Source organism: Camellia sinensis, chromosome 10 (genome assembly GCF_055761805.1).
Source record: "Camellia sinensis isolate YWXY chromosome 10, ASM5576180v1, whole genome shotgun sequence".
NCBI classification, from domain to species: Eukaryota; Viridiplantae; Streptophyta; class Magnoliopsida; order Ericales; family Theaceae; genus Camellia; species Camellia sinensis.
In genome coordinates this window covers 115,338,481-115,410,569 of record NC_138970.1, presented here as the reverse complement: position 1 = coordinate 115,410,569, position 72,089 = coordinate 115,338,481, and the positions used below count along the sequence as shown (strand labels likewise).

The 72,089-nt window shown below is 37.3% G+C and overlaps 2 protein-coding genes and 2 long non-coding RNA genes across 4 annotated transcripts; all 4 read right to left on the bottom strand.

Annotated features, from left to right (window-relative positions):
- Positions 1–4,506: 4,506 nt before the first annotated feature.
- Positions 4,507–12,967, bottom strand: LOC145801268 (uncharacterized). The gene is made up of 5 exons (XR_014342468.1): positions 12,640–12,967; positions 11,648–11,700; positions 6,514–10,882; positions 5,522–5,574; positions 4,507–4,756 (listed from the first exon to the last, which is right to left on the bottom strand). It is a non-coding gene; the product is annotated as an uncharacterized LOC145801268 (long non-coding RNA).
- An 8,736-nt stretch (positions 12,968–21,703) lies between these two features.
- On the bottom strand, positions 21,704–22,257 carry LOC145801700 (uncharacterized). Its single transcript, XR_014343348.1, has 3 exons — positions 22,159–22,257; positions 22,027–22,060; positions 21,704–21,929 (listed from the first exon to the last, which is right to left on the bottom strand). It is a non-coding gene; the product is annotated as an uncharacterized LOC145801700 (long non-coding RNA).
- Positions 22,258–39,853: 17,596 nt separating this feature from the next.
- LOC145800633 (putative fasciclin-like arabinogalactan protein 20) lies at positions 39,854–40,219 on the bottom strand. Its single transcript, XM_082890349.1, has one exon. The coding sequence runs from the start codon at positions 40,217–40,219 to the stop codon at positions 39,854–39,856; it is 366 nt and encodes a 121-aa protein (XP_082746475.1).
- Positions 40,220–42,726: 2,507 nt separating this feature from the next.
- Positions 42,727–48,801, bottom strand: LOC114313083 (uncharacterized). The gene is made up of 5 exons (XM_028259417.2): positions 48,512–48,801; positions 47,573–47,766; positions 44,636–44,720; positions 43,201–43,266; positions 42,727–43,095 (listed from the first exon to the last, which is right to left on the bottom strand). Exons 1-5 carry the CDS (start codon positions 48,593–48,595, stop codon positions 43,006–43,008), a joined length of 519 nt encoding a protein of 172 aa, XP_028115218.2. The 5' UTR covers positions 48,596–48,801; the 3' UTR covers positions 42,727–43,005.
- Positions 48,802–72,089: the final 23,288 nt, after the last annotated feature.

Sequence of the window (72,089 nt, the reverse complement as noted above, 5' to 3'; positions counted from 1 at the left end):
TATATAGGAGAAGATCATTGATTATAGCAGTAGCATTCAAGTTGGGTTGTTTGTGATCAATACTTCAACTACCCATCAACTTCCATTGTAATAGCATTCAAGATCATTAAATTTAGCAGTAGCATTCATTGAATATAGTAGTAGCATTCAAGTGCATTGTCAACAATTTGATACCCACCCATCAACTCACAATGTAATAGCATTCAAGTACAATATTAAAAACATGCTGCATACACCCAACTTTGCTTCCATAATAAATAATTTTAAAACAAATAAAATAAAATAAAAAGGACAATACATTGAATCAGCAAATACCATGAAAACATCAAAACGAACTAACATATTGAACTACCAAATATTATCCAACATTACTAGTAAATAAAACAACACAAAGACATACCACTCCAAGCTTGAACTCTCTGAAAATAACTTTCAAAGATTAAGGACCCAACCCCTCATTCTACCAGCAGGCATATTGTCACACCCCAAACCCAGGTATGACCGGTCGTGGCCCATAGGGCCTTAGCCCAAGGCACACGTAAGCCTAAATATGAATTCATACACATTGAATAACTATAAATAGTCTATTAATAAATAACCAAAACTCAATCCAGTGTCATACCACAAGTATAAATGGAAAAATCAACCGTAATCAATACCATCCAAACTTATGGGATATAAACAACCCACATATCAAAATAATCCTAAATGAACCTCAATAAAAATAAATATAAATATGCACAAACTTGACATAACAGTCTAAAACAAAATAAATGAATGTCCTAGAGGTCCATGCAATTGAGTCCCCGCTACACCATGAGTCCACTCTAAGTCCTTCTAACACCTGGAAATGATAAACAACTAAGTCAGCTGATAGCTCAGTGAGTAGCAACATGGATAGTAAATACAGTTTTGAAAACAGGGTTCAATTCCAAAATAATATATATATCACAGAAACTAGATTGGCATACAGTTTGGTAAAGAGAATCTGTTTCAAAAAGAAGGTTCCACAGTTCAACAATTAAAATACTCTTGTCTCTCGAGAACATGATAAATGACATTTTTCACTTAAAACAGATTACAACATGAACACCAATAATTTTCTGGGTACCAAGAAAATAACAAGTAATATACCACACAGTTCTCAAGGCTATAAGCCCCGTTGGATCCAATACCGAACTAAGAGTCATCCTCATAGTGGCAACCTGGGCCTTTTCTCTAAGACGATCCAATTGAAGGTCACCTAGCTTAACCTAGGTCTTTTCCTTACAATCGTTGAGCACTAGAGTCATCACAGCCCAACCCGAATCTGTTCCCTAGTGGCCAGAGTCACCACACACAGTGGATTAATTTTCCTGGACTAAATACATACAATAATCAATACACATCAGTTTCGCAAAACATGGTAGTTCGCCATTATAAACATGAGATCAAAACAAATAGTTTGCAGTATGCCAAGTTCACACATGTTTCAGAAATAATTTGATTCCATTGATAATATAATAATTTATCAAAACAGTTTAGTCCTTAAACAACAATTTAATTTTTCAACAGTTTAGGGTAGGGGTACATTTATAAAAATATGTAGCATGAAATTACTCACCTGGAAATGAAATAATGTAATCCTCGAATAGAGTATAAAAGTCCAACTAGTGCCCTGAACCAATTATAAAAACTACACGTCACTATTAATTTAAAAATACTAAAGAATAGGAACTAAATAACCTCAACTAAAGCGCACTAAAACGGCTTAACCCAACTCACCGTTACTCTTAAATATTACCTAAGTTCATGTTCTTCAAGGTCTAAAATCACCCAAGACATGGGTTCAAATTAAAACTTAATTAAAAGTAATTTTAAGATAAAACAAAATTTTAAATAAGCCTTCCCAATCTATTCGCTAACTTTGAAAATTATAAAACCCACTCCACGCTATTCGAAAAATTCCAAAACCCTCTGGATATCAACTAATATATCCTAAGTTTCAAACCCAATTGGTTTCAGTTTATTTGCTTATCAAAATAATTATTTGCAATTAATTATATCCAAACGGGTTGTTTTCTGCAGCACCTTAAAGAAATTAATGGTTCTCTTAGTATACATGAGCAATCAATGCATGCATGGACAAAAATGTACGAAACTAGACTCGTAACCGGTTCTAATAACACTAATTTGATAATTTTTGGATCTATATCCAAAGAGAACGATGTTTCCGAACTTACTGTTTTAAATTAGTTTTCTGGACAGATTTGAATGCATCAGTTTATATGGATTTTGAGTCCCAAAAATTATGAGAAAATTCAGATATTAAATTAAATATGTAATTAATCTACTGTAAAAATTTCAATTCAAAATTCATCCGTTTGATATGATTGCTTGATTTTTAAAGTTTATAGCTACGTGCAGAATTTCATACTCAGAAATTACACCCTCAACTCCATGTACCCGTTTAATTCCGCATCAACTTCAAATAGAATATTAATCATCAATAATGGAAACAGTGCTAACTCAATATAATATATAAACAAACCCAAAAACCAAATCCTTAATTGAAACCAAACCCACTTATTCGTTGACACAATACCTCATAGCCAAACCCAAAAACCCACCACACTAACCATGAAATCTCCAAATTAAACCACACAGATAAAGTTTTAGCATGCTACTGGAAGTAAGATGAACAAAGATTGAGTACCTGCTAGTCCACTTAGACTAAGTTAAGTGGCTGCTCCCTCTCTCTCTCCGTCTCTCTCTTCCTGCCTCACTCTTAAGGGTTACGATTGTTATGAATGGGAACTCAAAGCTACTACTGTTAGGGTTTGTGTTTATTTTATTTTATACTAGTGGTGGGCACACATAAGTCAAATAAATAGATAAATATACAAAAATATATATATAAGTTATATGAAACTCAAATGGTAAGAGTCTTATTTAATAATTTTGTGGTCTAAAGTTCAAATCACACCCTCTATTCTTTTCTTTTTTTATATAATAATAAATCTTGCCTCTAAATTAAGGACTTTCACCATAAATTTATTTTAGGTTTAAAACTAATTAAAAGATCCTTCAATAATATTTAATTTGTACTTTAGGATTCATCACTGTAGACACCCCATTTTGACCAGCCCTAAGACTTGGGCGCTTTCTGTTGACTACCCGGTGATGACAATTAGAACGTGTTTCTCACAGAATCTTCAACAAGAAAAATGGAATTTGAGCTTTAATCCCAACCTTTACACATTTTTTGGCCAAACTATTTTAAACCTTAAAACCCTCTTTTCAAAATAATTTTTTTTTAAATGTTTCTACGATGTTCCGAGGCTTCCATTTTCATTAAAATGTTACACCTTTTAGTAAATTGAGTAAGGACAAAGTGGAAATAAATGGAAGGGAGGTGAACTCTTTGAAAAAAATATATTTAAAAATATCTTATTTGTAGGTTTGGATTTGAAAGAAATAGGAGGGAATGAAAGAAAACTAGTTTAGGAAAAGAATGAGCATCAAATCATTAAGAAGGAACTGAACAATCTTTAATAAATTAGGCATATTTCTTTGTACACTTGGAATTTAAATGTGAGGCCATAACCATTGGAAAGTAGACTTCTAGGATTTCAATTTAGACCCAAGAACCACCTAAAACCAAGTCCATATAAGGGAGATATGCCCATTTGAAGTTAGGTTTCAGAGCAGATTTTGTTGACCTGGGCCCGAGGGAAATGAACAGCCTTTAATAAATTAGGCATTTATCTTTGTACACTTGGAATTTAATTGTGAGACCATAACCATTGGAAAGTAGACTTCTGGGGCTTCAATTTAGACCCAAGAACCACCTAAAACCAAGTCCATATAAGGGGGATATGCCCATTTGAAGTTGGGCTTAAGAGCAGATTTTGTTGACCTGGGCCCGAGGGAAATGAACAACCTTCACTAAATTAGACATATCTCTTTGTACACTTGGAATTTAATTGTGAGGCCACAAAAATTGGAAAATAGACTTTTGGGGCTTCAATTTAGACCCAAGAACCACCTAAAACCAAGTCCATATAAGGGAGATATGCCTGTTTAAAATTGGGCTTAATAGCAGATTTTGTTGACTCGGCCCAAAACAGCAGCAACCCCGTTTTTCTTGGTTTTAGTTCGGTTGGGACACCCCATTAAGCCATTTTTTGATCCATTCAAGTGCACCCACTCATCCCTCAACATCCCCACTCATCATCTACACATCCCACCATCTCCACTCATCATCCACTTTCATAATTACACTCCACCATCTCCATTTACCATCTACTTTCATGATCATATCTCATCATCCCTACTCACCATCCACTTTCATAATTACACCCCCACCATCCCCACTCACTACCTACTTTCATAATCACATTCCACCATCTGTCACACCCCAAATCCGAGCATGACCGGCCGTGGCCCACAGGGACTTAGCCCAAGGCACACGTAAGCCTAAACATGAATCCAATCACATTGAACAACTGAACAATAGTCTAATAATAAATAACCGAAACTCAATCCAGACATGTCACAATTATAAACGGCAAAATCAACCGTAATCAAAAAAACCATCCAAACTTATGGGATATAAACAACCCACATATCAAAAATAATCCTAAATGAACTTCGATAAGAATAAATATAAATATGCACAAACTTGACATAACACTCTAAACTAAAGGAATGCCCTAGAGGTCCATGCAATTGAGTCCCCGCTACGCCATGAGTCCACTCTAAGTCCTTCTAACACCTGGAAATGGTAACAACTAAGTCAGCTGATAGCTCAGTGAGTAGCAACATGGATAGTAAATACAGTTTTGAAAACAGGGTTCAATTCCAAAATAAGATATATATCACAGAAACTAGATTGGCATACAGTTTGGTAAATACAATCTGTTTCAAAAAGAAGGTTCCGCAATTCAACACTTAAAATACTCATGTCTCGCAAGAACATGATAAACGACATTTTCCACTTAAAACAGATTATAACATGAACACCAAAAATTTTCTGGGTACCAATAAAAACAAATAATCTGCCACACATTTCTCAGGCTATAAGCCCCGTTGGATCCAATACCGAACTAAGAGTCATCCTCAGGGTGGCACCTGGGCCTTTTCTCAAAGACGATCCGATTGAAGGTCACCTAGTTGTTTTTAAAGGTCTGTTCCTTACAATCGTTGAGCACTAGAGTCATCACGGCCCAACCCGGATCTGTTCCCTAGTGGCCAGAGTCACCACACACAGTGGAATAATTTCCCTGGACTAAATACACACATGGTCCCAATAATCAATACACATCAGTTTCGCAAAACATGGTAGTTCATCATTATAAACATGAGACCAAAACAAATAGTTTACAGTATGCCAAGTTCACACATGTTTCAGAAATAATTTGATTCAATTGATAATATAATAATTTATCAAAACAGTTTAATCATGAAACAACAATTTAATTTTTCCAACAGTTCAGGGTAGGGGAGCATTTATAAAAATATGTAGCATGAAACTACTCACCTGAAACACAATAATATGATCCTCGAATAGAGTGTAAAAGTCCAACTAGTGGCCTGAACCAAGTATAAAAACTACGCGTCACAACTAATTTAAAAATACTAGAGAATAAGAATTAAGTAACCTCAACTAAAGCGCACTAACACGACTCAACCCAGCTCACCGTTACTCTTAAATATTACCTAAGTTCATGTTCTTCAAGGTCTAAAATCACCCAAGACATAGATTCCAATCGAAACTTAACTAAAAATAACTTTAAGATGAAACAGTGTTTTAAACAAGTTTTCTCAATCTATTCGCTAACTTTGAAAATTACAAAATCCACTCCACGCTATTCGAAAAATTCCAATAACCTCCAGATATGATCTAATATATCCTAAGTTTCAAACCCAATTGGTTTCACTTGATTTGCTTATCAAAATAATTTTCTACAATTTATTATATCCAAACAGGTTGTTTTCTGCAGCACTTTAAAGAAATTAACGGTTCTCTTAATATACAAGAGCAATCAATGCAAGGCCAAAAACGTACGAAACTAGACTCATAACCGGTTCTAATGACACTAATTTGATAATTTTTGGATTTATACCCAAAGAGAACAATAATCCCGAATTTACTGTTTCGGACTGGTTTCCTGGACAGATTTGAATACCTCAATTTATATGGATTTCGACTCCCAAAAATTATGAAAAAATTCAGATATGCAATTCAATGTGTAATTGATCGACTGTAAAAATTTCAGATTAAAATTCATCCGTTTGATATGGTTTCTTGATTTTTAAAGTTTGTGATTCTGTGAAGAATTTTTGGACTAAGAATTACACCATTCTTTATACATAAATTTAACTCCTCAAATTTCTTAACAGTATATATATATATATATATACAAAATACATAAACCTACAACTTCTCCATCAATGATCTAAATAATAATAGAGTAAGAATAAAGAACAAAAACAAAGAAAAAAAAAAAAAGAAAGAAGAAAGATACCTACCACACCCAAAAATTACTCCTTGTTTGCAATCCCCTTTTTTCTTCTTCTTTTCTCTCAAACTTCTTCCTCCCCGTGGCTGTGTGGCTGCTGCTATAGAATGTATTAGGAACCTAGGGTTTTTCTTTTCTTTTCTTTGTTATACATAACATAAATGACTCTAGACAAAAATGTCCTTTGTTTTATTTTATTTTATTTTATCTCTCCATTAATTTAAATAAAATACAACTACTATTAGATCAAAATATGCTTACTAATTTGACACTTAATTTTATTTTATTTATTTATTTATTTTTAAATAATAAATCTTGCCTTTAATTTGAAGACTTTCACCATAAATTTATTTTAGGTTTTAAAATTAATTAAAAGATCCTCCAATAATATTTAATTTGCACTTAAAGATTCATAATAAAATATTTGAGATTTGTAAAATTATTATTTAGTTATTTACTTAATTTTTATATTCGGGTTCTCACATTCTCCCCCACTAAAAAAAAGTTTCGTCCTCGAAACTAACCTGAGTAAATCATGAGAATAGATGTGGGTACTTCTCGCGCATCTCGTCCTCGCATTCCCAAGTCGCCTCTTCAACTAGATGATTACGCCACAGTACCTTAACCAATTTAATGACCTTTGTACGCAACATTTTCTCTTTCGAATCCAAAATCTGAACAGGTATCTCCTCATACGAAAAAATCCTTTCTAATCTGAAGCGGCTCATAATCTATCACATGCGACGGACTGTGCACATATTTCCTCAACATAGACACGTGAAACACATTATGCACTCCTGCCAACCTAGGGGGTAGAGCAACACGGTACACAACCTCACTAACCTTCTCTAATACCTTAAATGGTCCAATGTATCTAGAACTCAACTTTCCTTTTTTTTTTCCAAACCTGATCACTCATTTCCATGGTGATACTTTCAAGAATACCATATCCCCCACATGAAACTATAAGTCTCTCCTACGATGATCAGCATAACTTTTTTTTGTCTACTTTGAGCTGTCAATAATCTCTCTCTGATGGTGATAATTTTCTGTGTAGCATCCTCCACCAAATCAGGTCCCAACATTTGCCTTTCACCAACCTCATACCAACACAAAGGAGACCTACACTTCCTTCCATACAAAGCCTCATAAGGAGTTACTCCCAAACTAGAATGATAACTATTATTATACGCAAACTCCATGAGCGGCAAATAATCATCCCAATTACCTCTACACTCCAAAGTATAAGCCCTCAACATATCCTCAAGGATTTTAATAGTCCTCTCCGATACCCCATCTGTCTAAGGGTGATAAGCTGAACTAAAATTTAACCAAGTACCCATAACTGACTGTAACGCACCCCAAAACTTAGACACAAAACGAGGGTCCCGATCTGACACTATTGACACAGGTGCACCATGCAATCTAACAATCTCCTTCACATAAAACTGTGCAAATCGAGCTAGAGAATAGTTCATCCGAACTGCAATAAAATGTGCTGACTTGGTTAATCTATCAACAACAACCCAAACTGCATCGTGATTACTACTAGTACAAGGTAAACCACACACAAAGTCCATGGTATCATGATCCCACTTCCACTCTGGTATAGGTAAGGGTTGTAGTTTCCCCGCAGGTTTCTAATATTCTACTTTAACTTGTTAACACACCAAACACTGAGCCACAAATTCTGCAATATCTCCCTTTATACCATTCCACCAAAAATGTTCATAAAGATCCCGATACATCCTAGTACTTCCAAGATGAATGCTATAACTATAACTAGAACTATGTGCCTCTGCCATAATCTCCTTCCTCAAATCACAACCAACAGAAACACAAATTCGGCTACGGAATCTAAGCAACCCGTCATCACTAACCACAAAGTCTACATTCTTACCCTCTGCCATCTCTCCTTTAATACGCTCACACTGGTGGTCAATCTCCTGTGCTAAATGAATCCGTTCTCTAAAGGTTGGCTGAACTGTCAATTGACTAAAATAAGCCCTATCACCAGGCGTAACAACCTCAAGCCTCAAACGTCTCATGTCTTCCACAAAACAACTCTTAATACACAAAGCAATTGTATCTCCAATTGCGACCTTCTTACTCAAGGCATCCGCCACTACATTTCCTTCCCTGGATGATACAAAACATTTACATCGAAATCTTTTAGTAACTCAAGCCATCTTCTTTGCCTCAAATTTAGTTCCTTCTGTGTGAAAATATACTTCAAACTCTTATGATCAGTGTAAATCTCACATGACTCTCCATACAAATAATGTCGCTAGATCTTAAGAGCGAAAATCATTGTTGCTAACTCCAAGTCGTGCGTAGGATAATTTCTCTCATGTACTTTCAACTGTTGTGACGTATAAGTAATCTCCTTCTTATGCTGCCTGGGCACACATCCTAAACCTTGTCGTGAAGCATCACTATAAATCACAAAACCACCACCATCAGTAGATAAGTCAAGGATTGGAGCTAATATCAACCTTTGTTTAAACTCTTAGAAGCTACACTCACAATCATCATTCCACTCAAACTTTACCTCTTTCCTAGTGAGGTTTATAAATGGCAAAGCAATACAGCAGAATCCTTCCACAAACTGTCTATAATATCCAGCAAACCCTAGAAAGCTACGTACCTCTATCACAGAAGTAGGTCGTGGCCAATCAACGATTTTCTACCACCTTCGTGCTATCCACAAATACCCCATCTTTACCTACCACATGACCCAAAAAGGATACAATGCTCAAAATTCACACTTCTTAAATTTTGCATACAGTCTCTTCTCCCTAAGGATCTAAAATACTACCCTCAAATACTGCTCATGCTCCTCTTTACTCCTTGAATAAATTAGGATGTCATCAATAAACACTACTACAAATTTATTCAGTTGGGGTTTGAATACTCTGTTCATCAAATCCATAAATGCGGCTGTTGCATTTGTGAGACCAAAAGGCATCACCAAGAACTCATAATGCCCATAACGGGTTCTAAAAGCAATCTTAGGAACATCCTCATCCCTTACTTTCAACTGGTGATAGCCTAACCTCAAGTCAATCTTAGAGAATACTTGAACTCCCTACAATTGGTCAAATAGGTCAACAATACGTGGCAAAGGATACATATTCTTCACTGTGACTTTGTTCAGTTCTCTATAATCAATACATAATCTCATAGACCCATCCTTCTTCTTCACAAACAACACAGGTGCTCTCCAAGGTGAAACACTAGGCCTAATAAAACCTTTGTCTAGCAACTCCTGTAACTGAGTTTGTAACTCCCTCAACTCCAACGGCGCCATTCTATAGGGCACTTTAGAAATAAGTGTTGTGTCAGGGACCAAGTTAATGGAAAATTCTACCTCACGATCTAGAGGAAGTCTCGGTAGATCCTTTAGAAAAACATCAACACAATCACTCACTACAGGCAATTCCTCTAACTCCTATTTTGGCAGTTTATTACTCACCACACAAGCTAAATAATCATGACACCCTTTTCTCAACATTCGGTTAGCCTGAAGGGACAAAATAAAACAAATAGAAGACCCTTTCCCATCTCCCTGAAAGAAAAACTCATGTTGTCCCAGTATAGCAAAAACTACTCCCATTCTAAAACAATCAATAGAAGCATGATGCTTCGTCAACAAATCCATCTCCAAAATCACATCAAAATCCTCCATCTCTAAAGAAATCAAATCCACTAGAAAAATCCAACCATCCAAGTTTACCACACAAGATCTACAGATATCTCCCAATACAACTGTTTCTCCTAATGGAGTAGACACGGTAATACAAACATTAAAGGCTCACAAAGAATAGACAATCTGTGTAAATATCAAGGTGCCAACTCTTAACCTTCAAAATGAAATCAAGAACGATTCAACACAAGCTTAAACAATACTAACTTAACCAAACACTACTAAGGACTATAGGGACTCGGACCTCGTCTAAATGATGAAATGCAAGATATGTAACTCAATAAACCTATTGCTCTGATACCACAATTGTCACACCCCAAATCCGAGCATGACCGGCCGTGGCCCACAGGGACTTAGCCCAAGGCACACGTAAGCCTAAACACGAATCCAATCACATTGAACAACTGAACAATAGTCTAATAATAAATAACCGAAACTCAATCCAGACATGTCACAATTATAAACGGCAAAATCAACCGTAATCAAAAAAACCATCCAAACTTATGGGATATAAACAACCCACATATCAAAAATAATCCTAAATGAACTTCGATAAGAATAAATATAAATATGCACAAACTTGACATAACACTCTAAACTAAAGGAATGCCCTAGAGGTCCATGCAATTGAGTCCCCGCTACGCCATGAGTCCACTCTAAGTCCTTCTAACACCTGGAAATGGTAACAACTAAGTCAGCTGATAGCTCAGTGAGTAGCAACATGGATAGTAAATACAGTTTTGAAAACAGGGTTCAATTCCAAAATAAGATATATATCACAGAAACTAGATTGGCATACAGTTTGGTAAATACAATCTGTTTCAAAAAGAAGGTTCCGCAATTCAACACTTAAAATACTCATGTCTCGCAAGAACATGATAAACGACATTTTCCACTTAAAACAGATTATAACATGAACACCAAAAATTTTCTGGGTACCAATAAAAACAAATAATCTGCCACACATTTCTCAGGCTATAAGCCCCGTTGGATCCAATACCGAACTAAGAGTCATCCTCAGGGTGGCACCTGGGCCTTTTCTCAAAGACGATCCGATTGAAGGTCACCTAGTTGTTTTTAAAGGTCTGTTCCTTACAATCGTTGAGCACTAGAGTCATCACGGCCCAACCCGGATCTGTTCCCTAGTGGCCAGAGTCACCACACACAGTGGAATAATTTCCCTGGACTAAATACACACATGGTCCCAATAATCAATACACATCAGTTTCGCAAAACATGGTAGTTCATCATTATAAACATGAGACCAAAACAAATAGTTTACAGTATGCCAAGTTCACACATGTTTCAGAAATAATTTGATTCAATTGATAATATAATAATTTATCAAAACAGTTTAATCATGAAACAACAATTTAATTTTTCCAACAGTTCAGGGTAGGGGAGCATTTATAAAAATATGTAGCATGAAACTACTCACCTGAAACACAATAATATGATCCTCGAATAGAGTGTAAAAGTCCAACTAGTGGCCTGAACCAAGTATAAAAACTACGCGTCACAACTAATTTAAAAATACTAGAGAATAAGAATTAAGTAACCTCAACTAAAGCGCACTAACACGACTCAACCCAGCTCACCGTTACTCTTAAATATTACCTAAGTTCATGTTCTTCAAGGTCTAAAATCACCCAAGACATAGATTCCAATCGAAACTTAACTAAAAATAACTTTAAGATGAAACAGTGTTTTAAACAAGTTTTCTCAATCTATTCGCTAACTTTGAAAATTACAAAATCCACTCCACGCTATTCGAAAAATTCCAATAACCTCCAGATATGATCTAATATATCCTAAGTTTCAAACCCAATTGGTTTCACTTGATTTGCTTATCAAAATAATTTTCTACAATTTATTATATCCAAACAGGTTGTTTTCTGCAGCACTTTAAAGAAATTAACGGTTCTCTTAATATACAAGAGCAATCAATGCAAGGCCAAAAACGTACGAAACTAGACTCATAACCGGTTCTAATGACACTAATTTGATAATTTTTGGATTTATACCCAAAGAGAACAATAATCCCGAATTTACTGTTTCGGACTGGTTTCCTGGACAGATTTGAATACCTCAATTTATATGGATTTCGACTCCCAAAAATTATGAAAAAATTCAGATATGCAATTCAATGTGTAATTGATCGACTGTAAAAATTTCAGATTAAAATTCATCCGTTTGATATGGTTTCTTGATTTTTAAAGTTTGTGATTCTGTGAAGAATTTTTGGACTAAGAATTACACCATTCTTTATACATAAATTTAACTCCTCAAATTTCTTAACAGTATATATATATATATATATACAAAATACATAAACCTACAACTTCTCCATCAATGATCTAAATAATAATAGAGTAAGAATAAAGAACAAAAACAAAGAAAAAAAAAAAAAGAAAGAAGAAAGATACCTACCACACCCAAAAATTACTCCTTGTTTGCAATCCCCTTTTTTCTTCTTCTTTTCTCTCAAACTTCTTCCTCCCCGTGGCTGTGTGGCTGCTGCTATAGAATGTATTAGGAACCTAGGGTTTTTCTTTTCTTTTCTTTGTTATACATAACATAAATGACTCTAGACAAAAATGTCCTTTGTTTTATTTTATTTTATTTTATCTCTCCATTAATTTAAATAAAATACAACTACTATTAGATCAAAATATGCTTACTAATTTGACACTTAATTTTATTTTATTTATTTATTTATTTTTAAATAATAAATCTTGCCTTTAATTTGAAGACTTTCACCATAAATTTATTTTAGGTTTTAAAATTAATTAAAAGATCCTCCAATAATATTTAATTTGCACTTAAAGATTCATAATAAAATATTTGAGATTTGTAAAATTATTATTTAGTTATTTACTTAATTTTTATATTCGGGTTCTCACACCATCCCCACTCACTATCTACTTTCATAATCACATCCCACCATCTCAAGTCATAATCCATTTTCCTAAAGCACACCACACCATCACCATTCATCATTCACCTTCATTATACATTGTCCCCCATTAACTCCACTTTGTCTTTCACCATTGCCCACTTGCATTGGCTATATAATAAGAGCTCTAGTCTTGAATTGAGGGGAGGATTTTTGAAGAAGAGAAGGGCAAGGAGAGAATGCTAAAATTATGTTAGAATTTGAGGGAAAAGAAGTCTTAAAAACAAGAGAGTTGTTTTGCCAAGCTAGTGAAGTTACATAGCCTCTTACATCTCATCTCCTCTTGTCAAAAATCACTCAAAGCCTTAACCAAAGAGAGAGTATTCTTGCCAAGAAAAGAGTGATCATACACTTGTTCAAAACCGTCATTTTAAGTTCAAATTCCAAGCTTTTGAATTAAGGATTAAGATCATAATTCACAACCTTGAGAGTGATCAAGAGGAAATTTGAAAATCAAGATGTTCAATATTTCTTTGCAGGGTGAATTTTTAATTCTTTTATTTCTTGCATATTTTATCTTATATTTATTTTCTTATGTTAGTTTCATATTATGTTCTATCTTATATTTATTTTCTTATTTTAGTTTCATATTACTTTTGTTATAATCTTGCATATTCTATCCTATATTTATTTTCTTGTTTTAGTTTTGTAGTAGTTATGTTATTTTTTTTTCTTATTTTAGTTTCACATTAATTTTGTTGTAATCTTGCATGTTCTATTTTATATTTATTTTCTTGTTTTAGGTTCATGTTAGTGTTGTTGTAATCTTGCATATTCTATTTTATATTTGTTTTCTTGTTTTAGGTTCATGCTAGTTTTGTTGTAATCTTGTATATTCTATCATATATTTATCTTCTTGTTTTAGTTTTGTAGTAGTTGTATTCTTTGTTTTCTTATTTTAGTTTCATATTAGTTTTGTTGTAATCTTGCATGTTCTATTTTATATTTGTTTTCTTATTTTAGATCCATGTTAGTGTTGCTGTAATATTGCATATACTATCTTATGTTTGTTTTCTTGTTTTAGGTTCATGTTAGTTTTGTTGTAATCTTACATATTCTATCTTAATATTTGTTTTCTTGTTTTAGTTTCATAGTAGTTGTGTAGTAATCTTGCATTTCCTAGCTTAAAGCTATCCTCTTATATTAGTTTCATATTATTTTTGTTGTAATCTTGCATGTTCTATTTTATATTTGTTTTCTTAATTTAGGTTCATGTTAATTTTGTTATAATTTTACACTTTCTCTTTTTGTTTCCTTGTTTTAATCTAACCGCTAGTAGTTAGTCAAGCCAGCTACATATTTCTTGTTTGTTCCTTTTCTTAGTTTTGCAACAAGACAGGTTTTGCTAGGCCCAGTTGGTCGGCCAGCCTATTTGGTCGGCCGATTAGCTTCTTTTGGACAAGACGATATTGTCTTCTGATGTTAACCAACTTCTAGTAGTTTCCAAGGCACATGAAGCTTTTTCTTTTATTTATTTTATTTTGAGTGTTTTGTGAGGTTTTTTTTTTATTTTGTTGTAATATTCTCCTCATCCCTCTCTAATTTGGTTTGTAATTATTCTTTCAAGTGTTGTAATAATTCCCCGCCCTGCTTTTTTCTATCCCGTTCTTTTACTCGTCTTCTTTCATTGTGAATATGCATCATATTTTGTTTTTCGTTATATCCATGCTTTGCATCCATGTTTCATACATCTTGATTCGGCTAAGTTTGCATTTGTAGATTTAATCAATTCCTATGTGATTATGTGTGCTACCTAATGTTCTTGAGATGATTCACATGTCATATCTTAGAAGCCGAATCTTTAGTTGCATCTCATGAGTGAATTGCATTAGGATTTTGTATATAAGATCATGCATGTTTTACTAACTTTGTTTTGTAGCTTGTTTGCGGGACGTCAAACATGTAATTTTTTATGCTTTAGCATCCCGTTTGTGTGTATTTTTCTTACTGTGTTTAGCATTCTACCATGAGGCTATTTGCTTATATGATATAACTATGTGAATGCTAGTGGATGGAGGTTGTGTTGCTTAATTTGGAATAATTTGATTTTCATGTTAGTAAACTCAATTTATTTGGGTTGTACATCTTCAAAACTCTTTCAAAATTACATGAAATCAAGTTGTTCCAAAGTGGGTGACATAGTCTATACTTATATGCTTCACATAGTAAATTTTAGGATTTATTAAATAATCAAAACATGAACATATAAAGAAAATAAAATTCATATCATGGTTTAGTAGAGGCCGATCTTTGATCGGGTTAGCGGGGGTGTTCATTATTGACCTTCCTCTCTTATACCTAAGGTTCCGAGCCAAGCATCTTTGGTTATGACGAACAGTGGCCTTGGCACGAGTCATAGGTTTCCTAATTTTCCAAAATATTAGGTGGCGACTCTGAGATCTGATGATGCAGTCCATTTCTGGCAAAAGGTTTTGCAATAAAATGGATTTTCTAAAAGTTTCCAAATTTGGACTCTCATCTATGTTTCACATTGCACTCATGAGACTAGATCAAAGAAATCTCGGGAGTTCGAACTGTTTAACGCGCGCGGGTACGCCCCAGGCATGTTACAACCACCAAAATATTTGAGATTGTGAAATTATTATTATTTAATTATTTACTTGATTTGTATATTCGGGTTCTCACACATATCAACAAATACCTCACTTATTATGGGATCCGATGCAAGCTTGTTCACAGCTTTAGTGTAAACAGGTGTAGGAATTTCCTCCATAGCACGCAATAGTGCCATGCACTCTTTCAGTAGTGAACGTGAGGTAGTAGAGCCACCTTCAATTGAACCACTGTCATCGCCAACATTAGTAACTAAAGCACTTGTCAATTGCTTTTCTATTAGGTCCACATTCCTCTTGCTATTTTCACTCTTTTCTTTGAGTGCTTCAGAAATATTAGCTTGAAAAGAGCTCCTCTTCTCACTCTTTCTACCTGCCATTTCGCTCTTGCCCTTGCCCTTGCCCTTGCCTTAGCCATCTCCATTGTCATTATCACTATCAATTTGTAATGCATCTAAGTCCTTATTCTTTACCTTAAATTCAGGATTATAACTAGCACTACTTTCAGAAGGTGATTTGGTAAAAGGGTAAGCCAGTTTACCAGTTGGGAATGTGTCTCCTAAGATATGAGACAACTCATGGTAGCAAACCATCTCTTTCTTCCTAAACCTCTTTCCATGGCTATTAACCTACAAACCATTGAATTTCAGGTTAACATGAAGAATTCCCTAATTAAATGTAGCAAACAAAATGTAAAAAGTTAATAAAACCTTGTAAAGGGCCTTCCAACCGTCATCCGATGCAGTGATAGTAAGCCGTTGGCTATCCCAACCAACACCAGTATGCTTCAGTAATGCTGTAAATTTGTTGAACATAATATGTAGCTCATTGTATTTGTTCCGAAGCTAGTGTGTGTTATACTGGTATTGGGTTTTTGCGTTCATTTGATCTCTCAACCTGTCCCAAGCTTGTTTAGTGAATGTCCCAGTTATTTTACTACTCCTGGTTTTGACCTTCTTGTCTATGAGGGTAATAAAAAGAGCCTCATTTGCCTGAGGCCATGGACCACTGTTTCCACTACCAACTTCAACAACATCATTATCATTAATGGGGAGATCATTGTGTACTGTTGTTGTTGTTGCCTTAATACCATGGTGTGAAAATAAATCACAAATTTTAAAAGTCTTCAATAATAAAGTCTAAGACTAGACATGCATAACAGTTCTTAATAAAGGAACTGTAGACACCCCATTTTTGACCGTCCTCAAGACTTAGTTGTGCTTGCAAGTATATCTAGCCACAAGTTCGATTGCTCGTTGAGTACTCGACTTTCGCAGTGGAACGTCATAGGTTTGAGCTTTCCAAACCTTGTTTTCTTTCTGTCTTATTTTTGGACCATGTGTTGGCCATTTCTTCATGCTTCTTGTGAGGCACTGCCGACCACATTTTGGCCTTACCGGCCATGGTTTTCTCCCTGCCTGCCATTGATGAAGCCTGCCGGCCATCAATGAGGCACTTCCGACCACCACTGATGGCCGGCAAAACACTTTGTCTCAGCAGATTTCACTCCAGATTTTTTGAGCCAGCTGGTTTCCACTCATCCCTCCTTCATACACGTGTATGGAGGGATGAAGCCCTTGCCAAGCTTGTTGAACAAGCTTTGCATTGCTTTCTTCTATATAAGAAGAGGCTCTTCCTCTCCAGTAGAGGTTCAGCATTTTTGGAGAGGAAATATCTCTCTCTCTATATATTTCTCACTCTCTCTCTCTCTATATTGTATTGAATAGTGTCCCAAAGTGTGTTTTCCTCTCACTTTTGCACTACAACACATAGCCATACACCACCATCTTTGAGCTGAGGTTCTTGGGAGTGTTGTTTAAGCTCTGAAAGTTGGTTTTTGGCCCCTGAGATTGCTGGTTTCTAAGTTGTGTTTCAAGGGTGAGTATTTGCCCCATTTAAGCTTTTCTTTGTATCCCATTTTGGCCATCCTTGCATATTGTTTTAGGCCTTACTTTCAACTGAAAAAAGTTCTATTTTTAAGTGTTTTTGAGGGTTTTTTAAGGCCTTTTTTGTGTTGAGGGTGTTCTACCCTCTTGTTTGCCTTGTTTGGCCTTGTTTTGTACCATGCCTTAAGGCCTTTGAGTTAGTCCTTACCTGGCCTTTTAACCATTGAAATCTAGTGGATTTTTAGTGGTAAGCATGTGGTTTTGAGGCCTCAAATCAGAGGGGGTGACCCCCTCTCTTTTTGTTTTTGTTTGCTTGTATTATTTGCCTATCAAATGAGCATGCATCTATATAATCTTGAAGCATGGTGTGAGCTGGTTTTTGTGAGTTTTTAGGTCTAACATGACCCTATTTTTGGCTAGTTTGTTGTCTCTTGAGTGGCTCATACACTTGTAGTGTATTTTTCCCTTGCTAGTCTAACATGCTTGTCTCTTTAGCCTATTATTCTAGCTCATTTTGGCCATGTCCAGCAAGTTTTCACTCATGTTTTAACATGTTTTAGCTCTATTTTGAGGTTTCTTGGTCGAATGATACTTGTCATGCATGCTTGTAGTGTAAAAGCTTTGACTAGCTTTGTGTTTTGTTGACTCATGCATGCTATCTTTGAGCTATTTAGATGATTTGGCATCATTTAATACTCTATTTCAGAGCTTATAGCATTGCTATGTTCCCATTTCTTTTATGCTTTGAATGCCTCTAAGGGTTGTGCATTGTTGCCTTACTTATGGCCTAGCATGTATGCTTGCATGCCTTGACCTTTGAGCCTCCATCTTAGCATGTTTTGGTCATTGTCTTGACCTATTTAAGCTCTGTCCATGTTTGGTTCATGCATATTTGCCATGTATTGCATGCCTCCTTTGTAGTCCTCTTTGTTAGCTTTAATGCTTTAAGGACCTTTGCATGTCATGCTTGCTTTGTTTGAATGATTTGACATCATTTCTTACCTTATTTCAGTGCATGTAGTGTTGTTACACTTCTGCATTTGTCACTCCTTGAGCCTTCTTGAGGGTTGTGCTCTTAGGCCTACTTGGTTGGCCAATGCATTATGTATGCATGCTTGTATATGCTTCATGTGCCTTAATTTTAGCATCAATAGCCGTTGATTTGGGCATGGCTGAGGTCTGCCCATTTTGGTTTAAATCCATCTTTGCATGTTGTTGCATGTTTGCATTGCATTGTGTTTGCATGCTCATGTTGCATTAGCATTGTTTGCATATCATTAGCTTTGTTAAGTTGATCATGTCACATTGCATTGAGCGGGCCATGTTGTTCTTAGCATTGTGCATTGTGCATGCCATTAGCCTTGTTAGGTTGTTCATGTTGCATTGCATGTTTGCATGTTTGTCCCTTACATGTTGTTTGCATGCTTGTTTTGTTACATTGCATGTTTGCATGCTTGAGTCACATTGTGTATGCCATGCTTGTGTTGCATTGTGTTTGGAATAGGTGTTAGGCCAAACATGAGAAACGAGGGACGTTTCATACTTGAAGTGATGAAACGTGCCTCGATTCTCGGTCTCCGTTGCCTTTGATCATCCATGATGAGGTAGCAAATTTAGAGTCTTGTTTGCATTGCATTTATTGAATTTGTACATGTTGGATCTTTAGCCATCATGCATCGAGATGCGTGATTGATGGTCTTGGATCCAATGGTGCCTCTCCCTTGATGTTTTGAGATGATATAGAGGGATAAGGTACATACATACCCTTGGAAGACCCTCCATTTCCCCTGTTTTGTGCTCTATTGCAGCTTGGTGTCACAGCACACCAGTGGCGGCACCTTCTTATTGTTGGCTAGCACCTCTTCATCTGTGGTCGGTAGTGTGCATCCTTGGTCGGCAAGAGGGTCGGTAGCAACCATTCATGGTCAGCAGGCCACTAGTGCACTCCTCAGCACTGTTTTGGTAAGTTCCAGCAGCGAGTTCTTGAAGACACCCTGCAAACAGAGCCTCAAGAGAGCAACCGGAGAGCTTTTTGGGGCGAGAAACCAATTGCGAGCATGCATAATCAACATCTTCAAACAGAGCTGAAGTAGTTTAATTTAGTGCTTTACTTGTTAGTTAGCATTGAATTTGTTATTTAATTAATTAATTTGTTAATTAGTTAATTGTTGTAATAATTAGTTGTAACTAGTTATTCAATTTGGTTGTGTAATAATTAGTCTAATTAGATTATTAGATTAGTTAAGTAGCTTAGCTTAGATTAGCTAGTTAGCTTATTATTCGGACCCTCCGTAGAGAGGGCGAATGTTGTAATAAGGGTGCGTGTGTGTGTGCATGTCTTCCAACCACCATTTATTTCTCCCTTTTACTTAACCGCTTTCGATGGTTAGTTTTAGGGCATTTTCAATTAGCATATCTTATGTTTTGCATGCGTGCATCCATTCATCTGTATTACATGCACCGGGCTTAGTGCATCATACTAATTGCATTGTATTTCAATTACAATTTGAATACATGTATCAAGTGTAGCATTCACATGACATCTTAGAATAGCCGAGCCTATTTCTAGTTGCATTTCGCATGTGTTGCATTAGCCATTGTTAACATAGCTAGGATCATGCATTGATTACTAACTAGCTTTTGTTTTGACTCAGAGTACTAGGTAAGTTTTTACACTTTAGCATACTGCATGTGTGTTAGTGTTGCCATGATAGCATTCTTGCCATGAGGCTAATTGCTTTAAGTGTCAAACTGCTTGAATGCCTGTGGGTGAAGGTTGGATTATCTGAATTGGAACAATTCATCAAAATGCGAGTTTTAAGCCTACTTGAGGTGGCAAAATCATGTTTTCTAAAGCCCACTTGAGGGTGGCAAATCCACGTCTTAGCCTACTTGCGAGTAGCACCTTCAAACCATTTTTAAACAAACATGAGATGTTTTGTTTCGACTTAGGCGATCTAGTCTATATTGTATGTTGTGCGCATCACATAGTAATTCTAGGCTAATACACCGGAATAAGAACGCATATGTTTTCAAAAACAAAATATCATACTTAGTACAGGCCAATCTTTGATCGGGGGAGCGGGGGTGCTTATTGTATGACCTTCCCCTCTCGTACCCAAGTTCCCGAGCCGAAACAACTTTGGTGATGACAGACACGTGGCCTTAGGCACGAGTCAGGGTTTCCTAAATTTTCCAAAACAAAAACATTTAGGTGGCGATTCTGTATCTGGCAAAGCAGTCATGTTTGGCACTTCTTTATAAAATCATTTTTCTAAAATGATTTGCCGAATTTGGACTCTTTGGTGATTCATCGGTCTTGCATTGCACTTTGCGAGATTAGATTCAGAACCGTGACATTTGAGTCCGAACTGTAGTAAGCCCAATGAACAAAACGGGATTTCGATGCCCCATTCGCGCGCGGAGCCCCGGGACGTTCAGGCACGTCTACAGGAACTAATGGCCTAAATGCCATTGTGTATTCTCTGTGTGTATGGGTGCTGTGTGTTTATGATTCATGTTTGATTTTACAAAAATTCAAATTAGCTTCAGTATTTTTATCAATTCACTAAAATAATCTAGTGTTTGATAATTAGCTTCAGGCAACTAGGACATTCTGGAAACTAAATCCAGTGTTTAAATCTGGTATTTTTATCCATTCATTAAAATCCACTAAATCCAAATTAGCTTCAGGCAACAATATCATTAAAATCCACTAAATCTAGTGTCTGATAATTACATTTAGGAACCAAAACAACTAAAACATCTAATGCATGGAAGTAGGGGCTAAGTGGTGCTAGAATTACTACAATAATTCATTGGGCAATTCACTCATTTCTTTGAGGTAGTAAACTCATATTATTTTGAAACAGATTTACCCCATTGAAGATCCAGAACGAGGGAAGGAAACAAAATAATTGTAATTGCTAATATGCAATTTACCCCACTCAACATCCAGAAATTAAAAGCAAAATAAAGAATCACAATAACAAAAAGTACAAGATTTGCAGATTTAAAATGAAGAATAACAGTTATATGTTCTTTAAAAAAAAAAAAACACAAACAAATTTACAAAGGATCTAGCACAGATCTACAACAAATCTGCAAAAACCACCAACAATATTTATATATAATAAAAAAAATAGTAGATATGCAAATTTGCTCTCTGTGAAGCTCAAGTAGTAGATATAAAAAAAATGGAAGCTCAAGCTCTCTGTGAAATAGAGAGCGAGAGAGAAGAGAAAGAGAGAGAGGGAAAAGAGAGAAAGACTTGAGATCGATTTGGTTAAAAAATTTGCAAAAGATCTACAGATTTGCAACAGATTTGTTGTTTTAGAAAGAAAAAAAAAACCATGGAAGCTCAGTGAAACACAGAGAAAAGAGGAGAGAGAGAGAGAGAGACCTGAGATTGATTTGGTTAGAAGATCTACAAAGATCTGCAGATTTGCAACATTAGCAATGTTTTAGAAAATAAAAGAAAAAAAAAACATGGAAGCTCGGTGAAACACAGAGAAGAGAGAGAAAATAGAGAGACCTGAGATCGATTTGGTTAGAAGATCTACAAAGATTTGCAGATTTGCAACATTAGTAATGTTTTAGAAAATAAAAGAAAAAAAAAACATGGAAGCTCGGTTGTGATACCCCTGTTCCGTAGTATGCAAATTGGTCCTTAAATTGAGTATGGTTATGCGTTTGTCATGATTTTATGTGCCATTATGTGAATATATGTGATTTTGAAGTTTTATCTGTTCGCTGTAGGAATATCTGTTTGAATAATCAGCTTTGGACATTAAATTGAGGGCCTTATCGGCCACAGAACCCGAAATTGATTACGCCATTGTGATTGGCATAATTTTTAAAGCCTACGGTGAAATTTAATTGAAAATTGATTCTGGTCAATTTAAACTGATTAAATTGATAAATTAAGTACCCCATTATTTTATATTAAAATATTTGTTAGTGGGGCTTGTTGTATATTTGCATTGCACTCTCCTTTAGCTCTCTTAAAACTCAAAATCTGAGTTAGACAAGTGAGAGTGAGAGAGAGGCCGGCTATAGAGAGAGAAAGGAAGAGACTTGAGCAATTTTTGGCTCTAGCTTGGGAATTTGAAGATTTAACTCAAGAATTGACTAGAGTTTGGAAGATTAAAGCTCCTAGGTGAGTAACCAACCCCTAACCCATGAATTTGAGTTGTGATTTCGTGAATTGAAGATTAATTTGTGATCTAGAACATGAAAGGAGTTGGTTTTGATGAATTTGAAGACTATATATGCATACATGTATGTATTGTTTTGAATTTGCATATTTGAGCTTGAGTTACATGACTCATGTTGCAATTTTGGTTGAAATCCATGTATTTGACCATCTTTTCATCATATGAGATGAGAATGAAGGTTATATGTCACATGCATGTACAATCCATGGAAGTAGAAGCTTTGAATGCATGAAATGGTTACATTGGTAATGAGTTGGTGGAAAATGAGCCATGCATGTAGATAAATTATGAAATTGAGCTTCAATATGTTGTAATTCTATGTTTGTACCATCTTAATACATGATTATGTGAAGTTTGGACTGAAATCATGCATTTAGAGCCTTTGAATGTCGAGATGAAGCTCAAGAACTCAATATGGAAAACCCAGATTTTCGATGTCCGCTCGAGCGGGTGAAGTGCCGCTCGAGCGGAGAAATCGAGCTCCCAGCATTTTCTGCAGACATGGTTCCCGCTCGAGCGGGGAAGTTGACGCTCGAGCGGGGAGCTATGTAGACAGGCAGTCCGCTCGAACGGCCGAGTTCACGCTCGAGTTGGAATTGAAGGCAGCTAGTACTTTCGCAGACCTAAGGGTCCGCTCGAGCAGGTAAGTCCACGCTCGAGCGGGGACCCTATTTTCTGAAATCCTGTTTTTGCATTTTGTGTTCTGTTTTCCGTTCTCTTTCACTTGTAAACACTCTTAGGCATGTGTTAAACATTGTAAATGAGGTTAATGAGATAGGAATAAAGCCTAAAGAGGAATATGTGAATTAAAGAACGGATTGAACTGTTAGTGACCCTTTTGTGTTCATGAAATGTGTAGGGTCAAGCTCCAGGGCAAATCCACAAGCCAATCACTGTGAGTAATATCAATATTTGAAAGCTTGTCAATGTCCAATTGTTATTCCCTTATAAACTTTATGAGTTGTTAATTGGGATTGTGGACAAAAGTCTGACAGGAATCAATGAATGGACCAAAGGTCGTTTTGATGTAAATGAATGGACCGAAGGTCGTTTTGATGTAAATGAATGCACCGAAGGTCGTTTTGATGTAAATGAATGCACCGAAGGTCGTTTTGATGTAAATGAATGGACCAAAGGTCGTTTTGATGAAAATGAGCGGACCGAAGGTCGTTTTTGACCTATATGAATGGACCGAAGGTCGTTCTGACATGAATGAGTGGGCCGAAGGCCGTTTTGACGTAAATGAATGGGCCGAAGGCCATTTTGACATAAATGGAGGGGCCGAAGGCCGTTTTGACATAAATGAATGGGCCGAAGGCCATTTTGACAAGAATGGAAACCTGAATGGGCCAAAGACACGACTCTATGGACAAAGTTTTTAAATTTTGCTTCCCTTTTGGCCCCCTTTACTCTAATGTCTTAAGTCTGTTTTGGTTTGAGGCCGTAGGTAATCTTAGGATTACTGGCCGGTTACGTCCTTAACCCATGGGGGCGGGTTCGGGTCGTGACAGAGTGGTATCAGAGTACGAGTTAATAACTCACACACTTGTCCAAAAAGAGCAATAAGCATCTAGATAAGACCTAGGGTGTATTCATGTGATAAGTACGAGTTTGGAAGCATTGATTATATGCTTAAATGTTTGGTTAGGAATAATTATATGTGTAAGTTGTGAACTACTTGCATTGTAAATTATCTGGAAATATGTGCTTCTTAGTGTATGCATACTTGTGTATCTTTTGTATGAAATATAATGCAAGTTTAATCAGATGGTGAGAACCAGAGGTGATGAGTTAGAGGAATCCTCTACTGCCAGACTGGACAGAATGGAAAAATTGATCCAAGAAATGGCAAAAGCTTTGAGACAGCAGCAGGAGTGGCAACAACAGTGGCAACAACCACATCCGCCGCCTCCACCTCCGGCACCACCCGTGCCAGATAATCAAAACGATGACCGGATAATAGCTCTCACCAAGGAATTCAAGAAAATGAAACCACCACAGTTCCATGGCGGACTAGATCCTCTAAAAGCCGAAGCTTGGGTACTTGGGATCGAAAAACTGTTTGAAGTATTTCCGTGCTCGGATACACAGAAAGTGCTTTTAGCCACTTTTATGCTAGAAGATGAAGCGAGAAGATGGTGGATGTCGATGAGGGAAAACCACAGAGATGTTGATTGGGTGAAATTTTTAGAAATCTTCTATGACAAGTACTTCCCGCAGTGTGTCCGGGATAGGAAAGTGGCAGAGTTCATGGAACTCAAGCAAAACAGCATGACTGTTGCTGAGTATGAGGCCAAATTTACTGAGTTGGCCAAGTTCGCACCACATGTAATTGACACTGATTATAAGAAGGCAAGGCATTTTGAAGGTGGGCTCCGAAGTGACATCCTAGAGAGAGTGAATGTCCTGAAGTTGGAGACCTACATCGGGGTGCTTGACCGGACCATCATATCAGAGGCTAACATAGCTAGACAAGCTAAGCCAACAACCGAATGGAAAGGCAACAAAAGACAAGGCTTCTTTTCGAAGAAGAAATTTCTGAAAAAGCAAAACATGGGCTCCTCAACTACTTCAAGTTCTTCCCGAGACACAGCTCCCATGTGCAACATTTGTAGCAAAAGGCACCGTGGAGTCTGTTATCGTGCATCGGGAGCCTGTTTTAAGTGTGGGAAACAAGGGCATATAGCCCGAGATTGTAATCAGAATAGTGGGAAGATAGCTGCTAGCTCCACTGCATCGATCCCAAAGTCGGGAAATACTTTGAGATCTACTACTACTGGAGATACAGTGAGACAGGGGAGAGTTTTTGCACTCATTCCGGGCGATACACGGAATGCCAATGCCGTTGTCTCAGGTACTATTTCAATATGTAACCAAGATGCCTTTGTATTAATTGATTCTGGATCAACACACTCATTTGTGACATGTACATTTGCATCTAGACTGAATAGACCCCTAGAGTTATTGCCATATTTGTTATGTGTGTCTGCTCCATCGGGGGAATCTGTGTTATGTGAATATATATATCGGTTTTGTGACATGCATATTGAGGATGCTACCCTATATGTAGATTTGTTGCCCTTGAACTTTAGACATTTCGATGTAATTTTGGGCATGGATTGGTTGACCAAGTATTGTGCCACCATTGACTGTGTGGCAAAAAGGGTTGTATTTAAACCACCAGAACAGAAAGAGATTGTGTTTGTGGGTAATGGGGTAGTGCCTCCACCTTATTTGGTATCTGCAATGAAAGCATGTAAACTGATCAGGAAAGGGTGCCAAGGTTATTTGTGCTATGTGTTGTCTGAACAATCCGAGAGTGTTGAATTGAATAATATTCCTATTGTTAGAGAATTTCCGAATGTGCTTCCGAATGAATTACCAGGGGAATTGGTAGACAGGGAGATAGAGTTTACTATTGAGACTGTGCCAGGCACCCAGCCTATTTCTAGAACTCCCTACAGAATGGCTACTGCCGAAATGAAAGAATTAAAGGAACAGTTGCAAGACCTTCTTGATAAAGGGTTTATCCGGCCTAGCACTTCACCTTGGGGTGCACCAGTGTTATTTGTAAAGAAGAAAGATGGTACTTTGTGCTTGTGCATTGATTACCGGGAACTGAACAAGGTAACGATAAAGAACAAATATCCCTTGCCCCGTATTGATGACTTATTTGACCAGTTGCAGGGATCACAGGTGTTTTCTAAGATTGATTTGAGATCCGGGTATCATCAGCTGAAGGTTAAAGCAGAGGATGTTGAGAAAATCGCATTCAGAACGAGGTATGGTCATTTTGAGTTTCTTGTTATGTCATTTGGAGTGACTAATGCTCCGGCAGCATTCATGGACTTAATGAATAGAATTTTTAAAACCTACCTTGATGAGTTTGTTGTAGTCTTCATCGATGATATTTTAATATACGCTAAAGATAGACTTGAACATGAACATCATTTGAGGACTGTTTTACAAATACTTCGGGAAAGGAAATTATTTGCTAAACTAAAGAAATGTGAGTTTTGGTTGGATGAGGTTGCTTTCTTAGGACATGTGATCAACAAGGAAGGAATTTCAGTGGACCCGCAGAAAATAGAAGCAATTGTGAATTGGTCTACACCAACAAATGTGACAGAAGTTCGCAGTTTCATGGGCCTAGCTGGGTATTACAGGAGGTTTGTAAAGGACTTTTCGAAAGTAGCTGTGCCTCTTACCCAATTGACACGTAAGGGACAACCATTTGAGTGGAATAGTGAAAGAGAATCAGCCTTTCATGAATTGAAGACAAGATTGACTACTACACCAATTTTGACATTACCTTTAGGTACGGAAAATTTCATAATTTTCAGTGACGCATCTTATAAGGGTTTGGGTTGTGTGTTAATGTAGAACGGAAAGGTTATTGCTTACGCCTCCCGACAGTTGAGGCCATACGAGAAGAACTATCCAACGCACGACCTAGAATTGGCCGCAGTTGTTTTTGCCTTGAAGATTTGGCAGCATTATCTGTATGGAGCAAAATGTGAAGTCTACACAGATCATAAGAGCCTGAAATACTTCTTCACACAGAAAGAGTTGAATTTGCGTCAGAGAAGATGGCTAGAACTGATAAAAGACTACGATCTAGAGATTCAGTATCATCCCGGGAAAGCTAATACAGTGGCTGATGCCTTGAGCAGAAAATCAACAGGGAGTATGGCTTGTTTGCTTACTGAACAAAGGGAGATTTTGTAAGACTTTGAAAAGTCTGAAATTGAGGTAGTGGTATGTGAACAGGGCGGATTGATAGCCACTATTACAGCCAAACCGGCAATTGTTGATGAAATCAAACAGAAACAGAAAGAGGATGAGATCCTCAGAAAGGTAATTGACGAATTTGAGACAAGTCCAGAAGCAGAGTTTAGCATTGAGAATGAAGTGTTGAAATTCCGGAAAAGAATATGCGTTCCTGATATTCCGGAGCTAAGGAAGAGGGTTTTAGATGAAGCCCACAGATCCGTATTTGCTATGCATCCGGGTAACAATAAAATGTATCGGGATTTGAAACAAACCTATTGGTGGCCTAAAATGAAGAAAGAGATTGCAGAATATGTGTCCAAGTGCCTTCAGTGTCAGCAAGTTAAGGCTGAACATCAGAAACCAGGCGGTCTACTTCAACCTCTCCCTATTCCTGAATGGAAGTGGGAACATGTGACTATGGATTTCGTTGTTGGCCTACCTTGGACTTCCCGAGGTATGGATTCTGTTTGGGTTGTAGTTGATAGACTGACTAAATCTGCACATTTTCTACCTGTCAAAACTACATTTACTGCTTACAGGTTGGCTACTATTTATGTTGATGAAATTGTCCGCTTACACGGAGTTCCGGTATCCATCGTGTCGGATAGAGATTCAAAATTTGTATCTAGATTGTGGAAGAGTTTGCAGGAAACTATGGGAACAGAACTAAGGTTCAGCACTGCATTCCACCCACAGATAGATGGGCAGTCAGAACGAACGATACAGACTTTGGAAGATATGCTTCGCATGTGCGCTTTGGATTTTCAGGGGAGTTGGGAAGATTACTTGCCACTTGCAGAATTTGCTTATAATAACAGCTTCCACTCCAGCATCGGTATGGCACCATACGAGGCTTTGTATGGTAGGAGGTGTAGATCACCTATTTGTTGGACAGAGGTCGGAGACAGAGCTTTGCTTGAGCCTGAAATTGTACAAGACACCTCTGAAAAGATCAAAACTATTCGTCAAAGGCTCAAAACAGCTCAAGACCGACAGAAGAATTATGCAGACGTTCGGAGAAGACCTCTTGAGTATGAGGTCGGCGACCATGTGTTCATCCGTGTTTCTCCGATGAAAGGCCAAGTCAGGTTTGGGAAAAATGGCAAGTTGTCGCCCCGTTACATTGGGCCGTTTCAAATTTTGGAGAGGCTTGGTCCAGTTGCTTATAAAGTTGCTTTGCCACCGGGATTCGAGCAAATCCATAACGTGTTTCATGTGTCGATGTTGAGGGGTTACCTCCGAGACCCGTTACATGTAATTGATTATCATCGGGTAGCTATTGATGAGAATATGGAATACGCTGAGTGGCCGGAAAGAATTGTTGACCGACAAGTGAAAGAATTGAGAAGCAAGTCCATCCCAATGGTGAAAGTAGAATGGAAGGAACACTATGGGACGGATGCTACATGGGAAAAAGAGGAGGAAATGCGACTACGCTATCCACATTTGTTTCCCGACGAAGGTAACTCAAGTTTGGAGGACCAAACTTCCTAAAGGGGGGAAGACTGTGATACCCTTGTTCCGTAGTATGCAAATTGGTCCTTAAATTGAGTATGGTAATGCGTTTGCCATGATTTTATGTGCCATTATGTGAATATATGTGATTTTGAAGTTTTATCTGTTCGCCGTAGGAATATCTGTTTGAATAATCAGCTTTGGAAATTAAATTGAGGGCTTTATCGGCCACAGAACCCGAAATTGATTACGCCATTGTGATTGGCATAATTTTTAGAGCCTACGGTGAAATTTAATTGAAAATTGATTCTGGTCAATTTAAACTGATTAAATTGATAAATTAAGTACCCCATTATTTTATATTAAAATATTTGTTAGTGGGGCTTGTTGTATATTTGCATTGCACTCTCCTTTAGCTCTCTTAAAACTCAAAATCTGAGTTAGACAAGTAAGAGTGAGAGAGAGGCCGGCTATAGAGAGAGAAAGGAAGAGACTTGAGCAATTTTTGGCTCTAGCTTGGGAATTTGAAGATTTAACTCAAGAATTCACTAGAGTTTGGAAGATTAAAGCTCCTAGGTGAGTAACCAACCCCTAACCCATGAATTTGAGTTGTGATTTCGTGAATTGAAGATTAATTTGTGATCTAGAACATGAAAGGAGTTGGTTTTGATGAATTTGAAGACTATATATGCATGCATGTATGTATTGTTTTGAATTTGCATATTTGAGCTTGAGTTACATGACTCATGTTGCAATTTTGGTTGAAATCCATGTATTTGACCATCTTTTCATCCTATGAGATGAGAATGAAGGTTATATGTCACATGCATGTACAATCCATGGAAGTAGAAGCTTTGAATGCATGAAATGGTTACATTGGTAATGAGTTGGTGGAAAATGAGCCATGCATGTAGATAAATTATGAAATTGAGCTTCAATATGTTGTAATTCTATGTTTGTACCATGTTAACACATGATTATGTGAAGTTTGGACCGAAATCATGCATTTAGAGCCTTTGAATGTCGAGATGAAGCTCAAGAACTCAATCTGGAAAACCCAGATTTTCGATGTCCGCTCGAGCGGGTGAAGTGCCGCTCGAGCAGAGAAATCGAGCTCCCAGCATTTTCTGCAGACATGGTTCCCGCTCGAGCGGGGAAGTTGACGCTCGAGCGGGGAGCTATGTAGACAGGCAGTCCGCTCAAACAGCCAAGTTCACGCTCGAGCTAGAATTGAAGGCAACCAGTACTTTCGCAGACCTAAGGGTCCGCTCGAGCAGGTAAGTCCACGCTCGAGCGGGGACCCTATTTTCTGAAATCCTGTTTTTGCATTTTGTGTTCTGTTTTCCGTTCTCTTTCACTTGTAAACACTCTTAGGCATGTGTTAAACATCGTAAATGAGGTTAATGAGATTGGAATAAAGTCTAAAGAGAAATATGTGAATTAAAGAACGGATTGAACTGTTAGTGACCCTTTTGTGTTCATGAAATGTGTAGGGTCAAGCTCCAGGGCAAATCCACAAGCCGATCACTGTGAGTAATATCAATATTTGAAAGCTTGTCAATGTCCAATTGTTATTCCCTTATAAACTTTATAAGTTGTTAATTGGGATTGTGGACAAAAGTCTGACAGGAATCAATGAATGGACCAAAGGTCGTTTTGATGTAAATGAATGGACCGAAGGTCGTTTTGATGTAAATGAATGGACCAAAGGTCGTTTTGATGTAAATGAATGGACCGAAGTCGTTTTGATGTAAATGAATGGACCGAAGGTCGTTTTGATGTAAATAAATGGACCGAAGGTCGTTTTGATGTACATGAATGGACCAAAGGTCGTTTTGATGAAAATGAGCGGACCGAAGGTCGTTTTTGACCTATATGAATGGACCGAAGGTCGTTCTGACATGAATGAGTGGGCCGAAGGCCGTTTTGACGTAAATGAATGGGCCGAAGGCCATTTTGACATAAATGGAGGGGCCGAAGGCCGTTTTGACATAAATGAATGGGCCGAAGGCCATTTTGACAAGAATGGAAACCTGAATGGGCCAAAGGCCAGTATGTTGGAACTACAGTCACTTGATCTAAATTTTGTATAAGTATATATATATATGTTAAGTAGAAATGTGAATTGGGCCAAAGGCCGTTTGGAACATGTTGTTCTACATTGTTACGTAATTTCTGCATTTGATATTATTCACTGGGCTATCGCTCACGCTCATTCATGTGTTTGTAGGTGAGCCAAGGGAAGCCCAAACCCAGCCCCAGTGAAGTCTGCTAGGAAAAATCCGAGTTTTGAGGAAGTCAGCCTTGCGTCTCACTCTTGAGACCTACCCTTGCCTTTTTGCTATGTAATTATATTTTGTCTTGCCGGCAAGGACCTTATGTATATCTGTAATTAGTCTGTCATAGGTTGACTCGTTTTGGATGATCCTGTCTGTAATGAATTTTGTGAAACTGTACTTTTGATGTGGGTTATTAACGTAACTGAATATGGTCTGTTGATGTGCATATAAGCACGGCTCTATGGACAAAGTTTTTAAATTTTGCTTCCCTTTTGGCCCCCTTTACTCTGATGTCTTAAGTCTGTTTTGGTTTGAGGCCGTAGGTAATCTTAGGATTACTGGCCAGTTACGTCCTTAACCCATGGGGGCGGGTTCGGGTCGTGACATCGGTAAAACACAGAGAATAGAGAGAAGAGAGGAAGAGAACAGAGAGGAGAGAGAGAGAAAGAGAGAGAGAGAGAGAGAGAGACTGACCTGATCTTGAAGATTCGTTTAACATGAAGCAGATGAAGAAGATGATAAGGTTAGATACAAGTTTTATTTTTGTTGGAGAAAATAAATTGAATTGTGGTGCTCCGAAGATTTGAACCGTGGTCGTTATGCCCACAACTCATTTATTGTAGCTCCGCTACAATGGCTTCCGCTACAATGGCTTCGGTTTTTCTATTTATAAACCAATGGAAACACATTTTTTCAATTTACATTTTTTTGGTGAAATTTATAAACTGAGAACTATTATTATAAACCAAAAAATTTACCAAACAAGTTTTTATGATAATTTTTAAAATTTTGTAAATATAAACTGAAAACAAAATGGTTACTAAAGAAGGCCTTAAAGATCAAATTTGTAGTTAAAGTTTGTTTGTTTGTTTTTTTTATTTTTTATTTTTTATTATTATTTTTTTTTTAATCCATTAGACTATAGTTGGGCAGGTTCCTAAACGTGTAATTGTTTTTGGAAACCTCATCAACTAGGTTTTCTAATTCCAATTGGACAATGTTTCAATATACCTATATATAAGTCCTAGTTAAGGTTCTTAATCTATACTAATATTACATTCTACAATAAAGAAATCTTAGCCTTTATTGCTTCAATTCTCTATTGTTATTCAACTTCTCCTCATCAATCTGCCATTTTTCCTTCATGGCCTCCAAGCTTTCGCTCGCCTTTTTTCTTCTTGTTTTTCTTTCAATCCTTCCATAACCCACTATTACAATAGCTGCACAAGAAACAAACCATCATGATCATGGGTTGAATGTTGGGATAATCTCAAGTGCCCTATCCAACAAAGGTTACATAGCCATGTCCTTAATTCTCGAACAAACCCTCCATACATTGATACCTTTTGAAGTAACCCACAATACCACAATCACCATATTCTGCACTCTTGATAAGGGTTTCTTGTCTTCCAAGTACCCTCAGCCACCATTCACCATCTTGCGGTACCACATTGTATCGCTAAAGCTTGATAGGGAGGCCCTTCAGTCGTCTCTTCTATACGAATCCAAGGGCGATACTCTCCTTCCCCATCACCCACTTATGATTACTACAACACCCTATCATAGCGATCGCGCTTCCATTGATGGAATCAAGGTCACAAATTGTGAAATCTACAACGATGGATGTGTGATCGTTCATGGGGTAGAGGACTTCTTTGATCCTGCATTCCAGACCTTTCTATATCTATGGTATGACTACAGCGTCACAAAGAATGAGAGTGAGAGCAGAATAGGAAAGGATTCAATACAGAGTTGGGTAGGCTATCTTGGGTGAAAGAGATGATGATAGAACAGAGGTTTTTCCTGGTTGTGGTTGTTCTTGTCTTTGCCGGATCATGTCTTTCTCTTACTTGCCTCCGTTGTTGGAATCGTCAAGATGGTGGATATGTTTACATTAGGCCAGATGTGTTGGGAAATTTTCAAAATGATTTTCAAAATTTATAGTTTAATTTGTGGGTGTTTTCAAAACCTTTCTTGTTTTTCTTTGGAAAGCTTGAAAGAAGCCTGGGGACTTTGTCCCACATTGAAAAGAGAGGAAAACATAGAGCACTTAATAAAGTGCTACATGGAATATTCCTTTGAATATAAAATTATGGAATGGATGCTAGTGTGCATGCACTCACACAGCAAAGATGGTGCTTCGCACCATCCGCACACGTATATGCAAGCATTTGATGGTGCACTTTGCACTTTGCATGAACGCATCGGCATGAGATGCCATGAGGGCACTTTCATATTTGCATCGGACAGGTTTGAGCGATGACATGGATCCAACACGACATGGGTGACGTGGAACACAGTCAGCTCCGCGTGGCAGTGATGTGGCGTCCGTTGGCAATGAGTTAACCAACTGATCGGACAGTTGCGTATTCGATCTGGAGTGGTTTGATCATAGCCATTGATTAGAGATGCACGCAATCGTGTAGATGAGATGGCATCCGATCATGATCAGGTATGATTAGTCAAGGCATCTATTCGGTGTGAGAATGATCTACACCATAGATCGTTGATCCAACGGTCAAATCTGATCGGATGCAATCAAGGGACATGACCATTCGATTAGATGCATCAAGGCCCATAAATAGGTTGCGAAATTAGCCATTTTAATCTATCCAAAATCTAGAAAGCATTCTTGCAATTCTCTCTCTGTCTCCCTCTTCATTTAGAGTTTTTGATCAGGAGTTTCTTAAGCAAGTTTCTGTTTTTCTTACTGGTAATCAAATTCTGTAGACTTGATTATCAGTGTCTTGATTTTCTTGATTATATCAAGAGTATTCTAATCTACTGTCACCAATGCAGATGCCAGTAGACTTGATCCTTAGATCAGGCTTCATTGTATCCTGGAAGCGAATTTGCTATAATCCCCTGCACACTTTTTGGTAGGTACAAATATTGTCTTTAGGAAAGCGACTAAGTAACGCGATTTGAGATACCAAATTTCTGTTCTACATAGACAAGATCAGCGCCAAGTTTTGAAAACCCGAAGACCACCAACTAAAGAATTCAAGACGAATTGTTCCAACAAGATGATGGTGTTTTGGTTTAAGGAAAAGAATTGGCATATCTGCCGATCAAAAAAAAAAAAAAAAGGAAAACAATTAGTATATCTTACGTAGTTTTTTGAAATTTTTATGAATGTTTTTTACTTATTAGATTCTAAATTCATTCCACAATGTTTATAATGTTTTTTCTTTTGACAATTCCAATTCAGTAATTAAGAAGAATCTTTGTCTTGATTGATTCAGAATGATTTGCTTTGATTAGACAAACCATAAATCATATACTGTATGGACCTTACACAAATAAAAAATGATTTTTATTGGTTATGGCTTGTTGGGAATTTTTTATTTTATCTTTTGATGGTTTGTTGATGAGTCTTCTAATTTACTTGGATTGGGGACTTCAGCAACCACTCACTTTTAAAAGTGAACTTTTATCAGAAAAGTTATCTAGAATGATAGTGAAGTGTTGAGATTCAAATAATGTATTATGAGGTTCATGTATATAGATTAAATTCAAATCATGCATTGATATTTTTGAATAAAATTTAGATTGTGTAGTATTAAGATCATCCAATGTTTGTTTTGTGTTTGTGGTTAGCCATTGAAAGCATTGACAGTTTGATTTCGTAACTTCCTAAAAGGAGGAACCAGAATTCCTCATAGAATATTTGAGGGGCAATTTGTTATGTTTTCATTCTTCTCTTTTTATTTTCGGTTTTTAGATTTCAAATTTTAGAATATAAGAATGATGGAAAGATTAAAAACATAAACATTTCCTCTGCGTTTTCATTTTACAACAAATCCAATTTATTTTAGAAAAATAGAGGGAAAAGTTGATAAACCAAGAATACTTCAGAATTCCGTGGAAAGTTCATTTATCATAATTGTAAGAGTCAAACACAACACTAGGACACTGTCTAATTATATATAAAAATAAAAATAAAATAAAATAACACACACAACATTAGGATAAACCAAAAAAAGATTCCTGTAGTTTCAGGAAAATTAAGTACATCGATAAAAATACTTAAACTTGACTACGAAAACACATTAGATCGAGAATATCCATCCATGACAAGCATGTTAAAGTTCTTCCCATCCAAAACCAGACAACGGGACTTGATTTCACAGTACTTGGAGATAACATAGCAGACTTAGTTATACTCGAGAAACTTTATGATCTAACCAAAAGCTAGTCTATCATTTCAGAAGTGCACAATCAATTTCTTGTCCTCACAAATATGGTTTTTGAAGCTCTCCTCTCCATCTTTTCTCTCTTTTTGCAACTTTTCATCCTCCTTGGGTTCCTGTTGAACATTATTTTGATATTAGTGAGAACAACTTATCACACTAAGTCTTAAAAATGCTTGGTATCACTAACAAAGATACAAAATGTACCTGCGTGATAGAGTACCTCTGAACCAACTGACAAAAATCCTTTCACGAAACCAAGGAGTTTGTATGCTGCAAATGCCGGTATATGGAAAGAAAAAGCAGAAGACAATGCAGTTTACCTTTTTGCTTCAGGAATATTTAGTTTTTTCCTCGATACAGGCCTAGATATTACCTCACCATATAAGCAACGACAATGACAATTTATAATCTTATGTTAACCAATATAAAATCTTGCACATATAACATGTGAAACTCTAAGAAATATCAGATGATCAGTGTTGCAAGGTAATATATCCTAATAAAAAATTGTGACATTAACACTAACCAATTTTTCGATTAGTATTTATATTCCTACCATACATGACATTTTTGCCAAAAGTAATTCCACACTACTCTAAGCACTTATGTCCATGCTCAATTCCAAACATGCAATAAGTTGTATTGCTCCCTTTTGGGACAAGCACATTTTTTAGTTTCTCTTAAAATGGTCTGGAACCATGTCATCATCAATACAGTAGACACCAATTTATAATCACCTTAATTGGGAATTGCAAGCCAACCTATCTTTTCTTGAGATTGTTACCTTATACCAAATTATCCAAACAGATTGTCAGATTTCCAAACCTGCCCAAACCTTGTGTGCTAGCCTAAAATTTTTCAAGCCAAATGCTTGAATGGATGTAACTTTTAATCAAAAAAGTCAGGCAACTGCATCATCCACCTTGTATTGCCTCGAACAGGTTTCTAGACACCTTGTATTGAATGGTGGAGTACGTTATGGGTTTTTCCAAATTCTATCAGATCTTTGCTTGTGAGGTGCAAGGATACAATAGTTAAATAAATCAAAGGCTAGAGTTGTGTGGGAGCTTATTCCCTTTGCAGTATTGTGGATCATTTGGAACATTAGAAATAAGGTTGTCTTTGAAGATCCCTAACCCAACTGGGAGGGTATAACAGAGCTCATAAAGACAAGAATTGCGATATGGGTAAAGAGCAAGCCTAAATTTAAGGATTATTCTATCAATGATATTATTTTCAATTTGAGTCCGATCATTGATGTCTCATAACAGTTCTTTGGATTGGGCTGGTGGGTTGGTTTGCATTTTTTGTGGTCATTCTTTTTGCTGTCTTTGATTAGTTCCTGTGGTGATCAATTGTCCTAGAAGTAATGAATGGGATCACGAATCTGGTTTTGATTATCTGTTAGCTGCTCGATATTGGGGATAGAATTGTTATTTGGGTTTCATTTTGTTGTGTGGCTTTTCTCTAGTTTTTGGCTTTCCTTTTTCTTTGGTTGGTTTCTTACCAGCAGTTATTTTCCTTGGTGCTTGCATATGATTTGTTTGAATCCATGTGCCAAACTATTTGGAGTATGTCCTTCTAGCCATGATGCTGTCTTGCAACATTTTTTTTTTTTTTTGAACAGCAAAAAACACAGCCCTTTATTGATGTTAATTACCATACATACATATGACATTACATCAAAGAAAGGACGGGGGCATGCAAAACACATCAAAGCATAACCACACGATCCCAACTAGGTTGGCACCGCAAGGAATACCCAATCATTTGCTAGCACACCTCAAGGTTGAAGAGAGAACAACCACAAAAGACAGAAAAAAACCCCAAACAGTCCTACAAAAACAGGACAGTAGCAGAACCACCAAAGACCAGACAGTGGTACAAGCAATGCCCAAATTCTAAATCTATGACCCACCCCAAACATGACAAAACAGTCATGCACCCCTGCATATAGCTTTCACAAGCACAGAACAAAAAGCCCCCAGCAAGCTGAACTTCAAGAACAAAAACAGCAGCACTCAGGTGAACAACCAAAGACCAGCAGCCACCACCACAGCATATCAGAACACCCCTACTGCAGAACTTTATACCAGCACCAAACCATTGAGCTTCCAACAGCAGTAAACGACCAGCAGAACTTTTCCTCAGCCAAAGACCAGCAGAGCTTTTCCTCAGCCACAGCAGCAATATGCAGGCCGAGACAGCAGCATACAGCATCAGACCAAAACAGCAATGGTGCATACAAGCAGCAGCATACAACCTCAGGTTTGCACCCTACAACCTCTCACCCAAACAGTCCAATAAGAACAGGACCGCAGCAGGAAGGACAATTAGGAACACCCCTGCAACTGAAGACACCCCAAGTAAGAAATATTTGCTCAGCCAACACCCCTACTGCAGAACCTTACTTGTTGCAGGTTGTAAATAATATCAGTGACTGAAAATCCTGAGAAAGAAGAACCAGCAGCTTTGCTCCACAATGCAACCCTCACTTTAATGACCTCACACAGCTCCTCAAGATCTGGATGAATGCCATTAAAAATGCAATCATTTCTCAGTTTCCAGATGGACCAAAGCACAGCCGGAGGCATGGCCTTCCAGAACACCCTCTCCTGTTTATTCAGATTAGTACCAGCCCACCATTCCAATAAACTCTGAACAGTACCAGGTTGAACCCATTGCATACCCCACCATTTTAGAATATGGGTCCAAACCTTCCAGACAAATGGACAAACCAGTAATACATGATTAACACTCTCCACATCCACATTACAAAAAATGCAATTCACATTAGCCACATCAGAGATGCAGATTAGCCACATTACTGACTATTGATGTTTATTTGCTTTGTAAATTTGTGAATTGCGTTAATTTGTTGATAAAAAAAAAAAGATGCAGATATTCCTCACCATTGTGCAGTCATTTACTCATTGAAAAAACCTCTCCAAATTGCATAATAATAATAATCATGATGTGTAGGAACAATAAAAACAAAAAACATCAGCAATACTAAGAACAAATGCATTTAGTGGTAAGATTTTCGAGGCAGTTTCTTAGGATATCCAACTGCTTTCAAGTCAATCCATTAATTTAGTGATTTTTCTTAAATAAATAAGCTGCAACAACATAAATGTTGATCCTTTCATTCTAATAGTTCATGCATTTCCTTTATATTAGGCAACCACAATCTGACCTCTTTTATCAATCAGTAATTCATGAGCATGACAACGCTACAAAATAAATAAGCAAAGGGCCAACTGAGGAAATGGATCTTAGCGCTAAATATATGTACGGATTTTTTTTATTGTGATAGATGTGAGCTGTACAAAGCCAGTAATGTATGCAAATATCTGCAATATAAAGCCATTGGTTAGGAAAACTCTTTTTGCCACATACATAAACAAAAAATTCATGTCAATTGTAGCTACAAAGCATCTTATAAATATGAAACATGATATGTGTATAATAGAAAATGATGTATACCTCCTTATAATGTGTACAAATCTTGTAACTCATATCGAATAGGAAACCCTAAAGAAGGGTCATGAAGAACTACGAAGTTCACATGTTGAATCAAGAAGTGATATTCTTCTAAAAAGTTATGGCCACAAACAAGAAACCATTTAATTTCTAATGACAATGATTATCACTTATTGTCAAATTCAAACTTAAAAACCACTGACTCGCAACAAGGAACTCTTTTCTACTTTACCCTTCTAGGTAGAGTAACATGCATTTTTTTTTTTTGGGGGGGGGGGGGGGGGGGGGGGGGGGGGGGGGTGAGTACACAGATTCTTGTCCAATACGGATACTAGCCTTCGGTAATTTAGATAAGTAGAATCTAAAAATGATCAACTTACTGATATTATGAACAGAGGGGTGTTAAAAAAAAAGGAACAAGATAGAAATATTTAAAGCATTTTCTTTGTGAACAAGAAGTCATGAACATATTTTCTTCAGTAAGCATTGTTGAGGAAGAAATGACATTATAGTTTTTGTTAGTATCAGCAATAGCACCAAATATGCTGATTCCAAAATACATCTACAATATGAATGAAATTAACATAGAATTTTCTGAAGTCCTCAAGACAATATATATATATCAGTTTTTGAATGAGAAGAACATGAATACTTTTATAAGGATGCCAAAATCAGTATACCAAAATTACATCTGCCAACACTAGAGACAATCATATGACAAACAAAGTAACACACATACTACCAGCTGACAACCAAAATATCCTGATTGTTTTCTTAGTGACAAGGCAGGCACACAGCTCTCTATTAGATTCAACTATCTCAAGAGACTACATTGTTGGATTAAAGAAGTCTTCAATCCCTTGAACGATAACTTGCCCATCGTTGAAAATCTCCCAATCTTTGATCTTGACTTCGTTAATGGAAGCAGATTGGCTTTTGGGTAGTGTTGTAACAACCAGTGGATGGCCTCCGAGCAGGGTATCGAGCTTGGACTCGCATGGGTGAGATGATTTGAGAGCCTCCCTATTGAGCTTTGTGGGAAAGATGTGATATTGAAGGAGAGTGAATGGAGGTTGTGGGTACTTGAGAGAGAAGAAAGCATTGTCAGTAGGACAGAATATAGTAAGAGTGGTGTTGTTGTTGATTAGTTCAGAAGGAATCAAAGTTGGGAGAGTTTGCTCTAATATCATCATCTATGTAACCCATGTTGGAGAGAGAACTTGAAATCTTGGAAACTTCTAAGCCATGAAAGCCTTTTTCTTCGGCTGCGCTTGTAACTGGAAAGCTTGAAAGAATTGAGTGAAAAAGAAGAAGAAGAAGAATTACAAAGGAGATAGTGAGCTTGGAAGCCATCATAGGAATGAAAGAATAAAAGACAAAAATCTATAACTACCACCGTTACTACAAATCTATAACTTGGCTAAACCTATATACTTTTCTATATATATGCACACTTACATAGATCTCTAATGCTATTTGGATTGGGTTTTGCTAAAGAGTACACCTTTATGGATTTAAAATGGATTGTTGTAGTGCGAACTTATGCCTCAAGGGACCTAAAAATTGAGCTAACAAATTAGGATTCTTTTAAAAATCAAGAAATAAAATAAAATAATGTTTTTATGATACATAAAGATAGTAAGTTCATATTAATTAAAACACTTCCATTTATTAAAGTTTGCCTTTTCTTTTTCTTTTTTTATCTATTGGACAGTGGTTGGTAGGTTCCTAAACGTGTGATTGTTTTTTGAAAACTCTGATCAACTAGGTTTTCTAATTCCAATGGGACAAGGTTTCAATATACTTATATATTAGGGTTCTCAATCTATACAGATTACATTCTACAATACACACATTGCTCTTGGCGGCTTTACACCTTTCTCTATTCTTCTTCAACTTCTCCTCATCAATCTACTGTTTTTCCTTCATGGCCTCCAAGCTTTCACTTGCCTTTCTTCTTCTTGTTTTTCTTTCAATCCCTTCACAACCCACTTTTTCAACAGCTGTGCAAACAAACCATCATGATCATGGATTGAATGTTGGGATGATCTCAGGTGCCCTATCCAACAAGGGTTACAGCCATGTCCTTAATTCTCGAACAAACCCTCCCTACTTTGATACCTTTCGAAGTAATCCACAACACTACAATCACCATATTTTGCCCACTTGATAAGGCTTTCTCGTCTTCCAAGTACCCTCAGCCACCATTCACCCTCCTGCAGTACCACATTGCACTTCTAAGACTTGACAGGGAGGCTCTTCAGTCATCTCTTCCATACAAATCCAAGGCCACTTGTGGTTACTACATCACCCCATCATAGCGATCACACTTCCATTAATGGAGTCAAGGTCACAGATTGGGATATCTACAACAATGGACATGTGATCGTTCATGGGGTAGAGGACTTCTTTGATCCTGCATTCCAGACCCTTCTATATCCATGGTACGACGGTAGGGTCACAAAGAATGAGAATGAGAATGAGTGCAGAACTGGAAAGGATTCAAATATAAAGTTGAGCAGGCTTTATTGGTTGAAAGAGGTGATGATGGAGCAGAGGTTTTTCCTCATGGCGGCAAGTCCTGTCTACGTTGGATCATGTCTTTCTCTTGCTTGCCTCTGTCACTGGAATCGTCAAGATGGTGGATATGTTTACAGTAAGCCAAATGATGGTGTTTTGGTTTGAGGAAAAGAACTGATATTTCTTGGAGATTCATAGAATCATAGTCCTGTGCAGTTTTTCATAAATTTTTATGAATGTTTTTATTTGTTAGACTCTTGTTTCATTCAGATTCAAAACTGCAAGAGATACAACACTGTAATTGAGATATTACTAAGCTTTTATAAATTACGACAATTCCAATTAAGAAACATCTTTCCCTTTTTATTTTTATTTTTTTGTATATTTTTTCATATATGTATATATATATACTATCAATTTGCATATGGGTTACATGTATGGAACATTATACAAATACAAAATGAATTTTATTGATTATGGGTTGTTGGGAATTTTTTATTTTATTTTTTGACGGTTTGTTGAAGTCTTTTAATTTACTGGGAATGGGGCTCCTTTTAAAAGTGGTTAAGATTCAAATAATGTATTATGAAACTTATATATAGATTGAATTTGAATCACATTAATATTTGAAAATAAGTTTTATACAGCAAAATTGAGTGAATTTTGTACATGGATATGATATATCTATGTGATACCTTCCACTATTGTTGAGTGTTTAGGAAACACTAATATTGTGTTTGGTTGAGAGATTTAGAAAAGAATTTGAAAAAGGAAAGAAAAAATGTAGGTGACATAGTTTCGCACATCTTTATCCTTTCAATTTCCAAATCACTCTCCAAATTCTCCAATCAAAAACAGCGAAAACATATAAATTTGTGATTGATGAAAGGATAGTGTCACTTGGTACTCTATTGATATACAAAACTTTTTCTATATTTACGGAATAATCATACGAAACTTAATCTCTTTAATAATGTTTTTAAATAAAATTTCAAATGTGTAGCATTTACAATCATCCACAATTTTTAGCAATGATTTAGAAAATCATTTTGGGTTTTTAGATTTTAAGTTTTTGGGAAAAAAGATGGACAGATTAAAAACGTTATCATTTTTCAACAAATCCTTTTTATTTCTATCAATAAATCTCTCCATAATTCTAAGATCAAACGCGACATTAGGATAAACGAAAAACGATTCATGTAGTTCAGGAAAATTAAGTACATCGATAAAAATACTTAAAGATGACCATGAAAACACATTTGATCGAGAATACGCATCCATGACAAGCACATAAAGTTCCTCCCATCCAAAATGACAAGCACATTAAAGTTCTTCCCATCCAAAACCAGACAGCCGAACTTGATTTCACATTACTTGGAGATAACAGAGCAATCTGTCATACTCAAGAGAGACATTAAGATCTAACCAAGAGCTAGTCTATCATTTCAGAAGTGCACAATCAATTTCTTGTCCGTGCAAATTTGGGTCTTGAAGCTTTCCTCTCCATCTTCTCTCTCTTTTTTCTCGACTTTTCATCCTCTTCAGGTCCCTGTTGAACATTATTTTGATACTAGTGAGAACTTATCACACCAACTCTTACAGATGCTTTGTATTTGCTTACAAAGATATAACATATATCTGGCAAAAAGAATACCTCTGAACCAAGTGACATAAATCCTCTCACAAAACCAAGGAGCTTGTATGCTGCAAACGCTGGTATCTGGAAAGCAAAAGCAAAAGACAATCTAGTTTAGGTATTCTCTTCAACAATATTTGGTTCTTTCACCAATACAGACCTAAATAATCCTCACTATATAACCAACGGTCTGGTCAATTTATAATGTAAATGTCAAGTCAATGTAAAATCTTGCAAATATATCACGTGCAGACTCCGAAAGAAGATTAACTTAAGCATTGTACAGGTCCAAGCAACATCTGTTTAAAAGGAAACACATTCAATAATAATGTTCTCCATTACTTTATTTGGTCAGATGATCATTCTAGCAATGTAATAAATCCTAATTATTTTTTATTCTTTTTACCACACACAACAATTTCACTGAAAGTAATGCAACCTTTCTCTAATTTCATACTGACGCAGACTTCATCATGCACTTTAATACCTATGACCACCTCAACTGGTAATCGCATGCTAACCAATCTCTTCTTGAGATTGTGACCTTCAAGGAGCTAGGGAATAAAACAAATTATTAAAAAAGCCTGGCAGACTTCCAAAATCAAACCTTGTGTGCTAGTCTAAACCTTTTCAAGCCAAATTCTTGAATGAATGTGAATTTTAATTAAAAAGGTCAAGCAACCCCATCATCCACCTTACAATGTCCCAAAAAGTTTTCTAGATGCAGTTATTCATCACCATCTTGTAGTTAGATGTACTCATTAAAAACCCTCTCAAAATTTCAATGGCAGCAAATAAAAATAATGGAAACACAAGAAGCAAGCATAGCAAGGTCCTCACACAAGCAGTGCCATATAATACATAATATTGAATAGTAACAATAAAAACAAAACAACAGCACAAATAATAACAAATTCATTTAGGAACAATACTAGGAATCATGAAAAAAATATCAGGAAATGCTTCATGAAGATTTTTCTTCATTTGATTAGTGTGTGGTGTTTTATTATATGTGTGTGGTGTTTTATGATATGCGTAATCTAAGGGTGAAAATTTTTCATGATCTTCATGATGTTTTTTTCATGATCCCTAGCATTACTCTTCATTTAGTGGTAAGATGAGGTAGTTCATTAGGGAATCCAAGTCCTCAACAGCCACCATATTAAGTAGATGAAGAACATAGTTGCAAGTCAATCCATTAATTTAGTGATTTTTCTTTGAATGAATAAACTGCAAAAACATAAAAGTTGATCCTTTCCTTATGATAGTTCGGCCATTTCCTTAACATTAACCACTGCATTAGAATCCCAAATCTTAACTTGCATACTTATATATAAGCGCCAGGCAACCACAAGCTAGCCTCTTTTGTTAATCAATAACTCAAACGCCTAACAACACTATAAAATAAGTCAGCAAATGCAGGAAGCAAACCAATTCAGGAAATGGATCTTACCACTAAATAAATGTACCAAAATTTTTCAGAGATGATAGTTGTGAGCTGCACAAAGCCAGTAATGTAGATTACATCATGCAAATATCTACAATATAAAACTATGGGTTAGGTAGAACTCTTTTTATCACATTTATAAACAAAAAATACATGTTAATTCAATTGTAGCTACAAAGCATCTTATAAATATGAAAAACGATATGCATGTACTAGAGAAGGATGTATACCTCCCTACAATGTAAACAAATCTTGTAACTCATATCAAATAGGAAACCCTGAAGAAGGGTCATAAAGTACTACAAATTTCACATTTCAAACCAAGAAGTGATATTCTTCCAAAAGGTTAAGACCACAAAACTAGAAACCATTTATTTTAATGACAAAGATTATCATTTATTATCAATTCACAACTTACAAAACCACTGACTTGCAATAAGGAACTCTTTTCTGCTCTAGACTTCCAGGTGGAGTAAGATTGAACAAGATTGAAAAATATTAAGCATTTTCTTTACTCTAAAACTTACTCAAAATGGACAATACCACCAAACTGCAAATATCATCCAAAATTGAAGTGCGTATGTATGTTACTTCAACATAATATCAAAGGCGAAAAGCTTCCATAATCCCCAACCTCACCCAACGATTGATATTAATAAATGTTAATTTTAGGTAGAAGGAACAAGAAGTCTACATATATGCTCTTCAGGAAGCATCGTTGAGGAAGTAAAGACATTATAATTTTTCTTAGTATCAACAATAGCACCAAAAATAAATGCCTATGCTGATTCCAAAAAATACATCTACAATATGACTGAAACTAACATAAAATTTCCTGAAGTCCTCAAGAGTCGAGACATGACATATATCAATTTTTGAATGGAAGAACATGGGTTCACTCAATACTTTTACAAGGATCTCAAGATCAGGACACTAAAATACATTTGCCAACTTTAGTGACTAACTATCATATGACCAAAAAGTAAAACACATACAACCAGCAGACAACCAAAATATCCTGATTGTTTCCTCAGTGACAAGTCTGGACACAGCTCTCTAATCGGATTCAACATTGAGATATCAAGAATTTAGGCATCATTAAATAACTAATGGGAACTCAAATCTTTATTGATCAGTAGAGACTGGAAAAGGTAACTACAAAAAGGCACTCATACATACGACATACATATACATGTTATAAATTTAAAGTAGTATTATGTTATTTTTTTAATTACAAAAAAATAAACTACTGATATATTTGACATAAAATAAATTTATAAAAATGTTAATGTGTCCAAGACATACGGTGACTTCCATTTTTTGAAAATCTTCGTTTCAGCGTGTCTGTGTCGTGTCACGTATCCATTTTGTGGTACTTTGCCAATATTTTTCAGAATTTCATAGCAATTATACACTGTGGATACATATTATTCAAGGGAAAAAATAGCAGGTCTGTCGAGTTTGAGTTAATTGAGCTTTGTAGGTCAACAAAATTGTCATGATCAACCTAATATTGAAGAAAAAAGTGTAACGAGCATTCCCAAGTTTAAAAAATACGAAGATCTAGATAAATACACAATGAAAAAAGAGGTCATTGAAATCCATTTGATTGAGAAGAAAGTAAGGAAGTTTGCCAATGACGATAATCAACAAGTTTTAATGTAGTCCAGACAACTAATGTCTCGCCAGTCAACACCCCAAATGCCACAACAGCACATGCAACAAGAGATTATGTTACAAGTCCAGAAATGGGACAAACACGAGAGAATCAATTTACACATCAAAAGATATAGTACAAACCATAGGAGGCAATTCGTATTTTAAGCAAACCTCAGGGGGTATATTTGTAATTTACCCAATTAATATTGTACCAGTATTGGAAGATTGTCAAATGAATATCAAGTTAGGGAAAGATTAATCTTGAAAACAAATCTAATGCGACAAGTGTAAGCATATCAAATTACTTCAAACAATTGAACTCAAGGATGAGGGGGGGAGGGGGTGTTTGTTTTTAAATAAATAAATAAATAAATAGTGGGAGAGTGATGTAGGACAAGATTTTCGGAGTTTCTATATTTTCATTTTAGTATTTTAGTATTTTATTAAAAATCTGGCAATTTGGCATGGAATAGATAATAAATATTAGGTTCCCTAGTTGATGTTGATATAAATATCTACGTAAGCCTTGGGCCAAAGACAACATTCATCAATAATATTTCAAAAATTTCTCTTTCTCGTAAATTTGAGTGCCCCTTTCTTCTACTAGAACAATATCCAATTCCCATGTATATTTGGTTGCATCATTATCCTTCAAGATTTAGGTTTTCTAAAGCTTGAAGAAAAAGATATGAAAGAACAAAGATACCAAAACTAAAAATATGAATGAGCTTCTCTCTTTGTGTGTGTGCGTTCTTGCACACATACGTGTGTGCATGCTCTGCTTCTCTCAACCTTCATAACCCTACCATCACTTCTCTTGTTCGTTCTTTCTCCCTTATCCTCTCTTACCTTCCTCTTCCTCTTAACCCTCATCTCTCAAAACTCTTTCTTCATCCAACTCTTCTCCCTCCCAAGACTCTTCTCCGACATTCTTTGTTTTTTTTTTTTTTGGGTAGGTTCTCCTACTTAATTACTTCTCATCCCTCTTTTTTGTTTCCCTTTTCTCTATTCTCTTCCTCCATCCCCATTTGTAGAAGCCCATGTAGGATAGATCAACATCACTTCCACAATTCAACCATCATTTCTATTCTAAGCATTGCAACTTCTCCACTATTCAAATTCTTATATTTGCACTCATTACACTTTTCAAAAACTTCATTTTACAAATAAGCAAAACGATTTTGGTTCAGATATAAAACTGGAACCAAAATATCAACAAACCAGAGAAGATTAAATATGAAACCTGGAAGAAACGAAAGCAGAAATAACATTAGGGAAACATACCCACAAACTCCATCAGTAGTCAAATCAAACCCACCATCTTCAAGCTCCCCACTTTCAGAATATGTAGGTTTTGCCATCATGGCAAGTTGTTGATAGGGGATAACGTATGCGAAAAAAGTCAACATGAAGCCAACCCAATGCTTCCACTTGAAAGTAGAATGGAAGATCCCCGCCCTCACCACAAGATAAAAAACCTAGATAAGCACAACTTTTGATTGAGAACAAAGTGCACTGATTTTAAAATAGACTATATTGACAACAGCCACAATTAACCAGTAAATCAATATAATGGAACAAAAAAAACTAACTAAAAACAGTCACAAAACAAAATCAAGATTCAAAAAACAAGACCGAGCAACAAACATCAAAGTTCAAGGAAGCCAAAAAGTAACAAGTCAAGAAGTGAGACATAATTCATGTGCATAGCACTATCATAACTAAAAAATTCAGTCTTGATAACTTGAAGTTGTAACTATTTTTTCTTTAGTAGTCCATCCCATAGTTGCAATTCATTACTTAATTCAGTATCTTTTCACTTGCAGAAAAAGAAAAGGAAAAACAAAGTTGGAGGTTTGTTTGATTGCTGAAAAAAGGCAGGACAAACTAAAAGTAGTTTAAAAAAATTTAATCTTCATATAGGTTGAATTGAGTTCTTCGATTTTACTTCTCAAATACTACCATATTAATCCCTGATTTCAGTTTTAATCTAGTTAAAAAAGCATAGAGCTCCGTTTGGTAGCTGAGAAAGTGCAAAGGGAAAAACAAATTGAAAATTGATTGTTAATGTGCTGGGGATGAAATTTTGACTACAGCAACAATCCAATTAAGATAGACACATAATATTTCTAGTAATTGAAAAGCAACGAGAAATTGATGATAAAGAGGAGTTAATTGAAGAGCGAAATATGGAGAAATGATAAGAAGGTGAGAGAATCTAACATTGGAAAAGATGATGAAGCGAAGGAGGTTCTTCAGGCGACGACTGTTCTCTTCCTTTCGCTTCTTCGCCCCTTGATTCGCCATCTCTGATCTCCCTCTCCCTCTCTCTCTCTCTCTATATATATATATATACGTATAGTAGTACAAAGCTAATCGAACAAAATCTCAGAAAGAACGACGCAGAAGCAGAAATTGGCTGAGAGAGAGAAAGGGTAAAGACTTCGAGCGTCAGGGCCCGTTTGGATGCGAGGTCATATAATCCCTAAACACGAAGAAGGTATTCCTATAACGGTTTTTAATGATATCCAATTGGTATATAAGAGCATTCTTTTTTTTTATTATTATTAAATTTGAATAAAAATTCTATTTGATATTAAGTACTCTAACGGAGAATTTTAACTTTTATCAAAATATCAGTCGACCGGCCAGTATATTTTTTTCATAAATTTTTGCTTAAAGTGGTCATTTGGAGATATTCGGAGGACATCCAGTAGTAAAGATCCAACGCCTATGAACAATAATTTGATGAAATCTCTTAGGTGTCCTCAATTTAGTGAAGGATTTTTGATATTCTCGATTTGATACTCATTTGTAGGGGTGAAATCGGTTCGGTTCGGTCAATTTTTTCACTAGTTTTATATCGAACCGGTAATTTCGGTTTTATATATTTGTGAACCGAACCGCCCAAAAAAATGACATAAACCGACGCGGTACGGTTTATTACGGTGCGGTGCGGTTTTTTCAGTTTTTTGGCTCTTTTTTTTTTTTTTTTTTTTTTTTTTTTTTTTTGCTGGTTGGGCCTTACATTTTGAGCCTATATTTCTATCCATTTTGCATAAAATTTAGGCCTCTGGGCATGTTATTCTTGCATAGGTTTGGGGCCTCACATTTTGGGCCTATATTTTTATCCATGTGCATAAAATTTGGGCCTCAAGCCATGTAATTCCTGCATAGGTTTGGGCCTCACATTTTGGGCCTATATTCTTATCCATTTGCATAAAATTTAGACCTAAAGCTATGTAATTCTTGCATAAGTTTGGGGCCTCAAATTTTGGGCCTGCCCTGTTATTAACATATACCGACAAAAAATGAAAAATAACATATATCCAATCATAAAGTCTAAGCCTTGTATCCAAGTCTAAGTCTAAGCCATCAACCAACCATATATCCAATCCAACCATAAAACTATGTGTCTAAATGTAAGCCTTAATATATATTATAGACCATTAATATAATCAATCTCAAAACTCAAAAGCATAAAATAGAAATCATCTAAGGCAAGCAGCAGCAACATGAACTTTCCAACTAAGTAAGCAAAAGAGACTTGTAAAAAAAATAAAATTATTATCAACATAATTCAATTATTATCAACAGAAAAAATGGAGAAACTGAGAGAGCTTCTTCTCAGGAAGAAAACGAAGAGACGAAGAGAGAGAAAAAATCTATGGTGTGTGGTGTGTGGTGGGTTGGTGAACCGTGTATGTGTGGTGTGTGTTTTTCTTTTTCTTTTTTTAACATAGTGAGACATGCGGACGGCTTAGATGATGCGACGTGGATGGCTAGGATTTTAAAACTATTAATATTATATAAGTCGGTTCGGTTTGGTTTGGTTCGGTGCGGTTCGGTTCCAAAAACCAAAAACCGAACCGAATGTATAGAAAAAATAAACTAAACCGAACTGACCGATTGAAAACTTAAAACACCGACCGAAAACCGTTCGGTTCAATCAGTTTGGTCAGTCCTTCCAGTTATTCTTTCACCCCTACTCATTTGATAAAACCATTAGAGTGGAAAAAATATTATTTTTTCATCAAATTTAAATTTGATAACAGAATTGATGAACCATTAGATATGGTCCAACTAGTGCAATTTAAGGGGGCTCTATGGATATACATTTTAACACCTATTATTAGAACCTATCACCTCCACAAGTTGTTAGGAATATGAATTTTGTGATATGTATGTTAGTTTTATTTTTTTAAGGGCTCAACTGTTTTTGTCGTTTGAAATCGGACTAAAGCATGTTTGTTGAGTTTTTGTGGATTTATCACGGATTCTATATTGATAATTCGAAATGTTCAATGTATGGGGTTCATTGAGAATTTCATCCCTAAAAAAAATTACGTTGATTAGATATCGATAATCACTTAATCAAATTAAATTTGTATCAATATTGAGTATGATTTTAAAAATAAATTATTTGCACAAATGTAATCTAATCAAGTGGCTATTGATATCCGATCAACATGATTTTTTTACAAGAATTAAGTACTCAATGAGTTCTACACATTAAACAGTTTAAATCATCGAGACGTACCCAAAATAGGTTGTCTAGTTGAAAAACCAATTGGAGAGAGTCCAGTCCTTTTTTTAAGTATTTGTTTAAAAGTTTTATCTTCTATTTTGAGATTTTTTTTCAAACTAATAGTATATTGTATTATATTTTTACAGTGGTGTAATTCATTTAATTTATTGTAATATGATATATTAATTTTTAAAATATATATATATGATGCGTAGTATAATTATTTAGAGCAATTTAGATGGTTGGTGTCATCAAAATGATAATATCAAAGTTAATTTTTGATATGTTGTAATGTTAAAATTTTTATAATTGTACTCTACTGCCAATGCCGTTTATTTTATCAGTAAAATTAGGAATATATAAACCAAATATATAATCAAACACAATGGATGCAATTTTTTTACAAGATTTGTTGATATGTGCTCCTAAACTTATATTGTTCTTCTATTTTCTTCACAACAAAAGTCAAATATAAAATGTCATTTGTGAGGGCCATTATGAGAAAAATAAGGAGATGAGCTCTTGCCAAATTTTGGTAGCAGTAGAAGGGTAAATTACAACAATAATTCTTTACTTCTGTCAAATTTGTTTCTAATTATTGGGGAGAGAGAGAGAGAAATAAGTTCTGATAACTCAATCAAATTTTAATATAATTTAATTTATACAACATGGCCACCAAAGTGGCATTTTTCTATTCAAAATTGGATGATATATTTTTGGGGGGAGTAAATTGTGAAAAATATAAATATTAAGGGTCAAAATAAAAAATTATAAAACTTAAGGGGACAGAGTGTAATTTATCTATTTTTATGTCACAATGTGGCGCCATTTGATTGCCAATGTAGTATTTTTAGTCCAAAATTGAAAGAAAGTTTGTTTTAGGAATAAATTCAGCAAGATTTCAAACATTAAGGATCAAAGTATATATATATATATATATTATAAAAAAAGAAAAAAAGAAAAGAAATGAAAAGAAAAACAGTAAAACTTAAAAGGGACAAAGTACAACTTACCCTAACAATATTTGTTTTACCAATGAATTACATAGTTAACTGTTAGTTTGCCTATACAATTTTACGAGTTTAGATCCTTTGTAGTTAGTGCATTTTATAGTGCTTCCAATACAATGTCGCTTTGTTTTGTTTTTTCTTTTTCTTTTTTTTTTCTTTTTTTTTGGTGAAGAGGCTAAGAAGAGATTTGGCTGTCTCAACTTTCTCAAACCTCTCTACTCTTGACCACGCGCACAATGATCTAAAATTTTACCTTTTAGGTTCAATAATTAACCGATCTTCAATATCTTGACAGCTCAAATTGTAAAATTGAAGAAAATTCAAAACTTATTTTAGTAAAAAAATAAGTTATGAAAACTCAACCAAATTTTAATATGATTTACTTTATGCAACATGGCCACCAAAGTGGCATTTTTCTATTCAAAATCAAATGATATTTTTGTTTTGGGAGTAAATTGCGAAAATTATAAATATTGAGGGTCAAAGTAAAAAATTATAAAACTTAAGGGGATAAAGTGTAATTTATCTATTTTTATGTTACCACGTAGAGCCATTTAACTACCAACGTGGTATTTTTAATCCAAAATTGAAAGAAAGTTTGTTTTAAGAATAAATTCAGTAAGATTTTGTTGGCTTTTTGGCTTTCGAATGTTATTTTTGTAATTACGAGCGTGCCAGCAAGGATTAAACAGTCCTTACAGAAATTTAATTGCCAACCAATTATCAGACGATTGTGTTTTAGTTCTTTCAGCCTTAATGAAGAGGACTTTTACTGGTGGCTTGATTTAGGAGAATTAAACAAAATATCAATCAAATGAAGAACAATTGAAGCATTTCATTATAATGAAAAACTTACAATGATCCAAACTCAGCCTCGTAGAGGTTTACAGCAACAATCTACTTGAAACTACTCCTATAAACAAAGTGCAGTGCAGGAATTTTAAAGTACAGGAATGTAAAGAACAAGAATGTAAAGAACAGGAAATGTAAAACTGGAAATGTAAAGCTGGAAATGTAAAACTGGAAAGGAAATAAGTAAAGTAAGACTGGTTTTTTGGATCTGAGTCTGGGGGTTTTTTCTGGGACCTTCTCTGCTATTTATACTTCTCAGGAACGACCATCGAACTACACTTCAAACCGTCGAATTGCTCCTCCATGATCGCTGATCATGTTGCTTGATAAGTAGTTCCACTATGCCATCACTTGCAGTTAGGCTTCCCTCATATATTTGAATTTGAATGTGAGTAACCGTTGAAACCACGTCACTTTGCATCTCTTTACTGATCTAATGCTACTCAGACCACGTAAGAACCAATATTAACTGCCACGTGTACGATCATGATCGAAGACTTAGACATTCTTCCCGTATTGCCCTTACTGTGCCACGTGTTGAATTGTGGTTGGCTTATACAAAATATGTAGCCAACATTACCCCCAGCACTAATATACCCAATACTTGGTGATATTAGTGGATCAAAGTCTTTTCCTTGCGTTTTAGAACGCGCATGGAGTCTATATTCTAGAAACCGTCAATCATTGATGATCATTTGCATTAGCTCTCTTTCAATCTTTTGAACACCCCAATACTTTAGTATCCGAACAGACAGATACTTCTTTCATAGCTAAATCAACTTTCTTCTCTATTGATCGGGCACATGAAGAGTCATTGGATAATGCTCTTTTCCCTCGAAAGAACCTCCATGCATTAATTGACCACATTTACTCACCTTTCTATATTCAAGTCATAGAAGCCTTTGCAAATTACCAACCTTTGGATTACGAACACATTGCCCTTAAACCTTTGATTCAGAAAATTGCAATCATGGACGTGGGAAATTCTTCTTCTGATTCACCCTTGGACTATGAACAAACTGCCCTTAATCCTTTGATTCAGAAGGTTGCAAATATAGACATAGGAGGCCCCTCTTCACAATCCTCTGCATGGGATAAGGTTGTGGCCTCCACTTCTTCCGGGGCTTCAGGCTGGTCAAGCTGGTCAGAACCTGAAGTCTGGGAATTAAGTGAGCGAATTAACCACCACTTTGTCGAATTTACCGATCCGCTAGACTTTTCTTCTCATGCGCGAAGCTCGGTAGTTTATCCTTACATACCTATCGACCGTCAACGCAGTTTAGAGGGCAGCCTACTCGTGGCATGGTACACATCATCCATGCCTACAAAAATGGTACGATCTGCTTCCCGCCCAGAAGAGGCACAGGGTATAACCCCTCATTTTTAGCCAAGAAAGCGAGGCAATCCCACAATAAAATCCATGGTGATATGTTCTCATTTCCACTCCGGTATGGGTAAGAGCTGCAATAAGCCTGCGAGTCATTGATGTTCGGCTTTAACTTGTTGGCAATGAAGACATTTCGATACAAAATCAGCAATTTCTTTCTTCATTCCCAGCCATCAGAAATTCAGTTTCAGGTCTTGGTACATTTTCGTATTCCCCGGATGGATGGAAAATTTTGAATTGTGGCCTTCTTGCAGAACTCTTTTTTTTCAGTTCGGTATCATTTGGTACACACAGTCTTTCTTGAAATTTCAGTACATTACTTTCAAATTTGAAACCCGGTCTTGGTTTAGTTTCCCTTTCTTCGATGATCTTCTTCAAGAAGTCATCCAGTTGCTGTTTCTCTTTAATCTCTTCAATCAGTGCTGGTTGAGCAGAAATAGCAGTTAAGGTTCCACCTTGTTCTCGCAAAACGATTTAAATTTTAGATTTTTCAAGGTCACAAAGCAATTCCTTCTGCCCGGTAAGCAAACGGGCTAAATTTCCAATCGATTTCCGACTCAGTGCATCGGCAACGGTGTTAGCTTTTCCCGGATGGTACAAAATCTGTAGGTCATAGTCTTTAATCAGTTCTAGCCATCTCCGCTGTCTCATGTTCAGTTCTTTCTGTGTGAAGAAATATTTTAAACTCTTGTGGTCGGTATATACTTCACATGTCGCCCCATACAGATAGTGATGCCAGATTCTCAGTGCAAATACTACTGCAGCAAGTTCCAGATCATGGGTCGGGTAGTTCTTTTCATGCGGTCTCAATTGTCGGGAAGCATAAGCAATAACTCTCCCATTCTGCATTAAAACACATCCCAAACGCTTATGAGAAGCATCACTAAATACAGTAAAACCATCCGTACCTGAAGGTAGGATAAGAATCGGTGCAGTTACAAGTCGAGTTTTCAACTCTTGGAATGTTGATTCCCTTTGGTCAGTCCAGTCAAATGATATCCCTTTCTGAGTTAACTGAGTCAACGGTAAGGCAATTTTGGAGAAATCTTTGACAAATCTTCTGTAATACCCGACTAGTCCCAAAAAGCTTCGGACTTCTGTCACATTTGTTGGTCTAGGCCAGTTTACTATAGCTTCAATTTTCTGCGGATCAACAGAAATTCCATCTTTGCTAACAACATGCCCCAAAAACATAACATGATCAAGCCAAAATTTGCATTTAGACAGTTTAGCATAAAGTTTCTATTCTCTTAGGGTCTGTAGGGCAAGTCTCATATGATGTTCATGTTCTTCTATACTTTTGGAGTAAATCAGTATGTCATCAATGAATATTACAATAAAGTCATCAAGGTATGGTTTAAAGATTCTGTTCATAAGGTCCATAAATGCAGCAGGTGCATTGGTAACTCCGAAAGGCATAACTAAAAATTCGTAATGTCCATACCTCGTTCGAAAAGTAGTTTTGTCAATGTCTTCTGGTTTAACTTTCAACTGATGGTATCCTGATTTGAAGTCGATCTTAGAGAACACTTGAGCACCCTGTAACTGATCAAATAAGTCATCAATACGTGGCAATGGGTATTTATTTTTCACAGTTACCTTGTTCAGTTCACGGTAGTCAATACACAGTCTCAGTGAGCCGTCTTTCTTCTTCACAAATAAAACAGGAGCGCCCCATGGCGAAGTGCTAGGCCTGATGAACTTCTTATCTAGTAGTTCTTGCAGTTGCACTTTCAATTCTTTCAGTTCAGTTGGAGCCATTCGGTAAGGAGCTTTAGATACTAGCTGCGTTCCCGGAATCACATCAACAGTAAATTCAATCTCCCTGTCAATCAAATCCCCTGGCAGATTATCTGGAAAAACATCTGGGAATTCTCTGACTATAGGAATACTGTTCACGTTAGCATTATCATCAGTAGATACAGTCAATACAGAACACAGATATCCCTTACACCCCTTTCTAATCAATTTAACAGCTTTCACAGATGAAATCAAATACGGAGGAGGTACTACTCCAACCCCATTAAACACAAATTCGGGTAAACCCGGTGGACAGAAAACTACTTGTTTCGTTACACAGTCTATGGTAGCATGGTATTTTGTTAACCAGTCCATTTCCAATATTACATCAAAATGATCAATGTTCAGGGGCAGTAAGTCAATAAACAAATGTGCATCTCCAACAATAATTTCACAAGCAGGGTACATATATGCACAGGTCATAAATCCCCCAATGGGTGATGATACAGCTAACAGATAATTCATGGGTTCTAATGGTCTATTCAGTTTTCGCGAAAAAGTATGCGACACATATAAATGCGTAGACCCCGAATCAATCAGTACATAAGCATTTTGAGTACAAATAGAAAGAACACCTGACACAACGGTCTCGGTATTCTGCACGTCTCCCGGTACTAGGGCGAACACTCGGCCCTGCCTTATGGGCTCTTTCCCAGTAGCTTTGGGGTTCAGTTTTGGTGCAACAGTTAATGCTGCCACGCTTGGTGCAGCTTTACTATTGGCTTGTGGAGCAGAGGGGCAGTCTTTAACCATGTGGCCCACCTTGCCACACCTGTAACAAGCTCCAGATATTTTGTAACAGACCCCTTTGTGCTTCTTGCCAGACTCAGAACAAGGTGGTATGAAACCACTCCCTTGGCTGGGGCTAGTTGTTGACCTCGTATTCTGTTTCTTGTTCAATGGGTTATGCTTGCCTTTCTTAAATTTAAAACCCTGCCTTTTACCACGCCATTTAGACGCTGGTGTTCCAGTTTTCAGTGCCTCGATGTTCGATTCAGCCATCAAGGCTCGGTCAAGAACATTTACATAATTCGGTAATTTTAGAACATTTATTCTGTCGAGTATTGCAACATTAAGGCCGCCTTCAAACTTTCTAGCCTTCTTATAGTTAATGTCAACCATATGTGGTGCATATCTAGCAAGCTCGGTGAACTTCGTTTCATATTCAGCAACGGGCATTGTGCCCTATCTCAGCTGTTCAAATTCAGTTACTTTTCTGTCCCTAACACACTGAGGGAAGTATTTTTCAAATAAGGCTCCTTTGAATTGAGCCCAAGTCATAACAGTATTGTCATCACGGATAAGCGTCCACCACCTTCTAGCTTCTTCTTGCAGAGTAAAGGTGGCCAATAGCACTTTATGTGCTTCGGAGCACGGAAAAACCTCAAACAATTTTTCTGTCTCGAGAACCCATGCTTCAGCTTTTAACGGTTCAAGGCCTCCCTGGAAGGATGGCGGTTTCATTTTGCTGAACTTATGGGAGAGAGCAATTATGTCCCCATCATAACATTCACATTCTGCTCCGGCTGTACCGGAGGAGGAGGTGGGGGCTGTTGATTCTGTTGTTGATCTAGTCTCTCAGTTATTAGTTCCATCATTCTTTCCAGCCTTGCCATTCTTGCCTCAGAGGATGAGGATGAAAATGAGGATGAGGATTGATTTGCAGTTCTCGCATTATCCATTTCACTATAGGCAGTTATAACAGTTATCAACATAGGCAGTCATTTGTTTAAACAGATTAATACATTAGCATATATTCAGTCATGTCATAGCCACACACTTATCATGCTCATGTAATGCCCTAATTGCTTTTCTAGGACATCCTATAGCTCATTGGGACACGTGCGTGCGGTATAACTCGTGGTAAATATCGCTCTGATACCACTCTCTCGCGACCCAAACCCGCCCCTATGGGTTTAGCACCGTAACCGACCAGTAATCCAAGATTACCGAAGGCCTGCTTAACAGTAATACAGTAAAACAGAGTACAGGGGCATGGCGGAAGCCAAAACAGTAAATAAACAATGTCCAATGAGCTATGACAGTCTGTATGCCAAAAAGACTTTTCATACACATATACATGAACAGTACAGAACAGTATGTACATATATACAATCATTCAGTTCAGGGACCTAATTCCTATTAAACAGTCCAGTAACAGTCTATACAGTTATACAAAACAGATATAGAGACAAATGAGGATATTAAAACACCCCTAAGCCATAACTTGACAGGCTCGGAACCTCGCAGTGAGGCACAGTGGTTGGCTTGACAAAACTGGAGCTTACCCCGACGCTTCTAACCACGGTCTGGTGCCTGTACACCTACATATATATATGAGCAGTGAGCTAAAGCCCAGTGAATAACGTAATGCGTAAAGAGGTTAAGAATGAATGTCCTCATAGTAATGAAAACAGTTCGTTAATTCAGTATATCAGTCATTCAGTCATATGTGGTACATCCATTAGCATAACAGTACAGTAAACAGTAGGTCTTAAAAGACCGAACAGTAAATGATGGCCATCAATCAGTAAACAGTAGTGGTTCCAACAAGGGAACCAACAGAGATCTCTGTAACAGTAACAGTAAACAGTAGTTTCTAAGGATGCCACAATACAGTTCAGAATATAGGACATACATTCATTCAATTAACAGTAACAGTTCGGAAACAGTTCAATTGTTCAGAAGATAATCATATTTGAACATATCTTTACACAGTTGTTACTCACAGAGTTCTGGGCTACAGTAAAGCTAGAGCGCGTCCCCAGTCGCCAACCCTACACAGTTACAGATTGAACACACAATAAGCTACACAGTTGGGAAAGATAATAACTTAATCCCTAATTTGCCTCGGTGTGTTCTACATATATATCCTCATTAAGATGTCTTAAACTAGGCCTAAGAATGCCTAGGATGAAATGAGGATGCAAAGACGCATTCAGAAAACATTTTCAGAATTTTCAGAAAACAGAGGTCCCGCTCGAGCGTAGGTTTACCCGCTCGAGCGTAGACTTTCACGCTCAAGCATTCTGCAAAACAGGGAAAAAGTACTGGGTGTGTGAAAATCACGCTCGATGGGCGCTCGATATCCGCTCGAGCGTGAGACACGAGGTCCCGCTCGAGCGTCAATTATTCCGCTCGAGCGGACATCAAAACAGTGTAAGGTACTGGGAGCACGAATTTCCCGCTCGAGCGCCACTTCCCCCGCTAGAGCGGGAGTTCAAAATCTGGAATTTCCAGATTTGAACTTCCAAGCTCAAACCAAGTTCAAATGCATTAAAACCAATTCCTTTGGGCCCTTTTTCCTGGAAAACATTTGTAAATACTTAGAATAACATGATTCAAAGTTCAATTTGTAAAATCAAGGCCCAAAAGGAAGATCAATTCAACTCAATTTGAAACCAATTTGCATGAACATAAATCAAACATAACATGTATGAATTTAAACCATTTCAAAGCTTCAATTTCATGCTCTAATGAGCCAATTCTTCCAAGGACAAGATGAAATCATGGACTTAAACACAATATGAACATGCATGTAACATTTTACTATGAAATCAACTCACAACTCAACAATTCAAACATGCATGCATGAATTAAGCTATAATTCAACATGTTAGAACTAAATTATGACTTAGCTCCTCAATTAGACATGAACCATGCAAGGACTAGCTCGAATTCAACAATGAGAAGGTGAAATCCTTACCTAAGTCTTGAATTAGAGGTATAGAGGCTCAATGTTGCAAGTTTTCTACAATATCCTCAAGATTCCAAGCAAATCCCTCAAGAACACATCAATTCTCACACTCCCTCTCTCTCTAGATCGGCTTTGTGCTCAAATGAGGCTGAGGAAAAGTTTGTCTAATTGTGTACAAGGCTCAATATGTTGAGGTAGCGGACCACTAAGGATGACAATATTGCAATTAAGTCTAAGTTGTGCAATTTATCAATAATTAACCTAATTTAATCGTACCAAATCACATTTTAACTGAATATGCCATAAAATCACATTAATTCCAATGAACACAAATCATCAATCAATTTCAGATTCGGCCGCCGATAAGGCCTTCAATTCGCAATTTAAACACAAAGGCATGAACAAATAATCAAACAGTCGACAGATAGACAATGCATTTTAAACAGATATACTCAATCAATCAGTTTCAGATTTCAGTCAGTCAGCTCAGTACTTCAATCAACTCAGTTACCAATCATAATCAGTCTCAGTTTAGCAGTAATCAATGGTTAATCGGTAAACAGTGACGAGGGTTGTTACACGCCAAAACCTGGTTTCGAAGCCAAATAATTTATTTCGAAGCTAGTATTGACATATGGGCTTTGTTTTTCTCTCAAAAAGTATCAATATTGAAGGAAACCCTTCATATTCGTACTTTTAGTACTTAACGAAAAACGCGATATATTTCCCAGACACAAAGGCTTTTAAAACCCTTTTATTTCATGGTCTAAAATCACTCGCTCGCTTAACACACAAACCCTTCTCTTCTGTTAATCTTCTCTTCCTTGCTGCTTGTTGTCAATGGATCCTTCCCCTTTGAAAGTACTTGCTGGTGATCGCATAAGCCCAACCATGGCTTTGAAAAGATGTATTGATGAAGAGATTGCCAAGTTAACAGTTGATGAGTCAAGCGCCATAGACGGTCGCCTCTTCGTTCCTCGTCACAGCAACAAACAAGAATACGTCTTGGGTCCCATCTTTCGAGAGGCTCCTGCTCAACTTCCAGCTTTATACCCTCGTTTGGAGGATCGTTTTCTTCCCTATGAGGGAGGGCTCGACTGGGGAAATTGGAGGGTAACCCGACCTCATCGCTGCTGGCCGACATTAAGAGCTGAATGGGAAGAATGGTATGACAGAGTTGTACCTGCGCGAGAAGACGACCTACAAGAGCTCTGCATTCTCGATGCCCTCCGCCTTTCCAGGTTTATCATTCCTGAAGACCCTTTTTTGATTCCCGCTGCTCTTTGTTTTTGGAACATGGCTTTCAATTTTTTTCAATTTCGATGTGGTATGATGGCTCCCACCGTTCTTGATATTTGCCATCTTTTAGGGCTTTCACCCATTGGCACTCCTTTCTCTCTCGGCTATCCAGACCTTCCTGTTAAATTCTCCCTTCCACCCTTAAACTCCTCTTACAGTGACTTTGTAAAGGCCGAAAATAAAAGGGTAGGTCCTGTGAGAGATAGAGAACTTTTTTCCTTTATTTTGTATTGGTTGTGCAAATTTCTCTTTTGTACATCATTTCAGAGGATTATGCCTGAGTTCGCTCCACTTGCGAAGGCACTTGTTTTGAAAAAGCAAATAGCCCTAGCTCCTTATCTCTTAGGCCATGTTTATAGAGCCTGTTCCCAATTTTGCGAGAAACCTCTTGATGTGAACCAAGGAGGTCCCCTTTGGGTGCTTCAACTCTGGCTCTTTGCTTATTTCACCGATTTACACCCCCAAATGTTTAAGATTTCATGTTCAGGACCCTACCACTTATGGGGAAAAATATGCCAGAGTTGTTCTTTATCATGCTTCTTTTGCCTACTACTTCACCTTTTTTTATCAACTTCCTATTTCTCCACCTGCTACCTTTTTTTGCTCATTTGATGCCAACAAAAGACCTGCTTGGCTACGAACATTCCTAGCTGATAAAGAGTGCTCTACCCCACCCCATAAAGACATGTGGGCTTCTATTTTGCTGCCGATGGAGCTATTCATTGGCACTTTAAGCCCTCGAGCTTATAAGTGCATAGCTGAGGTGTACTGTCCTTCTCAATTTGCTAGGCAATTTGGGTTAACTCAGGGAATTCCCATTCCACTCTGTAGTCTCTCGAATGTCCATCTTACAGCTAGAGACTTGAGAGTACCCAAATCAAAGCTTGAAGAAACAACATTCAAACTATTGAAAGAAATGAACGAGTTCAAATTTGTCCCCTTCCTTCCTTCTGGCTTGACTCTGAAAAGATTTGAAAACTGGTGGACAGCCAATATGGAAGTGCGCCTATCCGTACATCCTCATGACCTACTGGTAGGGTTAGGAGTGCCTTCGAAGGCCAAATCAACAACAGCTGAGAACATCCCCTCTCTTTCCACAGCTGCCAAGACTGCTCCTGTAGCTTCATCCTCTCCTGCTAGAGTTACCAGAGCTGCTTCAAAGAGGGGTAAGTATTTTCAGGTTTCTTTTTCTTTTTGACCTTTTTTTTTTGTTTCCTTTACACTCATATTTTTTGGTGCAGGGTCCCCGCAAGAAGAATCCCCTAAAAGAGCTGAAACTTTAGCTATTCTCAAAGAGAGACAACAACAGAAAAAGAAAAGGAAGCTAATCCTCCCTCCTGAGGAATTTGAATCTCAGGCAGCAGAGAGAAAGGTTGAGCAAGAGCAAGAAATACCTTTGCAAAGAACAAAGAGAAAAAAGGTGGCTGTCCCCCCTTCTGATAGGGTTGAAGACCTTACTCACGAGGCAACTACCGAAGTAGTGGAAAAAGAACTTACCTCTGAAGAATCTGAACCCCAAATTGAAGAGAGAGAGGTTGAGAAGGAGCCGGCAGTACAATTACCGAGAAAAAAGAGAAAGAAGGTGACTGTCTCTGCTGTTGACTTGGTCGAAGATTCTATTCATAAAGCAGCTGCCAAGGCAGTAGAGCATGAACATTCTAAGGCCATGATTGTCTTCCAAAGAGCTGAGAAAAGGCGTCAGCAGCAATTTCTAAGAGATGATGCTGCTGCTGCTGATGCATTACAAAGGGAAACCGCAAGAAGGCAACAAATTGCCGTGCATTACTCCCTTCGTAGCTCTCCCATTGCTACCAACATTTCTGAAACAAGTAATTTCTTTCATACCTCTATTCCTTTCTTGTCAAATCTTTAATATTGAGACTTGACATTACTTTGTACTTCTTGTTTTGCAGCAACAACCGCTGGGCTTATTCTTTCAATACGGACTCCCTCGGTTTCAGTTGAAGTTGATCAAATGTAACATGTAAAGACTACTCAAATCATACTCCCACTTCCCAGGCCTATATTTGATGTACCTTCTTTGAGTCCCAGCATCCCTGCAACTCTTTCTTTTGGTCTGACTCCATATCTTCCTCGCTTGACCTTTGACCTACCTCAATTTACTTCTCTTTCGAGCCTTGCTCTTTCCCCTCCTTCTAAGGAAATTCCAATTGCTGCTTCATCTCTGATGATAGCTGATTCCCTTACAAAGGGTGCTGGCAGCTCTTCGACTCATGACTTATCACATTTGCCTATCTCCAACCCTTCTTCGCTTGACATATTGGTAGCTAGGACCATAGAGACTGCTGAAAATGCTCCACCCATTTCTTCTATCCTCATGCAGTCCTCTGTGCCTTCCACTACAGCTCTCTCTGCGCCCCTCATGTCTACAGATGAGGTAGATATCTTCGAAGCAAGACTAGCTAGTCTCTTCGACATACCCTCTACCTCTCCAACATTCAATGATGAAGCTGAGCCATTAGTCTTGGCTAACTCCTTGCTAGAAATTCTTGAAAGCTCCTCTTCCTCCAGTAGTAAACCTTCGGTACCTCTGATAGACTTAGACACCTGCCTGGAACTATTAATCTCTTTTTCGAGGATCCCTTTTGAGGCTTTACAAAGGCCTATAATAAGAAATGGGTTCCTTCAGTGTTGCAAAGTTGCTGAGCAGTCTGGCATGAATGTCTCAAGTCATCTATCTCAGGCAGCAGCTACCATCGACTTTTACATCAGCATTTGCCAAGCTGCCAAGGCTGCCGAGGAGAAATTGGTTAGAGACCAGAGCTTTATTTCAATAGTACATGCTGAGGTCTCAGGGCTAAAAGAACAACACTCCTCTGTATCCCAGTTTCGAATTCAGCTGCTGAAGAGGAAAGCTTAACTTGAGGAGGAGCTATCTGCAGTGAACCAGGCCATAATCCTAACTGATACCAAACTGCAAATCACCAACCAAGGATTGGTCGATCGAAGGAAAGAAATGACTGCAACTATTCAGATGTGTTCATCATTTAAAAATAGGAAATCTGTTGTAAAAGAACAATTCAGACATTGTAATGATTTCTGGGCCAATTTATGGCAAAATGTACTCAACTCCTTATGAAGAATAAATTCTTATTTATCATTTGAGTATTCTTGCATTCTTTTACTTGACATTTATTCTATTCCTTGTGTTTCCCAAATAGTTGGAAAATAAGGTTTCAAATACCTGTCATTGATCTTTTTGGGATGTACATATCCATTCAAATTCCTCAAATGGTATGCTCCAAAAGGCAAGACTCTATGAATTTGATATGGTCCTTCCCAGTTAGGTAACCATTTGCCAAACTTATGGCTTTTAATTCCTATTGGCAGTATTGTCTTCCATACCAAATCACCTTCATCAAAGCCAATGTGTTTGACTTTCTTATTATAATTCTTGGCTGCTTTCTTCTTTTGGAAAAGAATGCTATTTAATGCCAGAATTCTGGCTTCATCTATGCTTTCTAACTCTAAGCACATACTTTGATGGTACTGCTCAGAATCTAACTGATCTTGGTATCTTACCCTCAAAGATTTAACATTAATCTCCATAGGTAACACTGCATCATGCCCATATACTAAGGCATAAGGAGTGACTCATGTGCTTGACCTTGGGGAAGTTCTGTAAGCCCACAAAACATCCAACAACAAGTTATGCCAATCCCTAGGATTGTCTTCCACAACCTTTTGTATTCCTTTTTTCAAGGATTTATTGGATGATTCAGCTTTACCATTGGTTTGTGCATAATATGAGGTGGAATTAACAAGGCTAATCTCAAACTCTGCCACAAAAGACTTCACCATTTTCCCGTCAAACAAAGTCCCACTATCAACAGTTATAGTTTGTGGGATGCCAAATCTATGGATCAAATCCTTAATAAATCCAATGACTTCAGTCTGGTCTACAGCCTTGTATGGCTTAGCTTCGACCCACTTAGTGAAGTAATCAGGGCCACTAAAATGAAACAATGATGCTTCGAAGAAGGTGGGTGTATTTTCCCCATCATATCCATGGCCCATCCTCTGAATGGCCAAGGCTTCACTACTGCATGTAGGTCAGTTATGGGCACATGCCTTATCGTGCCATGCTTTTGACATGCCTGGCAACCCTTTGCATATTCTATGCAGTCTTTAAGGATAGTTGGCCAATAGTAGGAATGCCTTTGAAGCAACCATCTCATATTTACACCAGGCTGATGAGCACCACAGATGCTCTCATAAACCTCAGCCATAGCTGTTAATGCTTCTTTGGCCCTAAACATTCCATTAATAAGCCATCTCCCCCCCCCTTTTGTAGAGAACATTACCATATATCATGTATTGCATAGACTGCAATTTAATTTTCCTGCTGGACTTCGAAGATGGACCAGCCAAGTACTGCATTATTGGATGCCTCCAATCTTGTTCTTGTAAGTCATTATGATTGACTTCCAAGACCATATTCCTTTTATTCAAATGTGGTATTAATTTCTGATATGTTGTTTGGCTTATGTCCCTTTGAGCATTATCCATTCTCTTGAAATTTGAAGCTTTCTGAGCCACATCATTAGCTCTATTATTCAAGAATCTTGGGACATGAGTTACATTTGTTATTTGAAATTGAGAAAGCAGATGTAATGCAACAACATAGTATGGAAAAATGCTTATACTTTGATATTTGAAAATCCCTTTCACTTGGTTAACCACCAATTGAGAATCTCCAATTATGTCAACTGTATGAACTTGTAATCCAATAAGAATTTCCAGTCCACTATTAAGGCTTCATATTCAGCTTGGTTATTGGAACAAGTAGCTTCATCCACTCTGAAACCATGTGTGGTTTCTACTCCTTGTGGTGACTTAATCACAATACCAATTCCAGTTAAGTCATTGGCTTTTGATCCATCGAACCACATTTGTCATGGCTCAACACTAGCCATACCAAGTTCCATTATCTCTTGGCTTTCTGTTTGAGATGGATGGTCTGCCAAGAAATTGGCTAAAACTTGTCCTTTTACTGCCTTTTGGGGAACATATTCTAAATGAAATTCTGATAAGGCTAGTATCCATTTGCCAATTCTTCCCCTCAACATAGGTCTAGATAGCATGTACTTAACCAAATCTGTGGTTGCAATTACTAAGACGGTTGTAGGTAAAAGATAGTATCTTAATTTCATTGCAGCAAAATACAAAGCAAGACACAGCTTTTCCATAGCTGAATATTTACATTCACAAGAATTTAGAAACCTACTAAGGTAATAAACAGCTTGCTCCTTGCCTTCTTTATTATCTTGGGCCAAGAAAGCTCTCAATGAATCTTCTGCTGCTGCTATGTACAACTTCAAGGGCTTGTCACCTTTTGGTGGCATCAGCTCTGGAGGATTGGCCAAGTAGGCTTTGATTCCTTCGAAAGCAATTTGATGGTCTGCTGTCCACACAAATTCCTCTTCATCCTTTAGCCTTAACAAGGAAGAAAATACTTTAGTTTTCCCTGCAATGTTAGAAATGAACCTTCGAAGAAAATTAACCTGCCCAAGGAACCTTTGTAATTCTTTCTACTTGATGGAGGTCCGACTTCAATGATGGCTTTGGCTTTATTCTGGTCAAGCTGTATTCCTTTCTTGTGTACTACATAACCCAAGAAGTTTCCAGATGATACGCAAAAGCACACTTAAGAGGATTAAGTTTCAACTTGAACTTTCTCATTCTTTCAAAAACTGCTTCTAAATGAAACAAATGTTCCTCCATGGATTGGGATTTCGCTACAATGTCAGCAATATAACACTCTAAATACCCTCCAATGAGGTCATGAAAGATAGTGTTCATAGCTCTCTGATAAGTAGCCCCAGCATTCTTCAAGCCAAATGGCATTTTAACCCATTCGAAGGTGCCAATATTCTCAGGACATCTGAATGCTGTCTTGTGGACATCCTTCTCTGCAATGCAGATTTGGTTATAGCCAGAGTGCCCATCCATCATTGATAAAATTTGATGCCTTGCTAAACTGTCTACCAACAAATCCACTATAGGCATAGGGTACTCATCTTTTGGAGTTGCTAGATTTAAGTTTCTAAAATCAATGCATACCCTTATTCTACCATTCTTCTTAACTACAGGCACAATATTGGATAGCCATTCAACATACCTGGCTGTCCTAATAAAGCCTGCCTTGAGTAGTCTAAGAATCTCCTCCTTAACTTTCTGAATCACCTCTGGACTTATCCTTCTTGGTTTTTGCTTATATGGCTTGAAATTAGGCCTCATAAGGAGGCTATGTTCTCCCAATGATCTATCCAATCCTGGTAGCTCATTATAAGACCATGCAAAACAATCTTTGTATTTCTTTAGGACAACCAACAACTGGTCCCTGTCAAGAGCATTCAACCAAGCACTTACATAGGTGGGCTGTTGTATAGAACCTTCCCCTAAATTTACTTCTTCTAAGGGGTCTTGTGTCTGAGAACTTACTGAAGCTCCTTCTTTGATTTCTTCTTCCTTCGAAGCAATCTTCTTGCTTTGTTCTGCTACCAGGTTCTTTGATTCAACATATTTACCCTCCTCATCATAGACAAAGTCTGTCCATAGGGCTTCTTCTTCCTGTATCTCCTGGACTTTGGTCTCAATGTCCAATGCACAGTATTTATCGAGGGCCAAAACTTTGACCTGTTGCTGCTCCCGTTTGCAGCCAATCATCATGGCTTTTCTCTCTTGCTCTTGTACTTTCTGGACTATTGATTTTACATCCGATGTTGAGAATTTAATTAGAGCCAAAGACGTGGATTCTTGTGCTTCATCTCTTTGTCTACAACCAGGCATTATTGTCATCCTTAACGATAACCTCTTCATCAGCGCTCTCCTGGACTAAGTGCTTCAGGTGTGTCACTTTCTCATCAGCCGTCACTTCGGCTGAGCCATCAGGTTTCCTCAGTATACTAAGTGGTGTCACTCCCTCAATATACAATTTGGCCTCTGCGAAGTCTGCACAGGCTATGAAGAGTTGAGGATCTGCATCAATTTCCTCTGTCTCTCCATTGCCCAAAGCCATCATTATTTTCTGATGCAAAGAGAAAGGCACACATTTGTTAGTGTGGATCCAATCCCTACTAAGTAAAACATTGTACTTAGCATTGCTGTCGATCACGAAGAATGCCGTCATGTAGTCCCTAGTTCCCACACTCAAGTTGATGGGCAGGATTCCCTGAGCCATCTGTTTGTCTCCAGCGAAGCCAGCAATGGTTCTGGTTGGGATTAACTTGGGGTTCCTTTTCCCTAGTTTCTTCAAGGAAGATTTCGGTAGTAAGTTCACTGCTGCCCCACTATCTATCAGGACTCGGTTCAATTGTATCCCATCGAAGAAAGCCTTGATATACAAAGGCTTGACATGTTGCGTCATAGAGTTCGAGGGATACTCAAAAGGATATGAGAGGTTAATGCTCACCTCTTCTTCACTCTCATATTCAGTTTCCATTGGGGTAACCATTCTGGAATCATCTTGAACCATACTCACCTGTGAGTCTTCACTAGAGACTGGAATTGGATCAATTTCTTAACCATCTTGGTTCTCATCCCCAGCTTGGAACTCATAAGGTAGTATATGTACCATATTGACTGATACTGGAGGAAACGAGCCAAATTGGATGGCTGGCTGTGCCTGTTTCCCCTCTTGGTCACCTTGTTCTGTTACTTCAGAAGCATCTTTCATGCTGCATTCTGGTACTTCATTGCTAACAGACTCCTCCAAATGGTTTTTCTCGACTGGCTTTTCAACCAAAAATGTTTGTTCAGCCATGAAGGCTTCGAACATTTCTTCTTCCACCATTTCTTTCTTTTGGCTTACGCCAATTTCTTCTTCTGTCTTGCTATCACTCTCCACCAGTGCTTTCTCCAATCCTGCTAAGCTAGACTTCTCTTTGGCTTTTAATTCAGAATGAACCTTGGCCAACTGTTCTTTGCTGCAACTCACCTTACCTTGTAGAGTTGGCTTTGGAGTATGGTCTGACTTTGGATTCTTCTTTCCCTCTGTCTGGACCAATGAAGAGCTCTCTCCACTTTCTTTCGTGTCTTTTTGGTACTGAGTGTACCTACGCTGAATCTTTCTCCTTTGTGATCTCAAAATGACTAGGACCATATTTGGTTCCTTTGTCTTTGGGTGTTTAAGCAATACCCAATTGTTTGGGGCTACCAAAGGAGGCTTGACCATCCTACCTTGGTTTCCAACATCTCTTTGAGTAGACACTTCCCTAGGTTTGTTCTTCATCACAAACCAATCTGGAACCCCAGGTACACACGAACTTACTGACCCAGATGTTGAACTGCCCTTCTCTACCTTCGAAGTCATCTTCGAAACTGGCTGTGAAGGCAACTGCTTGGCCCTGACTTCAGGTTTTGAGCCTGATTCAGACCTTCGATGAAGGTGGCCACTTTCTGTCCTGCGTGAGGCTGGTCTAGGGGGCCAATCTCTAGCTTTGATCCCATAACCTGAACTCTTCTCCAGTCTTCTTTCAGAATGACTGCTCTCCATTCTGTAATAATTAGGTGGCCTAGACTCATATAAGGGCCTCTTGCCTTTAGCATGCATTTTATCGACTGTTGGTTCAACCATTAATGGCTGCTGCCTAGCACCAAACGGATATGGCCTTTTGTTATAAGCATTGGTTAGTTTAGGACGTCTCTGCACATCTTTGTAATATTGCTTCCCATCAACTGGAAGCCCTTTCAACCATTTGTAGCTCAGTCTGCACCTGGGACACATCCTTTGCATGACAGCTGCCTCCAAAGAATCGTCATCCAGTGTTTCTTCATCAAAGTCTTTCCTCTGGTGTGAGAAACCTTGTCCAATAGCTGGCAGATTTCTAGTGTCCTTCTTGATGGTTGTCTGGTAGGCAACATGCATCTACACATTTACTTCTTCCAATTCTTTTAATGACAAGTTCTGGAAGTCTGGCATAATGACATTGGCCGCCACCTCTCCAACTTCTGGAAATGGATTGCTGTCGATTCCCATAACCTTTTCTGCTTTGGCTGGGAATTTCAAACTTCCTTCCCAAATTTGTTCTTGGATCCTGTCTTGAAAAACAATGCAGTTTTTAGTCGAGTGAGACCAAGAGTTATGCCATTTACAATATACTTTTCCTTTAAGTTCATCTGGAGATGAAATTTTAACTCATTTTGGTAACTTAAGGAAGTTGGCCGCAAACAAATGATTAAAAATGTCATCTGCCTTAGTTAAATCAAAAGAGTATTTCTTATGAAAGTCTTTCTTTTTAAACTGCTGGTCAATTGTTGTGTCTTTATGAACTAATGCCTCACAGATTACAGGTTCTTTCTCCACAATCTTTGCTGCATCAATCTCATAGTTGGGATCTTTATAGTATGTCTTGTATGATGCATTATTTCGATCTTGTTCCTCCTCTAGTAATGCTTTATACCTAGACACCTTATAAGTCAGTTCCACTAGGTCCCTGAACTCAGTTAAGTCAAACTTCTTTCGAAGCCTGAACTTTAAGCCATTTTGAGCCAATCTTACGAATTTTGGCTCTGGCAGGATGACTCTACATTTATTTCGAGCCCTATTAAATCTGGCAATAAACTGAGTAGCCTTTTCTTCAGGCCTTTGACTCAATCTTGCCAAGTTTGCCATGGAAACCTCTGGCTCCGATTGGAAGAATTGGGCATGAAATGTTTCTTCCATTTGTTGCCAAGTTTGTATGGAGCCAAGTGTAAGGTTAATATACCATACAAATGCTCCCCCAGTTAGAGAATTTGGGAATAGTCTCAACTTCATATAGTCATTATTAGTAAATTTGCTGCATTGGGCAGCAAACCTAGCAATATGCTCCACCGTTGATTGGTTTCCATTCCCATAAAAAGGGCGAAATCTGGTATCCTGAAACCTCTTGGGTATTCATGTACCCTATCTACCCATTCTGGGTATGGTTTCCTGTACACAGGAGTCTGGACCCCCCGAGCCATCGGTCCACACATCTCCCTAACAATATCAGCAATTTGGTCCCTAGGGACCTTATTTTGTGCCTGCTGAACCACTACTGGAGGAACAAACATAGGGTTTGGTGGACAAACTTGTGCCTGTGGTCCTCTTGGTCCATAGGGTGGTACATTTGGGATTGGTTGTCCTTGTGATGCAGGTTGCTGTTGGGGGTATGGGTAACCCCTTTGAGCCTGCCCTGTGAAAGGACTTGCGAAAGGTGTTGGAACAGGTGTTGTGTCTCTTCCATTTGTAGGAAAACCTTCTAACCCCCCAGATATAAATTCGAATAAGGGATTGATGAACCCCCTTGTGCCAGGTATGGCTTCGAACATGGGGTTTATGACCATTCTTGTGCCATTTTCTTGTACTGGGCCAGATCCACCAACTTGCATGGCTTCATTATTGAGTACTGAGGCATTTTGACCTGCTATAAGCCTCGAAATGGGTTCGTACTAAGACTGAGGTGATGGTCTTTCATAGTTCTGGTTACTAGTTTGACCATTAGAATGTCCATTAACTTGCATAGGCTGTTTATCCTTGGCCAATCTTTGCTGAGGGACATTTAAAATTTCCTTCATGTGTCTTGTGTTTGTTGGTTGGTGGTTATTCATTCGATCCAAAAAGGATGTTGCCCACCTTTCCATTGTGTTCATTAATTGCTGTCCCATGGCATCTACTAGACCACCCCATGGGTTTATTAGCTGAATAGATGGAACAGTGGATGGTCCAATTCCTTGGCCTTGTCCAATATTACGAACATGTGGTGCTTGTTCTGAAGTACTGGTCTGTTCGACCATAGGTTCTGATGAACTGGGTGCTTCCACAGGATGCGTTATCACATTATCCTCTGGATTAGGCACTTCTACCTCTCATTCCATGCCTTCTTGCAGGCGTTCATTTTCTCCTTATCTCCTACGTCTAGCCATTTCAATTAGTCCCACCGGGCGTGCAAAAAATGTATGTTGGCTTTTTAGCTTCCGAAGGTTATTTTTGTAATTGCGAGCGTGCCAACAAGGATCAATCAGTCCTTACAGAAATTTAATTGCCAACTAATTATCAGACGATTGTGTTTTAGTTCTTTCAGCCTCAATGAAGAGGACTTTTACTGGTGGCTTGATTTAGGAGAATTAAACAAAATATCAATCAAATGAAGAACAATTGAAGCATTTCATTAGAATGAAAAACTTACAATGATCCAAACTCAGCCTCGTAGAGGTTTACAGCAACAATCTACTTGAAACTA

Coding starts and splice junctions, on each gene's coding strand:
- LOC145800633 (XM_082890349.1), bottom strand. CDS start 40,219: ATGATGATATTAGAGCAAACTCTCCCAACTTTGATTCCTTCTGAACTA.
- LOC114313083 (XM_028259417.2), bottom strand. CDS start 48,595: ATGGCGAATCAAGGGGCGAAGAAGCGAAAGGAAGAGAACAGTCGTCGC. Junction 44,721..47,572: donor ACTACTGATGGAGTTTGTGG/GTATGTTTCCCT, acceptor TTTATATTGTAG/ATATTTGCATGATGTAATCT. Junction 43,096..43,200: donor TTATGTCACTTGGTTCAGAG/GTATTCTTTTTG, acceptor AATGTTCAACAG/GGACCTGAAGAGGATGAAAA.